Here is a 60,948-nt window from a genome sequence, read left to right as displayed (position 1 = left end):
AACCATTCTGATATATTGATTTGTAGAGGAGCCTGTATGAGTGAGTGGAGGCGGGGCTCATTTGCATATTCATGAATTCGCTTAGGAATTTTTTATTAAATATGCAATTTTGGTGATCAAAGATGAGTTTTAATGGTCAAATTATTGACTACAGGGGAACTTTAATGTTTTTTGTGTAAACGGTGATACTTTTTTCCCAAGATTCCGTGGTGACTAGAAAGATTTGAAAAGCATTTATTTGAAATATGATTTTTGTAACAATGAAAAGGTTTTTACTCTCCCTTTTTATCAATTAATCCCTAGTATTCGATAGTGTATTTATTTGTTAGATGCTTACGGTGTATTCATTCAGGTACATTTTGTGTTCCTTGAAATATATCGCGCAAGCTTGCCATTGCAAGCCCTTGCTCTTTGGCAAAACTTTTCTTTTGTACTATTAAAGTTCTAAATGTCAATATGATGAACAGTGCAACTCTTTGTCTTCTGCCTCTCATCACTCTCCTTTTTCACACTGTCATTTTTTTTTAAATTTTCGAATGAAATTGATAAATAATAATAAGTGCTTTTCTTGACACTCAAGGCGTTTTACACATTTGGAAGGTAAAAGAAAAAAAAATCTCCTCAACCACCACCAATATACCTAAAACCAATATATTGACTGATAGCTACTATATGAATAATTTGACTTCAATGTTGAATTAAAACATAATTTTTATTTTAGCTCTTTGCTAGTACAATCCATTCATTTAGAAAGTCATGCGTGAACATTTAAAAACTGAAAGCAAACCTGGAAAATGTATTCATACCAAGTAATTAAATTAACTTCTAACAAGTCTTCTCACGATTCTATAACTGCACTGACGTGTTCAGATCTTGCGCAAGGCGCGCGCGGTTTCCTCCAGGGCTTCACGTGGTTCACTGGGAGGAGGGATCTTCAGGTCAGTGGGCTCCACTCCCCAGATCTCTTTGGCGTAGTCTGTAATGGTGCGGTCGCTCGAGAACTTTCCAGAGGCCGCAATGTTCTTAATTACCACCCGAGTCCACTCTCTCGGATCCTGTAGACAGAGAAATATGGACCACTTTAGAGTCTTTTTGTAATTTTCTGGAGCTTGACATCCATGGTCACTTTGACCTGGTGCTACATAGAAATTAGCTGTGTAATGACTCTTTTTAAATCTTAAATAAAATTTTTGCCTTTTGTGTTTCACATAAAAAAAATAGCTTGGGGTTGGAAATTGATGAACTGAGTCCATATATAAAATAATGAGTTATGTAAATAATGAGTAATGATAATAAAGGTTTACTCAATAATGATAATGTCATTAAATGAAATGAAATGTAGTGATAGGAAAAACTAAGCTTTTCAAAACTGAACCAACTGAAGTAATAACATTGCAAAATTATTTACGGTTTCGAACATGCATACAGACATTTTACAAACTAATAAATGTTTTCCATGTTTCTATTAAATGTATACTATAAATCATTAAATTGTAACGGTCACCAGCTGGAGTGCTCTTGAGAGCCATTAGAGGGCACTCCACACCAGACTATTATCACTCCCTCACAAACTACATTTCCCATAACTCATTGCCCGGACTCATCACTGATTGCATTCACCTGTGTCTCATTACCCTGTTAGTCTCTGTCTATTTATACCATGTTCACTCATTGCGAAGTTTTGTATGTTGTTACACTGCATTCCCGAGCGTTTCTCCCTGGTTTCCTGTCTCCCGGTTTTTGGATTTCTTGCCTGTTCCTTGGATTATTCTTCTTCTGTCACGCAACTGCTCAGACACACGACGGTTAAGATCCAAATGCAGCTTTAATAGGGACAATCCAGACACGTAATCCAATAAACAGGCAAAGGTCAAATACACCGGTAGGCAGTCCAAACGAACAAACAAACAAAACAGGCAGGGGTCAGAGGCAGAAGAATAATCCAAAAACCGGGAGACAGGAAACCAGGGAGAAACGCTCGGGAATGCAGTGTAACAACATACAAAACTTCGAAATGAGTGAACATGGTATAAATAGACAGAGACTAACAGGGTAATGAGACACAGGTGAATGCAATCAGTGATGAGTCCGGGCAGTGAGTTATGGGAAATGTAGTTTGTGAGGGAGTGATAATAGTCTGGTGTGGAGTGCCCTCTAATGGCTCTCAAGAGCACTCCAGCTGGTGACCGTTAAATAAATAACATTAAATATGAATAATTTGTGTTCTTTTTTTACTGTCCCTTTTTATTATACATGCATTTTCATTCAAATTCATTAAATTAATTCAAACTGAACATACATTATAAAACTGACCCGAGGTCAGTTAAAACAGTCTCTTACAGTGGTTCTAAACTTAAAGGCCCCCCCCCGTTGTCCACAAAAAACATTCAAAGATCCTCATAACAAATAACAAATCAACGAACCAAACAAACCATCACAATTCAAGAATTCAAAAACAATGTTCGAAACAGTGATGTAACGAAGCCTTGTTTCATTCAATTACGTGACCTGGCCAGTTTGATACGTGCTCCTAACCACTGATTCAAAACAAAAGATTCTCAAAGGTTTTGAAGCTTCATTAAGCAGTGTTCAAAAGCCGCCATAACTTATGAAATGAATGTTGAGCATTATCTCTGACATGTGTGGTAGGCAGTGTTTGTGTGATAATGTTCACCTTATACAGAGAGCTGACTTTCTCTTGACACTTGACGTAAGACTCGTAGTCTGCGAAAACCTTAAACCTGGAAAAAAAATTCTGAGTGATGAGAGAGTAATGTAGGAGTTTAAAAAAAAAAAGCGTGTGTCTGCATGTGGGTTTTACCGATCATGATAGAACAGCATGTTGATGATGTCGCTGAACATCTCAGGCTGTTTCGGTGAAAAATAGCCACTTTTAATCTGATTTATGGCCTGTTTCAGCTCCGGAAGATTCTCATAATATTGTAATGCATCATAGCTGCGCACACACACACACACACACAGAGGAATGGTTAATGTCTTCACACAAGCACAAAGATTGAATGACATTTACTCAGCATCCATTTCCATCGATTTAATCTCTCTGTCTCATTCTCTACCCTTCTTTATCCATCTCTGCTACATCTTCCACCCTCATGCCGAAGATGAAGAGGTTTTCTTCTCCAGCTTCTTCTGCCATTTCAACGTTGGCACCATCCATTGTGCCAATGGTCAGCGCCCCATTCAGCATGAACTTCATGTTTCCGGTTCCGGACGCCTCCGTACCCGCGGTGGAGATCTGCTCCGACAGGTCTGTAGCTGGGATCACTGCACATAAAACACAGATGAACAGGAATTTATGCATTAATACACAGAAAATACCATACCCAGTTTAGTTATTAAACCGTAGTTACCTTTCTCTGCCAGTGACACTCTGTAGTTCTCCAGGTAAATGACCTTCAGTTTACGGCCAATCATAGGATCGTTATTGACGACATCAGCAACAGTGGTGATCAACTTAATGATCATCTTTGCCATGTGATATCCAGGAGCAGCCTGCAGAAACAAACATAAAAAAACTTTTTTAAATAACTGTTATTTAGCAAGTATGCATTAAATTGATCAGAAGTGATCATTTATAATGTTACAAAAGAATTATATTTCAAATAAATGCTGTTCTTTTGAACTTTTTATTTATCAAAAAATACTTTCATCTATTATGGTTTTCCACAAAAATATTAAGCAGCACAACTGTTTTCACAGTTGCACCAAATCAGCATATCAGAATAATTTCTGAAGGATCATGTGACACTGAAGACTGGAATAATGATGCTGAAAATTCAGCTTTACAATCACAGGAATATATTACATTTTAAAATATATTCAAATAGAAAACTATTGTAATAATATTTCACTATATTACTGTCACTTTTTCACTTTGTAGTGTACATATTGCAAATCAGTGCATGTGAGTGTGTTTGGAAAAGGTTGTTTGTTTTACCTTGCCCCCGATAATCACAGTCCGTGGCACAAACGGTTTTGTGGGGCTCTTCTTGATTCCTGTGTGTAAAACAGTTGAAAAATTCTTCAATATCTTAGTCAAAGAGAGTAAATAATGGCAGGATTTCATTGTTTACTTCTACATGGGATAATGCCTTTCGAAAAACATCCAAAAAAATTACACTTTAGCTGTTAGAAAGTGTGCGTTTGAGTGTGTACATACGGTTGTACATGGTGATGACGTGGAGGCAATTGAGAAGTTGTCGTTTGTATTCATGTATTCTTTTCACATGGACGTCAAACATGGATGCAGGATTTACGTCCACGTTGTACTCCTTCTCTAAATACTGTGCAAACTTCAGCTTGTTATCCTACACACAGAAACATGTGAAAAAATCAACTGCAACTGACTTGAATTGAAATCACCACATTTTAAGAATAATACCATTCATCGGAGTCAGTAATGCCCACAGAAAACCTCTAAAATGGTGAACATTCATATAAAGCTGTCCAAAACAGCTTGTCACTGGGGCAGAAAGACTACATATCACTCTAAAGTACTAATATGCACTTTTTAGGGGTAGCTAAGTGGCCCTAAAGGGTACTGCCCCAGTGATAAGCTGTTAAACCGTCCAACTTGGCCATTAAAATCTACATAGATAAGATTTACAAATGCATTGATATGAGAGGAGTGTGCGTTTTGACCTGTTTGACTTTGGCTACATCTCGGATGAAGGCGTCATCGTCAACCAGATCATTCAGCTTCTGCAGCTCAGTCAGATCTTTTACATACTCTTCACCGATAGCCTACAAACGCACACACAAAAAAAAAACATATGAAATGAATTGAATAAAAAAAATCTGTTATAAAAAGAGAAAAACAAATGTGTACGTGTGTTGGACCTCTGCAATAAGATCCGCGAGTCCTGGATTGCAGAGGAGCAGCCAGCGTCGTGGCGTGATGCCGTTTGTTTTATTCTGAAATTTGTCTGGTTCCAGCTCGCTGAAGTCTCGGAATCTATATCATTACATTCAAAATAATCAGCGATGGGATGTAGGATTGTGTGTTTGTGAGTGAGTGAGAAAGAGAAAGCCCTACACGTCTCTTTTGATGATGTCTGAGTGGATCTCAGCAACTCCATTGACCTTGTGTGAGCCCACGATGCAGAGATGAGCCATGTTCACTCTCTTTCCCTCTACCTCCTCAATCAGAGACATCCTACGGATGCGATCCATATCATCTGGAAATAGAGATGCTACATGCTACACACACACACACAAACATGCATACAGTACATAAAACATTAATGCTAGGTTTACTTGTGTATGTGGGTTTTCAAAAATGGGCAGTCCTCTATTATTTGGAGTGTACTCACATCCAGATGTGTTTGGTTGATCTTGTATATGATCTGCAGGTGTCGGGGTAAAAGTTTCTCCATCAGTTCGACTGGCCAGCGCTCCAGAGCCTCAGGCAGAACCGTGTGGTTGGTGTATGCAAACGTTTTCTTAGTGATATTCCACGCCTAGACGTTCACACAGAAGAACTCACTTTGAATAATCATGTTGCCTTGACAAATCCAACACACTGTCAAATGTACAAAAAAACAACAACCAAATGGCCTAGATTTACTAACAGCTTGCGCTAGCGCAATCCCTCTTTTGGCTTAAAAAAATTACTGTCAGGATTTACTAAAGACACATAGTGAAAAATTTGCGCTGAAAAGGTGTGGACAGGGTTATTTTTGCGGCTGATCTTAAAGCATATGCAATTGTAGGAGTTTCCCTTTCAGGTGCAAAATTTATGGTAGGAGAGTATGGGAGTTAAATGAGTCACGCAAGGTGATTTACTAAGGTTTGCACTCGTCAATTTACTGGTGTTTGCGCCATTATTTACCGGCCAAAAAAGCACGTCTTAAACCACCAGACACTAACTGTTAGATTGCGTTGGTCATTATGGAAATGATCTGACTGCGTCTGGGTTCACTTTTACTTTGTTTTAGAAATTGTATTATGTGCTTGTGTCATTTTATCCATTCATTAAACTTACATTATTTAAGCTAGTCAGGTATTCATTAATATCTGTATTTTATTTTAGCTTTATTTCAATTATGAAAAGAAAAGTTTTAGTTTTAGTGCTCTGACTTATTGTACTACATAGTTTAACTTATAGGACTTCAGACTTCTCAACATTTGAACAATTAAAACACATGATAAACAAAAAAAAAAAAACAGTGTTGGAGACTTTGCGGGGATGTCAATGTCAATCATTCTCATATATTTTGGTCATGTATACAAATTCGCCCCTACTGGGAATCTATTGTAACAGAAATGGAAAAAATGTTGGGTTACAAAATACAGAATGACCCACAGTCTTTGTATTTAGGCCTGTTAACTAAAGATGCTGTTAAAGGGGAAGACATTTATCTACTCAAAGTGATGCTGATATCGAGTAAGAAAGTTATAACGAGGAATTGGTTGAAAAGTGAACCTTTGAGTCTGGACCAATGGAGGAATATAATGGAGGAAATATGTGCAATGGAAAAAATGACCCACGACCTGAGATTGGAAGCACATAAATGTAAAATACGATGGTGGAAATGGACTTGTTATGTAACGCACTCAAAGGTATGAAACAAATGGAATACCTGTATTTGTAGCATCCTACTAGTTTTTTTTTTTTTGTCATTGTGAATTAAAGAAAGGCAAATTATAATAATAAATAAATAAGAAAGTAAAAAAAAACAAAAAAAAACAAACATGATAAACACATCTGTATGCATGATGTTGTATGGGCTGTCACAGTGTATAATAGATTTATGAATCTTACTGCATCCCAGTCCAGTTTCTCAATGTCCACAAATATCCTCATCAGCTCAGGTATGGCCATAGCAGGATGAGTATCATTTAGCTGGATGGCAACCTGAAACACAGACATGAAGAATCACACAAATGCATGCAGAGACTTTCTTTAAAGTTCAATTAGTTAAAACGGTTGTGTGTAGTAAAGCTGACCTTATCAGGGAAGCTGTCAAATGACAACGGTCCAGAGAAGCTTCTCTTCGAGGTCTTAAAGCGACGAATCACATCTTGTAAAGTTGCTGCCACCACGAAATATTCCTGCTTCAAACGCAGCTCCTTTCCCTCAAAAAACTACAAAACACCCACCAATTGCAAAGTGTCAAAAAAATGTGAGATGAAATTTCTGACCAGCTTAAACTGGATAAATGAAACCTAATTTTCTGCAAACAATAATGAATGCAGTTTAAACACAGAAAAGCCATTTAAACCTCAATCTGCCTCAAAGAGGGTGAAATAAAACTTACATTGTCATTTGGATAAAGCACGCGGGAAATGTTTTCTGCTAAGTTACGGTCCAAAACTGCCTGGATATAATCACCAACATTAACTGTAAAAACAAAAACATCCATCATTGAATTATTACATATAAATTCCAATAACATTAAGGTCACGACCTATTTTGCTTATGCTTTTTAGACATATTTCTAAGTGAATAATTAAATGAGGAAAATGAGGCTTGATGTTATCCATGGAAGCAGTTGAACACTTTTTATTCAAATCTATTTTTATATACATTATATCTTGAAAAATTCAGAAGACCTTTGGAATAATATGCATTAACTGCATCATAATAAAACCAAAAAAATAGGCTCAATTATGATTTTATATTGATTTTAGTAATAAATGATTTTCAAGTGTTTGTCTTTTAAGGAATTACAAAAAATGTCAGATAAATTGTATTGGTGACCCATTGTGTGAATGACTCACAGTCTCGGAGATTGAAGTCGTTGGGAGCGCGTGCAGACCACAGGCGCATGGTGTTCACCGTATTATTCATGTAGCCAGGGATTGGCGTGTCGTACGGCATTGCCAGGACCACCTGCACCACAAACATGCATTACAAACCTGGCCAGAGTACCTTAATGCTATCTTGTGGGAGTGTATGTTCTGTATGCCTGTGGCTGTTTTCAAACCTGTGTGTTAACCCATTTCGGCTCCTTTCCCTCCTCTTCCTCCACACGGCCATAGAAATGCACAGGCAGCATGAACTCAGGACGGGCCTTCTCCCAGGGGTTACCATACCTTAACCAATCATCCGCTTCCTCAACCTAACAGACAACGATACAGCGATGACGAAGACGACACCAGTGTCAATCTGCACTGGAGGACATGGTACTCAGATCTAGGTCAGGTTAAAGTTCAGGTGTGTGTTTTTTTTTTTTTACACAAACACACCATTATCACTGTCCCTTTGTAAATAAATTGAGCCACTGTTTCTTATCAACCTACTACCGCTTGCACAAGATCCTCATTGGTCCAGTATTGGTCCAGTATTATCAGCTTTGCGGCAAGCTCACATGCAACAGGCCAGTGACCACAAACGCAATGGACTCCTGGCCCATATGCATTGATTTTTATGCAGACGCTGACCTACAAAAAATGTACTGCAAACTACCCACAATTTTGTGTAACTGCAAAATGTATTTTTTTTAAACAAATTTAACATAATTAGATTGAAAATATATGTAAAAATATTGAAGAAAATATAAGTAACTAATAAAACTTTATTTTAAATATAACATTTTATATTTTAGCAAATGTTGTATATGTATAAATAAGAAGATATATAAAAAAAATATTTGAGAAATTATAAATAACTAAAACTTATCAAAAAATATATTTTTATTTAAAAATATTTTGGCTTTTTTATGGATTCTGAAATATTTGTAAACATATTTGTGAAAATGTGTAAAAAATATATGAGAAAATATATTCTTCTGCCAGCCATCAAATTCACCTGCCAGCCATCTTTGATTTTCTGGTTGAAGATTCCATACTCATATCGGATCCCATATCCATAAGCAGCCAGACCCAGGGTCGCCATGGAGTCGAGAAAACAAGCTGTGGATCGCTCACACACAGTAAATATCACTATTAACCTAGATCATGCTATTATTTGTATAGTGTGTGTGTGTGTGTGTGTGTGTGTGTGTGTGTGTGTGTGTGTGTGTGTGTGTGTGTGTGTGTGTGTGTGTGTGTGTGTGTGTGTGAGAGAGTGAGTGAGTGAGAGAGAAAGAGAGAGAGACCTGCTAATCTTCCCAGTCCTCCGTTGCCTAATCCTGCATCTTCTTCCATCTCTTCCAGATCCTCCATATCCAACCCCAGCTAGAAGGAAAGAGAGAGGTTTACAGACAGCTAGACACACAGATGGATGGATGAGTGTTTTGTTCTCTCTCACCTGGTAGATGGCCTCATCACAGGAGTTCTGCAGACCCAGATTAATCATGGTGTTCTGGAGCGCTCTACCCATGTAGAACTCCAACGACAGGTAATATACACGCTGAAGCACATAGAAACACACACACACACACACACACACACACACACAAATCAAACAGTCTTTCTAGAGAAACTGCATTCTTGGATTATGCATTAGGTGCACATTTTGACATTAATTTCTATTACTCTTCTATACATTTATAATTGTAATAATATATTTTGATTAAAAGCTCTGCATGACTAGAAAACAATTCTACAGGTATTATTATTCTTCATTTGAAAATTATTATAAAATTTGATTAATTTTCATAACTTTTCCAGGATAGTACATTTCCCTAATTTATCCAGGTTTGGCATGGCAGTTGGAACCCTGTTATTAATCACAAACAACTGGAACTAATACTTTATTTTCATCCATAAAACTTGCCTGTAATACATTTGAAAGATAATTGCACCTGTCTAGATTAACCTGACTGACAATTTAACAACCTGCTAATCTTAGCCTATATTAAAAATGACCAAAAAACAACCGTTCGAGAACAGCTCAAAATCACATTACCCTTTTGCTTGTATTCCAATAAAAGCATTCACTGTTAACTTATTACAAGTAAATGTAATAAGTAATTTTGAAATTACAGCCTATTTCAATAACTTTTAACTTTGGCAAAATTACAAATAGTCAGTAAAATTAGTCATTAATAATAGTCAAAGCCAATAAGGTACCAAATGACTTTTTATGGGACTTTTTTTTCTTCCCGACTCACCTTCGGGTCGGCCTCATAGTAAAACTGCTGTGTTCGGATCCAGCGACCCACCAGATGATCACGCACCGTGTGCGCGAGCGCGAAATAATAATCCCGCGGCGTCGCGACGTTCCTGTCTTTGACCAGCGTGAAGTGCAGGTGCCGGTTGAAGCCCTTCTTGAGCTCCGCCACATTCTCCACACCGACGATCCCTCGGATGCTGATCTGCTTGCGTTTCTCCTGGTCCGTTAGAGGCGTCGCCATCCTGAAGATCACCGGTTACACCGAGCACAGCGCACGGGGGTCACAAGCCCCATATTTTTATAGGGGGAACAGAGGGAGGGACAGAAAGTCTCTCCCTCCCTCTCTCATTGAACTGTTTTTTTTTTTTTAGCCATGGTAAACATATTACAGTATTCGAATTAATGACGTGACGTCCATACGGTCCATATTAAAAAAGAAAATAAGGCTTTTTTTTAACGCAATTTAATTAATAGTAAAAAATCCATCAAATTGAATTGGATAATCATTACGTAGCCTATTTTAATTGAATAATTGAACAATCCGTAATCAGTTATTCAATTGAAATACGTAAGTATTACTCAGTTCATTTTCATGGAATTTTACCATTAACTAAATTGTGTAAATCTTTGAAAATGTTGTGGTTTTGTCTGGATTTTAAGTTATTAAAAAAAATATATGCAGCTCACACACTTGAACACTGTGTTCAGTTGATATTTGTTGGGCTTAAAGTAAAAATTGCCTTATGAAATTCATGAAAAATATCGAAATATATATAGGAATATAACAAATATTAACCACATTACTCTGATTAAGTACATTACCATTAAAAAAAATTACCATAGCAAATTTCCACACATTTTGCACAAACTATTTTCGCAGGGAAATGACAGACAGTTTTTTATTGCACCTAATCCAGTTTATTGAGCATATAACTTTACAGATAACAATTCAGACACAATAATAATAATAATAATACATTTCTTATATTGGGATTAATTTATTAAAAAATACAATTTACAATGGGTGAAATTTTCCTGTCACGCACCCAAAACATTCAGTTGTTTGTTGAGCATAAACTGCTCAACAAACAGATAAAGTAGGCTACAGCACCCGCCCCATTTTTTAACCCCACCAGTGGGATTTTAAATATTTTTTTAAAATGCAACTGTACATCCTTTATGGTAAACTTATAGCCAATGCTTCAAGCAGCTAAACTGTATGCTGTCTTGTTTAAATTTCTCTCTTTGCAGCTCTATTGTTTTATATTGCAATATTTTCTCACATTGAACAAAAGCAGCACCAGCTATTTGTTTAGCATTCACGTTTAGCTTGTGCACATTTGAGGCAGCAAAGGATAAATAAAACGGAGAGAGAGAGAAACAAAAGTGTATTCATTCTCATCTCTCCATAATACGTTATGCAAGGCTGTGGAAATGCCTGTGTGTTTGTGTGCGTTTGTGTCCCAATTAGTGTTTTCTATTCTGTTCAACAAACAGAAAGCCATTACCTCCTCACTGACACACATTCAGCTCATTCTGGCCTTCTCTGATACATCCCAAATGTATGTTTGCTCATCGACTGTGAATATGGAGAGAAGGTTAGAAATATCTCATTTTGATCGAGGTGTAATATGACAGAGTTTAGGTTTAGGGATCGGGTTCGGTCAGGGTTTATAGTTTGAATTTCAGAATAGGGTTTGATATATATATATAAGATTAACTGAGGCATAATATGCGCAATGAGGCTGTAATATAAGATATTGTACTCTAGTTTCTGTCCCCATCTGCAGTTTTAAAATTCCCTTTATATGCAACAGAACGTTTTGTAAAATTCATCCTCTAAGGTCTAACACATCAGTAACTTATTTCTAAGCTTAACTTGACACAGAGGATTTTATCATGAAACAACACTCTGTTAAGATCCAGTAAGCTTGGAGTTCACATCCATGAGCACCTTTTCCATAAAAACAACATTGACAACATCAATAATGATAATAATAATAATAATAATCATATCTAGAAAAAGAGTAAGAAAGAGAGAAAAATGATTCAAGAATTCCAATAATTTACCTCACATACATCAGGGTCAGAGTTAAGGTTAGGGTTAAGTTAGGGTTGAGTTGACCCTAACAAGTCCATTTACATTTCTGACCTTGTTAAAACATATTAATGACTGTCAACAGCAAATCCCCTGGCAAGTACTCACAGCTGAATCCATGTGCACTTGTCTGTGCGTGTGTGTCTGTATATGAATGTGTATCAGTCGAGGACTCTTCAGCAGACTGAGCCTGCAGCTTCAGACTCTCCGGGTGTATAAAAATCAGGAATAGGCAGCCCAGAATGAAGAGTCACCTATTAAAAGAAATACACACAAAAATAATCAAGATATTGCTCATAAAAAAGCCTTTTGGTTCAAGTTTCTGATAGTATATGAAAGGCACACCCTAGTAAAATGTGCTTTTCCCTACTCCCATAGAGTAGGCCTATGTCACAACTGATGTGGTAGTTAACAGAATCAGGACGATGAGGATCAAATACTAGCTTTATTTAATAAACACAAAGAGAATACATAAATGAAGGCACAGAGAATCATAACACAAATACAGATGAGAACCGATGAACTGAATAAGACAGAGTAAATACACAGGGAAACTAATTGATAGACAGCTGAGTGTAAACAGTAACAAAGGAGACTAACTAGGATGCAATTAAGACTAAACTGAACTGAAGCACATGAAACAAACACACAGGAATGAAACTAATACAAAACACAACATAATCCTGACAGTATGATTGCAGAAAAAATATATATATGGGATAATCCACGGCTGTGCTGTTGCATTAAACGATTTTAATAAACGACGTGGAGGCAGAGAACCGCCCGATGCGGAGGGTGGTTGTCTCCGCGAAGTGCATTAAAATCGTTTAATGCACAGCTAGCCGTGGATTATCCCTCTTATACCATGGTCATTTGCCAGCATTGATAAATTAAAGCTGTTATTGATGTTTGCATCGTAATATTTGACCGGAAGGGTAAAAACTATCGTTATTTTCACCAGTTTACAGCTCGTTAGATCTAGCTTTCTGCCTGCTTTGAATCAGACACAGAGACAAAGTAGTGTGTAAGATTACATTTATTTGAATGAATGAATGAATTATAGCATTTATTTTAATTTATTATCGAGAGAGAGAGAGATGAGAGATGCGTACCCGAGTCTGTTCAGATTCTCTCTCTATTAATAACAAAGCTGTGAGTTTACCATGTAAACCCCTTGTTGTTGACAAGTGTTGCTATTTTATTTTACTCCTTGTTGCTATTTTATTACTAAAAGTCGCAAGGCAGCGTTGATAACATGTTTCTGTGCTCCTGAATGTTTCTGTGTGCTCAGCGCGATCTCCGATCTCCGTGTGAGTGTGTGCGAGTGACGTGTGTGTAAAACAGCACATTAATATAGAACTGACTTAAATACTGAAAATAAATCATAAAAGTGGTTTGTTTGTTTGTTTGTTTAAAAATCTTATAAATGTATGAGGTGGCAAGGTGTTTGAAGATGAACAAAAGTCTTACGGGTTTGGAAGGACATGAGGGTGAGTAATTAACTGACAGAATTTTCATTTTTGGGTGAACTAACATTTTAAGTGCTAATTACATATAATAAAAATTCGTTATAATACATTTTCATTTAATTACAAATAACATGCAATTAAGTATCCAAAACTATAACTTTTAACAATTTGCACTTAAGCCTTTAAAGAATAACGTTTTTTTTTAAGTATGCAAAAGCAGTGAATGAATGAAATGAATGTTACCTGAACATTGCGGTTGAGGCTGATAGCTGGGTAGTACATGCCCTCCAGTGTGTTGAAGGCAACGGGTCCCTGTTGCTCATCATTTATCAAAAACAATAGAATCCCACGAGAGAAATCCAGCAGCACACCCACAGTCGCCCCTTTACTTATTCCTCCATCCGTACTGAGAGAGGGAGAAGAGAAAGACAGAATAAATGAAAGATGATGCACTGACCAAATAGAGTGAAAGACCTATTATAGACCCTAGTTTGACTCAACAAGCACATTAAAAAATACAGAAGTGCATTTTATTTGCAACATTTAACGTAAATCTTTTAGTGATTTTAGCCTGTTAGCCTGCTGTTACCCTTGACCTCTCTCTACTGCATGTGAATAATATGAATTAACAGCAGATGGCAGTAATGCATCGCGTTTTTTCACTTGTATGTACTGTAAGCGATTTCAGCCGTTTTTATTAGCTTCATTCATTAATTAAATGAAGCATGCACTTTGTAACCAAGGGCAACAGTGAACATTTGCTGAGATGCTTTATCAGGCTTTTCCCCCCACAATAATTTCTTTAAATAATTTCATAAATTACACTGAACAAAATTATAAACGCAACACTTTTGTTTTTGCCCCCATTTTTCATGAGCTGAACTCAGAGATCTAAGACTTTTTCTATGTACACAAAAGGCCTATTTCTCTCAAATATTGTTCACAAATCTGTCTAAATCTGTGTTAGTGAGCACTTCTCCTTTGCCGCACCTCACAGGTGTGGCATATCAAGATGCTGATTAAGCAGCATGATTATTGCACAGGTGTGCCTTAGGCTGGCCACAATAAAAGGTGGCTGGTCTCAGACGCTCTTGGAGGTGAAGATGCTGGATGTTCAATTCACGGGCAACATCTCTGGTGGACATTCCTGCAGTCAGCATGAATGAATGGGTTTGGGATGCTCTGGATCGGCGTATACGACAGTGTGTTCCAGGTCCTGCCAATATCCAGCAACTTCGTACAGCCATTGAAGAGGAGTGGACCAACATTCCACAGGCCACAATCAACAACCTTTTTTGGGGGGGAGGGGGGTCACACCTGTGAGGTGGATGGATTATCTCGGCAAAGGAGAAGTGCTCTCTAACTAGGGCTGTAGTCAACCAAAGAAATCCTTAGTCGACCAAAGTCTTGTCCTGCGCAACGATTAGTCGACTAAAAAAAAAAAAAAAAAAAAAAAAAAAAAAAAAAAAAAGACGCGATCTTTTGATTGAACATTTTTTAACAATTGTCATAGAGCATTTATAAAACAACAACGAAAAAACATCAAAAATACATAAAACTATAATAATAATACAATTCTTTGAAAATTAAGTGATTTTTTTTTAACTGCAAAAAGTGAGGAGCTCTGTCCTAGGTCTATGGTGACAGTCACAATCGCGCACCTGACCACACCACACGCTACAAAAAATATAACTGCTATCTGCCACAATGAAAAATCCTAACAAAAGCTCTCGTTTATACAGGCTGTATATTCTTCTTTACTTTCAAAGCTATAGGTTAACTTTTGTCCAGCCTATCTAGGCGTTTTAAAACAAACACACACAAAAACCCAAAGAGCCTAAAAAACAATCCTAATAATAATAGGCTTTATTGTAGGACCGCATATAGGTTTATTTTCGTTTTGTTACATTATTTAGGCTATTTTCAAATGCGTCAAGTGTACAAATAAAAACAAAAACATATCAAGAAAACACAATCTATTAAGTCAGCATGATAAAGCCGGGACTGCTCACGTCTTTTGCGCGCTCAAGTTCGATTTCAAATGTAGGCGCGCGGTGTGCGCTAATGATGGAAGCAACGGTCGCGGTGCGACGCGCTCTTTTTTTTCCAAGTGCGTCCACGCCGCATCGAGATACAAACATATAGTGTATAAAAACCGAAACAAGTAGCGTTCTAACTGAATGAATACAGCTAAACTACCTATATCCCTCACTGAGCACGAAGCAGCAGCGCAGCCACAGGTGCGAACCGAGTGTTATGTGTGTGCGCTAAACTGTGGCGCTGTTACAAAATAGCCTAAATTAAAGCATTTAAAGTTGGGGATAAACCATAGGCTAATTATATTTAGAATACAGTAATATTTAACTGCTTATAAAGGAATAAATATCAAGGAGTAAATCATTGAAAATTTCTTTCTATTGGTAAAAAAAAAAAAATGCAACTGGTCGACCAATAAGAATGTCAGTCGACCAAGACGGCATCGACCGATTAGTCGACTAAACGACTAAAGTTGACAGCCCTATCTCTAACACAGATTTAGGCCCTGTCCCAATACCCACACTACGCCCTAAGGTCTTCCTCGGAGTGGACACTTGTTGAAACTGCACTTAGCGGAGTAAGTGCGCAAGGGCCCAAAGCTGTGAAGAGCAGAATTGGGACAGTTTTGCACACGTCACAATCTACGTCACTTCTGTTGTGATCAGGGGAGCAAACACCGTTCATTTGGCTAATGTATGTGCTGCTTATAATAGCTGTAACATGACACAATCCTTTGAATTAAAAAAATTATATATTTTTTTACTCTTAGCTACCAACCTTTCTGTTAATGTTATTAATATTAAAACAGTGTTTGACTAAGATAAATTGTGATTGAGGTTTACCTGAGCTTATACTGCCTTACCGTATTCACAGCGATTCGAAATGCAATTTTAATTATGTTATTATGGAAATTGATATATAAAATTCTTCCCATCCCATACATGAAAAAATACATGACGTGTTGGTGATATATTATAGGCTATATATTAAAATAGTCTTACATAGGCTATATGAAATAAAATGACACAACCCTGTCTCTTTTTGTTAAATTTCAGTTTTATTGATCAATAATAGCCATTATTAAAGTATAAGTAGCCTAAAAAGTATAAGAAGCTATATAAGTCAAGAAATAAAGCAAGTTAAAAGATTCAGTCAAACATAAGTCAACAGGCTAACGTTACAACGTTACAAATAGCCTAAAATAAATATATAAAGTTATGAAACGTCACTTTGCTCTCAGCCAAAACGATTTCCCAGGGAACAAATCATAGATTAATGAGACCAAAGATTGCCCGTTAGATATACACAAGCCGATTTATAGCTCATGTTAAACCACTAGACACAGAGCCCGCGGGAAAAGTCAGAATGACTAGCCGAGGTAAGGCTGTTCCAGGCGGGGGTACATGAGCGCTGAGCCCGGTGATCACCTGGAACTCCGAAAACGTCAGATCAAATTTTTAAATAGCCGCTATCTTTAAAAATAAACCACAGATTTGAGCTTTAAACAACTATATTCTCAACTGAAAAACTCTTAAAACTACATTTCGTGACACAATAACACTAATATTTTTAAATTTCGCGGCCTTGAAAAACACTTCACCACACCGGCTTCCTTTATCTTCGGAGTTTCCTCTCCCGAACAGCACCATAGCAACTGTTCTCCCCCATTGGTTAGCTGTTCGAAACGTCACAACCAAGGGGGTAATCCACCAGCCGGAAACTGAAGTCTCCCCGGGGGCCGCCATTGGCTAGCAAGCCTTCACCTGCTGTTAGCATCCCATTGACTCCCATTCATTTTTGCGTCACTTTGACAGCAAATAACTTTACATCTGAGGCGTTTAAAGACTCCATTTGTCCATTATTTATTTCTAAAGAAACACGACAATGTATAAAAGGCTCCATTACTTTGTATCTTACGTTATGGCCCCGTAGAAGCCGTTTTTGTAAAAATAGGCTAACGATTGCGTCATAACACGCGACTCTCTGTCGCACAGAAGAGAAATTACCGTATAGACAGAAGTAGAAGCTCGCGCGCAATCGGGGGGACGTGGAGGCATGAAGTCAAGGGAGAAGCCCATAGAGAGTCATAACGTTGCTCCTGCTGCTAGCTCATGGACAGCTAATACTCACGATCTCCGGCTCTGCAAGATTCGGAAGGGAATGATTCAGATTCCTCTTGGCACAGCTACTAGAAGACGTACAAGTTGCTCACGTCACATCTACGTCGTCCAGCTCAGTTTGAGCCTGCGCAGTGCGCTTGGCAATCAGGAAGTGAGTGCTTCTAATTGACTTCACTTTTCTCCGTTGAAGTCTATGGGGTCGCTGTGTCCATTTCTTTTACTGTCTATGGTCACAACACTACAAGGATTCTGGGTAATATCCCATAGCAAAGTGAGGTCTGATGTGCACTTGCGAAAGGGGTGCATTAAGTGCCCTTATGATCATCACCCCTGGAGAACACTATTAGAGGATCGGGACACCCTACGGTCTTGCACCCCTTAGAGAGAACGCGCATTGAGGGGCACAAGGGCGCAAGTGCCGATATCGGGACAGGGCCTTAGGCAGATTTATGAACAATATTTGAGAGAAATAGGCCTTTTGTGTACACGTAGAAAAAGTCTTAGATCTTTGAGTTCAGCTCATGAAAAATGGGGGCAAAAACAAAAGTGTTGCATTTATAATTTTGTTCAGTGTATATTTATGGTTTGATTCAAACCTTAAATTATATTTAACAATAATCAAAAATATTTATTTTCCACAAAAGAACTATAAAACTATAAACAATTTGTTAGTCAATGTTTAATTTAATTTATTTAGTATAAATAAAGACAAACGTAACAAATGTCTTGGTTACAAATGTAACCCTGGTTCCCTGAGAAGGGGAACGAGGCACTGCGTCTGAACAAGACACTATGGGGAATGCCTCCAGCGTGACACCGCTGTCTGAAGCACGTGCTAAAACGCAACAATATCATTGGCCGACGACAGTCTGTGACATCACTACCAGTGCGACCGTGAGTATAAAAGGGCGCCTGTAGTGCACGTCATTCTCTTCTTTGTCTGAAGCAGACTTAAACAGGCAAGCCCGAAGCATGGCAACGAGATGCAGTGTATTGTTCCCATCCTCAGTAAACCAGGGTTACATTTGTAACCCGAGACGTTCCCTTTCGAATGGGAACTCGTACTGTGTCTGAACAAGATTCTATTGGGAACAAATACCCATCACGCCATGCTAAGAGGAAATGTATAAGTACATAAAAAAGACGTATCAGACTTATATGCCCAACTCAAGTGCACCAGCGGTGGAACTGTCAGTAACGAAATTGCCTACGGCCACTACCCTAGTCTTACGCCCTATACAAGGAAAGCCCTGGCCTTTTAAAACTTCCTACCTTCCTCGCAGGGCCAAGCGATAGAGCCCGGTCCGAGGGCAGGACTCAAGGGTCTTGTATGTCAGCTCTGAATGCTAGACATCACCTTTAAGGGAACCTGGCCTGGGAATACCTAATTCCCTAGCCTGTCACTACCTCTAGGGGGAGCAAGAGAATCCCTGCTCTACCTCTAGGATACCCCAGTCAACCCTAAAGACTCACTTATCAAGGGGATCTGCAAAAGCGCTAGCTACTACCACTCAACCTCGCTGTCTTATACAGGTATGATTCCAGGAATCGGACAGTGATCATCTCAGGGAGAAGAGGACCCAACTCGAAGACCCTTAACAGTTTGCAGGAAAAAGGGAGTTAGCCGTTTTAGTGTTAACTACAACCAGCTGTTCTCATACCAAGATCTCAAGACTCAAGACATTTTCCAAAGTCGCATTACAACAAAAAGGGTTTGCACGTCTGCTGTGCAAAAAACGCTTTTCGTCAATTACCAAGAGATCAGTCTGAGGCTTGTCTAGTAGATATAAAGAAGGTTGGCAAGAATCACACGGAGCTCTTCTCAGGGAGCAGAGGACTCTACTTAAAGACCCTCAAGTGGGGGTCCTAATCAACGCTCACAATGAAGACTTAACTATTCAAGGCAAACCCCTCAAATTGCTGTCTTCAGACTAAGATTTGCACTAGGATCTTTACAACAGGAAGGGTTCGCAAATCTGGGCCGAATGCCACATCCCGTCGGGTTCTAGAGAATGGAAGAGCTCTTCTTGGTGAACAGAGGACCCATTCTTAACACCCGAACAAGGAGAGGGTTCTGGTGGGTTTGCAAAGATGGCGCTAAAGCCATTCTTCGTAAGGGTTCTCGAGATCTGCGCTGTAAGGGAGCTTCCTACTTAGTAGACCCCAATATCTGGGGGAGGAAGCTTCAACCTTGAGCAATCATCAGGTCTGCTGTTTACAGGTACTACTATAGCAATGTAGCTGACAGAGACTAGGAGGGAGGCCGATTTTAACCGGCGAGCATCCTCAACTTGTGCACTAGCATTAGTCAGACATGCTTCACAGCTTACATTCAAATCCTACATCTGTAGATCCTTCAGCAGATCAGCCTGGTACGCCTATGGCAAAGGCATTGTGTGCAGTGCACCCCCTAGCCCGTTGCCGCATATGCCCTGCCATTCAAACGAGATGTGGTATGCAGCGGCATGGATGGCAGGGTTTGGAGCCTTTAATGATGATCCCTAACCCACTGAGAGATAGCTGGCTAGCGTCTCTTCAATGGAAGGCATCATCACATATTCGTGCTCGCGCATTCTCCCTACATTAGCATAACTAGCATGATGACAGAGATGAATGCGGGCCGAATATGGTTTCTTCCATGATCTCTCAACCTCAGCATGGAGATCCAGAAGAAATTGAAGGCTCAAAGGAACGGGACGGTTATGTCCAGACAGAAATCGCTTGTCCAACCTGCCACAAGTGATCTCCGATCTCTCGCCTCCAAGGGAGATCTAGTCTCTCTGTGGCACGGGGCCTCCAGAAGCATATGTCAGCCAGACTGACTTGCGACCCCCAACATCTCATTCCCCGCTTTGCCTCGATGTTTGCGGGTCCTGAGCCGCGGAGGCGTAGACGCTTGTCCTTCGAGACAAAGGACACACGTGAATGGAGCTTCTTCATTGAGGAGCTCTCACAGTGTGCCCTTTCAGCCCCATCAAGGACTGAACGTGCGTACTCCTCGACCAAGCACATAACGCACAAGTCATGTGTGTCCTCGGGTGTCAGATACCTCTGACAAGGAGGCACACACTTCCTAAAACGTTTGTCAGTAGAAACAATTCGGCTTAACACGTTGCAAACAAACGGCTCCTGAAGACAAAGATTATAATGACGTGTACTACAGGCGCCCTTTTATACTCACGGTCGCACTGGTAGTGATGTCACGGACTGTCTTCGGCCAATGATATTGTCGCGTTTTAACACATGCTTCAGACACCGGTCACGCTGGAGGCATTCCCCATAGCGCCTTGTTCAGACGCAGTGCGAATTCCCAATTGAAAGGGAAACAGGTTTACACCATGATTTTCAATTAGATCAATATAAAAATGCACTTTAAATAAATTACACTATATTTTTACTTTTTTCAGTGTATATCAATGAAGAAATTAAAAAATACAAAAAAATAAAATAAAATAAAATAATTAATTAATTAAATGACACTATCATTTTACTTTTTTCAGTGAATACCAATGAAGAAATTCTGAAATAAAATAAAATAAATAAAATAAAATAAAAGTTCCAAATCACAAACATGCACACATAGACAAGCATTAATTCATACCGGTTGGTGTGCGAGTTGTTATGCATGAACCAGGAGCGGTTGTTGTCCACATACATGGCCCAGGCTTTATCATCCTTCCCCAGCATAACGTCCTTCATGACATCAGCCCGGGCGATCCCAAATGCAGGGTCGGGGTGGTTGTCATAGCGATCGATGGTCATCTCCCAGTAGTGCACACCACGAGAGAACCCTGTATTGCCCATGACAACACGATCGTCGTAACTGTTACACGTCACCGTGAGGTTGTCATTGGACAATATGATGTCAGGGTGGGCCGATACAGGGTCAAAGGTGAACCAGGCAACTGCAGAAAAAGCACACACACATACAGTCATGAAGGCTGGTTGAGCTCCGATCTCCAGTAAGAATGAAAGTCCAGATGAATTTAAGAACACAGAGACACTGCAAATAAATCTCGCAAACACACTCTCTCATTCACACACACGCGCACGCACACACACACACACACACACACACGAAAGGGTGTATGAGGTTAACATAATCATGATGTTCATATATTCAGGCATTCATACCTGCTGCCAGAGTTTTACAACCATATGAAGCCAGACTCACTGAAATCAAGAGAAAGGAAGAGATGGGAAAAGAGCGAGAAAAGGTTGGAGAGAAAAAGAAAAGTGGAAGAGGCAGAGAAAAGAAAAAGCAGAATGGTGGAAGGAGAGAAAAAAAAGAAAGTAACAGAATTGGGTACTGAAAGAGAGGAAGGAAAGCAGCAGATCAGGGAAGCTGGACTTATTCAGCGCTCACATGTAAAGAACAAGTCAATAATGCTAACAGCACATGTTAATTTATATTATCAGACATACAGTGGTGCTCATAAAGACCTCATGACAGTAGACTATCAGGGTGATGTCATTGGCACTTTCCATGAATAGGGTAAAACCTAACAAGGTCAAACTAAATATTATATGAGCATTATATGATTATATGAGCTTTATTTTAAATGAAGATTTTGCAACATTGCAACCAAAATTTGGGGCATGCAGTTTTAAACCATGACTTGTGTCGTTTCATTATTTTCTAGCAAGAAACATTAGAAACTAGAAAAATATAAATCGTGCACACTAAAGTTTGCATCATCACAAAAATATTTTAATGAGCAATGCTTTGGTCAATCAACCACCCGTAGGCCTACAAATATATAAACTTGAGTAGTGTGCAGGATTTATATTTTGTAGTCTATATTGTATCTTAATCCAACGCTTGATTTGGGTGTGCGAGGCACAATATACATATTAATTGTAGCAATAAACATTAAGATAAACATATAAAATAAATATTAAAAATATTAAAATATATTAATATAGTAAAATCTATTCATATAAATATTTTTAAATAAAGCTACATATAAAAACAACATTTATAAAGAATAAATGAAAAAAAGTTAATTTTTAACAATGTTTTTTTATTTTTAATAATACTGATTTATGTTGTCAAGAAGGTCAAAAGTGTGACGGGCCAAAATCCACATTTTAAGGGGATACAGGCATTTAAAGCTACTTTGCATGCCAGGTTAATTTTGTGTTAGAAACCAGTTTATCAAATGTATCTGATGGTTTTACAACAAAAATGTAGGCCTACAGGTCCTTAAAAATGCACAAGACACCAACTAGTAATATATACACTCACCTAAAGGATTATTAGGAACACCTGTTCAATTTCTCATTAATGCAATTGTCTAATCAACCAATCACATGGCAGTTGCTTCAACGCATTTAGGGGTGTGGTCCTGGTCAAGACAATCTCCTGAACTCCAAACTGAATGTCAGAATGGGAAACAAAGGTGATTTAAGCAATTTTGAGCGTGGCATGGTTGTTGGTGCCAGACGGGCCGGTCTGAGTATTTCACAATCTGCTCAGTTACTGGGATTTTCACGCACAACCATTTCTAGGGTTTACAAAGAATGGTGTGAAAAGGGAAAAACATCCAGTATGCGGCAGTCCTGTGGGCGAAAATGCCTTGTTGATGCTAGAGGTCAGAGGAGAATGGGCCGACTGATTCAAGCTGATAGAAGAGCAACTTTGACTGAAATAACCACTCGTTACAACCGAGGTATGCAGCAAAGCATTTGTGAAGCCACAACACGCACAACCTTGAGGCGGATGGGCTACAACAGCAGAAGACCCCACCGGGTACCACTCATCTCCTCTACAAATAGGAAAAAGAGGCTACAATTTGCAAGAGCTCACCAAAATTGGACAGTTGAAGACTGGAAAAATGTGCCTGGTCTGATGAGTCTCGATTTCTGTTGAGACATTCAGATGGTAATGTCAGAATTTGGCGTAAACAGAATGAGAACATGGATCCATCATGCCTTGTTACCACTGTGCAGGCTGGTGGTGGTGGTGTAATGGTGTGGGGGATGTTTTCTTGGAACACTTAGTGCCAATTGGGCATCGTTTAAATGCCACGGCCTACCTGAGCATTGTTTCTGACCATGTCCATCCCTTTATGGCCACCATGTACCCATCCTCTGATGGCTACTTCCAGCAGGATAATGCACCATGTCACAAAGCTTGAATCATTTCAAATTGGTTTCTTGAACATGACAATGAGTTCACTGTACTAAAATGGCCCCCACAGTCACCAGATCTCAACCCAATAGAGCATCTTTGGGATGTGGTGGAACGGGAGCTTCGTGCCCTGGATGTGCATCCCACAAATCTCCATCAACTGCAAGATGCTATCCTATCAGTATGGGCCAACATTTCTAAAGAATGCTTTCAGCACCTTGTTGAATCAATGCCACGTAGAACTAAGGCAGTTCTGAAGGCGAAAGGGGGTCAAACACAGTATTAGAATGGTGTTCCTAATAATCCTTTAGGTGAGTGTATATATTATAATATATCCTATTTGTGGAAACTGCCCACTATATTGACATTAGTAAAAATCTGATGTTTTATTTTGCACTGACATGCTCAAGCTTCCCTGTGCATTAAGAGTGACAGCATTCAATAGTAAGGTGTGTGAGTGTAGCAGTGAGATAACATCTCTTACTCTCTGATGTCTGCATGACAAGCGTTTTGCTGTACTGGCCGACTCCACTGGAGTTAAATGCTTTAACGCGGGATTTATAAGTGCTGTTGAAGTGCAGACCGTCCACAGTGCAGATCATCTCTATACCAACATACACTTCCTGTAGAATACACACTTCAGTTAGTAAACACACAGGGTTAACTATGTTTGAAATAGCAACTAGGGTACTGCTTACTGTATACTGAACATTATACTCCATGCGGCCTACTATTTTTTAAACAGTATACATGTTTCACACGATTCTGTGTTTAAATTGGGCAGTCTAATTAAATTCTGAATCAAGAAAAAGATGTTAAAAACCCCTTTGGTAGTACATTTGGTTTATTGGTAACATTTTAAATGAAAGGGCAGATTAAGTGCATTGCATTGTGGGATATACTACCCAACAGAAAGTGCTTTGTTGTAAACTACATTATATCAAAGGAATTAGGTCGGTATATAATAGGAAATGTCGGAATTCTATACTATCATACTACTTCAGGACTAGAAGGGTAGTATGTAACTTCAAATTCAGTTCAGCCCAGGTGATCCATGCATACAGAAAATTGACATATTTTGCATATGCACATTTTCTGTATGCATGGAATCACTTCCTGTAGAATATACCGTTAAGTTAATTTGCTAATTAAGGCTGATGAATATCTTGGGAAAAACACAATGTGATACTCTTGCTAAAAATCTACCCAAAAATGGAGCAAATATAAGAACACATGAACCTGGCTTTCTAAAATAAGAGCTTGGCCTGTTTAGAGGATAGTAGAGATTGAGTGTGTGTGTGTGTGTGTGTGTGTGTGTGTCTATATGTCTGAGGGTATTTGAATTCTTATGTGTGAGTGTAAGTGTAAGTGTGAATGTGTGTGGCTAATCTCAGGAGATTTATTTTGATGATGTACACGACCGTTCAAAGTTTGGGGTAAGTACACATAAAAAAAAAAAAAGAAATGAATACTTTTATTCAGCAAGGATGCATTAAATTGATCAAAAGTGAGAATACAGACATTTACATCATTAAAAAAGATTTATATTTTAAATAAATGCTGTTCTTTTGAAATTTCAGTTTCCAGAAAAAAATTAAGCAGCACAACTGTTTTCAATAATAATATAATAATCTTCTTTGATAATAATAAGACATGTTTCTTAAGCAGCAAATCAGTATCATGTGGGATAATGTGACACTGAAGACAGGAGTAATGATGCTGAAAATTCAGCTTTGTCATCACAGAAATAAATTATTTTTAAAACATATTAAAATAGAAAAGAGTTATTTTAAATTGTAAAAAATAATTCACAATATTACTGGTTTTACTGTATTTTTAGCAGTCTTGGTGAGCATAACAGATTTCTTTCAAAAACATTTAAAAATCCTACCGACCCCAAACATTTGAACGGTACTGCATGAAACCACAAAATCAGATGAAATCAATCACGAGTGGCCACTTGTGATCACCTCAGATGAATATCAATACCAAGAGTAAACAGCAAACGAGTGACAGTGGTGCATGCATATGTGCGTTTGTGATCATGTAAGTGTGTGTTCGTGGGTGAAGTGGTCCTCTAATATATAAATAGACTTCTGCAGTGAGAGGCATGAATCATCTTTAGACTCAGGCATTTTGTGGCAAATATGAGATGAGACACCATTTTTGTGGACTTGACTTGATGATCTAAAGGAAATATATGCGTGTCCCTTGTCACTCAAATGAACATCACTGATTCTGACTGCCCACAGCCAAATGACAAAACCATGTTCAACAATATCACTTTATTAATACATACAGTACACACTGTTCATGTGTATGCACACACAAGTTTGTTCTTGCTGAGTAAAACCTCTATCTATTGGACAGATCATTCAGCTAGCCAAGCCGAAACATCACATCTAACAATTATGCAGTGTTCACTGTGTCCACTTCGAGAAAGTAAAATAATACTACACCAATAAATAAATAAATGCAAAAACATATGGCCTCTGTGGGATTCCATTTGTTTGGAATAGTCATCCTTCTTGCATTTTTGCTCGGTGCTGCTATGAACTTGAAATCTCTGTGCTGTTTTATGATGTGGTGCTTTTTTCAAAAATGTAATCAGTGCTGTGTATTTCCAAACAAGATTTCACACAGCTTCAGTCCTACACTGAAAACTAATGTGTGGAGTTGAAATGCTGGTCATTCAATTTAGCTCCGATTTAAGAAATGCAAGCATTTTAAATGATTTGGCAGAAATCACGCATTTACATTTGTGTAAATTTGATCAGTCCAACTGAGTTCCAGTCTTTTCATGCCAATTGTGACCTATATATCCAAGTGAAACGGCCTTTCAAACAAGAAAAAAATTGTAGGGCGGGACTTGATTTTGTCCGTCCGGAATTGATTGGATGGTTGTGGTTTGCTATTGCTATGATCTCATGTGATTGACAAGCTGCCCCAAAACACATCATCAGAGTAGAGAGCAGATTTCGCTGCAAGTGTGAGGGGATTTTTTATTTTATTACATATTATGAGGGTACATAAAAAAAATAATGATGTGCACGGATAAATCATTTACAATAAATATAAATATTCCATAAAAAAACAAGAATTTTTGATTTCATGGTGACTTTAAGCTGAAACTTGTTTCATCTATCCACCCTCATATGAATTTTTCATGATCCAGAAGGATTTTTCCCTTAAGGAAAATGCATGCTGATCACTTGCTGTCAAGTAGAGTATTTAGAGTAACACTTGAATAACACACATTACATTCAACCAATGATCTACTAAGCTGTTAATCCTTAGTCATGTCTTATCTTTTCTAGGGAACAAAGTAAGGACAGCACTGGTGCTCCTTTAAAAAATAGAGGCAACATAGAGTGAACACTGCACAGAACACTATTTTGTTGAAATGAATATAATTCTAAGAATGCAACTTGCACAGAAAGGTTCACTGCGTGCATGTGACACTCACTCTGAACTGGCCTCCAGTCCCATCATCCAGTTCTAAAATGTAGCCTTCCACAGCGATGGTGGAGAGAGGCGGCTGCTTCCATGACAGAGTCGCACTGTTGGTTTGAGTACAGCACTCCTCTAACTGGAGAATAGGAGCAGCTGGAACTACACACACACAAAGCCACAAACAAAGACAGACAGGGTTATTTTGGGTCTTACTGTGTCATTTAGGAAAGCCATGCAAAAATGAAACACACCCAATCACTCACACACAGGCTCACCCTTCATCTGGACGAAGTCTAACTGGTGTATGGTCTGCAGCAGGGGTCCGCTGTCCAGCGTCAGGTCAAAGTCACTGCTCATGCGAGGGGTCAGAGAGCCCTTCCCCCACTGGTTCTCCGTCATATGGACCCGTCTTATCAGAGCATCAGAGATCTACACACACACAGACACACACTGCGATTCAGAATATATTACACGGCATTAAGTCAAATTAATGAAGTGTTGCAATTATGTAAATGTATGACCTTCTGTTAATTTAATAAGAGTCCTCAGAGCAGGAAACATTTTGTGATCAGAAAAGTTTTGGAAGGCAAAGTGTCATTGAGCAAGAATGCTTGTTTTTGACTAAACCAAAGTTTCCTTGCCCTTTACACTCATTTTTGAGTACTGAAGTAGCCTATTTTTTTAAATAATGATTTCTGGGCAGATTTCCATTTGGATATTATGTACCAGTCTTTTTAATTTGATAGATTTAAAAGATTATACTTATTAGTGTATAAAGTCTCCAATAAGATCCTCAACAGACAGACTGCTGATGCTACACTGGCTTACAAGCAAGTTTTGCATAAACACTCACAAAGAGCTATATCTAGTATTGACACACTGATATTAAAGTTCTGGCAAACACCAATAAGATAATTATGTTCAATAACTGATGAAAGGCTGATATTAAAATTAACTATTTAAAACTATTTATAAAAACACTATTTTGTATAAATCAACTAAAAGGTAAAATGAATTAATAATTTAGGCGTCACTAAATTACACAGTATGAAATAATAGTTGACATTAAAATTATTGTATTTTTTTTTTAATTTGTTAAAATACAATTTTGTTCAAACTAAAAAATTAAACACTAAAAGCTCAAATCAAAATGCTTTTAAAATGCTGCATGTGAATTGAGATTATGTACAGCATGAAAAATGTATATTCATTTTAAGAATTCCTAAAGATAACAGTATTAACAAGTTATTAGTGTTTTTAAAGATTAACTTCAATGAGTGTTATATGATAGCAAAGGTAATCTAAATAAAAAAACGAGGAAATGAGCATACACAAATATCTGATATCTATGGAAGCTTGTTTGAGCCACAGAGTATAAAAATAAAAAAGGTGATTGCGACTTTTTTCTTGCAATTGCAAGTTTATATCTCACAATTCTGACTTTTTAACTCTAACAAGAAAAAGTTAAAGTTAAAATTAAATAGAAATAAATGTGAAATTTAATTTTCTAAATCTAAATTTCATTATCTCATTGACCAATGAGGATTTCAGAGAGGCGGCACAGTTTTGGAAATCCAATTTGCTTTATGTCAAACTGATTTGGATCTTTCTACAATCAGAGAAAACGCATGTGACCAGGTGTAAACAGGCCCAAAATGGATCTTAGACATTCCCATCCATTAAAAGTTTAGTCAGATCTTTCTCTGGTGCGTAAGCGCCCTAACTTTGCGGCCAATGTCAGCAGATGAGGTCCGTGCTATATTAAAAGGGTCAGAGACCTGCAGGAAGCCGCTGGGGTCGTTCTCTTTGATAACCTCCAGACAGTATTCCATCAGTCCTGTGGTCTGCCTCAACTTCACCGTGCAGTGAGATATCTGATCACGAACCACCTGCGATAAAGAGACAGAGAGAAAGAGAAAGAGAATGAATCCATGATAACTGTTCTGTGGCTGGGTTGCTAGGCAACAGCAGGACCAATTGTCAGCATCCTCTCTGAGCAAGCAACACATCACTGACCTTTTACACAAAAAAATACACTTCATGCTTGCATATTCCACTGGGTGAATGTGTGTCTGAGTGTGTCCTTCCTCCTTCTACTTAAACCTACTGGCAACATTCCTTTTACATAATGCACACGTACACACTGATGCAAACACACGTCCTTCCAAAGCTAATCTTACTATACCAAAATAAATCAAACATTAAACACTTAATTTATGAGAGGCAAAAGAGCCATTCAAATCCAAACAGAATGAGGCAAACCAGACAGAAATAGACAGAACTGAAGAAAGCCACTGGACAAAACTAGAACCCCAACATCTTTGTAACCATGGGAACAGGCCTGTGGCACCATGGAGACAAGAGGAGAGAATAGGCCTACATAAGATGCCAGCAAAAGCACATACGACTAATAGTATAGGGGAGTTTTAACAATTTTAATATTACATTTTTACATTTCCCTTTACACAGACAGTCTTTACCAATTACCGTTACAGGGATCATTCACCCAAAAATGAAAATTGTCATTAATTACTCACCCTCATGACGTTCCAAACCCATGAGACTCACGATTGCTTTATATGATGAACAGATTTAATTTAGATTTAACTTTTATTCACATTTAAACATCTATTAGCAAAAATAAACAGAGGCTCAACCGAACCTGCATGACGCGTGAGAACAAACCTCATTGGTTCTTGCAGAAGCTCAAACGAGCTGCGTAACACAAGAATGAACCTCATTGGTTCGTGAGGAAGCTCAAACGAGCTGCGTAACACGAGAATGAACCTCATTGGTTCTTGCAGAAGCTCAAACGAGCTGCGTAACACAAGAATGAACCTCATTGGTTCGTGAGGAAGCTCAAACGAGCTGCGTAACACGAGAATGAACCTCATTGGTTCTCGCACATCAAGTGAACATGGTTGAGCTTCAGTTTACTACAACTGATGTGTGAGTTAAGGAATGTTTATATATGAATAAAAACCTAAATTCAATCTGTTCATCATATAAAGCGATTGTGTCTTTGGACTAAACCGCTCAGTTCATGTAGATTAGTTTTACGATCTCTTTATGAACTTTTTGAAGCGTCAAAGTGGTAGTTGTGTAGCTGTCAATGGAGGGACAGAAAGCTCTAAGGTTTCATCAAAAAGATCTTCATTTGTGTTCCGAAGATGAAAGAAAGTCTTACAGGTTTGGAACGACACGAGGGAGAGTAATAAATTACCGAATTAATTTAATTTTTGGGTGAACTATCCCTTTAAGAGATCATGTGTGAATAGCACCTTTTCAAAAATACAGGTAGATCAGTTGGCAATTTACCAGCATGAGAAGTTGTAACATTACCAGTAAATTACCGGTATGATGCTGCTGTGTGTGAACAAATGGAGAATTCCAAACAGCTTCATTTTGACACACACGTGCCCTGCTCCCTCCAAAGTCCCCACTTCAAGGGCTCTGCCCTCCGGAGTGAGTAGGGCATAAGGATGCTCACTTCCGATTGGAATTTGCTCAAAGAATGAATACGAGGTCCGAAGTTTGCTTTGAAAAAAAAACCCCACCTTGCTACAGTAAAATCATTCTGGTAATTTTACGGTAACTTACTGGGATTACTGTGTGAAAGGCTACTAACAGTATAGGGGGAGACCAGGACAATTTTAATATTACATTTTTACGTTTCCTCTTATAACTCGCAGACTATTAAATATTAATTGAGTTAGTGTCATCACTCCAGCTTGAAGAAATTTGGATTATTAACATATTATTTAATTAAACAGCAAAAAGAGTAATTGACGATTATGTAAAACTTTAAAGAAATGGTGCTTTAAAAATAGTAATATTTATCATCTACCCACTGACAGAGCCAACAAAATCAGGGTCATGTTAGTGCATTATATGCTGTATGACGTTCCTAGAGTTCTTAAGACAGTAAAAAATTATACTGGTTTGCTATTTAATTACTTGTAATTCCATAGCTGCATTTCAACCAAAGAGAATCACAGGAAACTAACTATAGGTGCAGTCTCAGTGGAGCAGCTTGGGATTCAGAGTCTAAGTCAAGGACACAATGACTCCATTTTAAACATAAATTCTTTCCGTTAATAGCCCAGATTTTTAACCATTAAGCTGCTTTCCCCCTATGATAGCAAACGTTTTCATATGGCACAGAAGCTTGGGCTAGAAACAGGCTGATTTGACTCACCAACAATGGCTGCTGATTAGCCCTGCTGCCTGAAGCATGAATCCATTCTGAATCCAACTTTGGCAGAAAAGAGATTTAATGAATTTTTAATGGGAAAATAGAAAATACCCTCAGTGCCAGTCATCTGTTGCCCTAATACAGAAATGTGTAGAGATTTCCATGAATTTAAAATGTATCCATGCACATCATTCTTTTTTTTTAAATGCATGTGCTCTCATAGGGGCTGTTTACACCTGGCCACTTCATGCGTTTTCTGTGATCGGATAGCTATCCGATCGTGAAAAGACCAGGTGTAATGCCCTCTGAAACGCATTCGAGACGGATTTAAATCCGATCGCTCAGACCACTTTAGGAGGTGGTCTAGGCCGCATTCCAGATGAAACTGGACAAGTGTAAATGCATCTGGTTGTTGAAACCATATGTAAATTTCCCTCCTCACAAAAATGCTAAAAAATAAACGTGTGAGAGCATGTTATATAGGCTATATGTCATGTTATAGTCAGATATGACGTCGCTACTGCAACACGCATACCTGCCAACTTTTGAGTTTTTGACTCTATTAAATCTGCATATAGCGCGGGAATTGAAGATCGGATTTATATCCGTTTTGCAAAAACACATTTATGTGACCAGGTGTAAATGGAATCGTTTTGATAAATCAGATAGCTATCCGATCTGAGAAAACGCATGAAGTGGCCAGGTGTAAACAGCCCCATAATCTTTAAAGGCACAATATGTAAGAGGTCGCTTATTCAAAACAATCACAAAGGCGTAGCTTGATGACGCCTTGAATGAGAGTGGAATCATGGGAGTGGTCGTCTTCACCTCCACAGCCAATGGCAGGCAATATGACAGGACTCATGCAGAAATCATGTTAATGGGTGAGCTAATGGATTAAAGTTTTATTAACGTTACTGTGGTATGAAGCAGGGCGGGGCAGAGAGCCTGGGACATTTTATGCAGCTGTTTTTATTATGCTATTAATATTATTTATTATTATTTTTATTTTTATTATGCTCCGATGCCGCAGTCGGCTGCTGCCACTTCTTTTATTTAGTTGATTATGCATATTTTACGATTAAAGTTACGTTTAATGTTCGCCTCCTTCTTCCCTGAATTTGAACTTTGTTACAGTTACGTTTGATCACTTAAATTCAGTACTGTTACTACAAATAAAGCTCTTTCTGATTATGCCATGTTAGCCACTTCACAAAAAAGCATTGTCTCTGATGCATGGTACAAACATGTTACTCGCTGTAAATCAAGAAATCAAGAGATTTAAACAATAAGACTAACCATGTTAAGCTATAACAATGATTAGTTTTCTGATATTTTAATTAAAAAATCTTACATACTGTGCCTTTAATCAAAATAACTGCCCCTCCCTCTTTTAGCAACATCTCTTCTCTTCTCTGATGAGGTGTTTCAAGACAAACCTGCACATATCACAGCAATAGCAAACCACAACGATCTAACGATTCTATCAATTCCCAATGGACAAAATCAAGTTCAGCCCTACATTTTTTCTTGCTAGAAAAGAACATTGCAACTTCTGTCTCACACTGTAAAGATTTTTTTTGTTTCAACTTAAAAAAGTAAGTGTTCCACAACAACGGTGGCAAAGACGAGGTGATGCGAGGATCTACATGCAGCAAAAGTTTATTAAAAAAAGCATAAACTAAGATAATCCAACCAAGGAGTGGGAACATAATCCTTGGGGTTATTCCAGAAAGCAGGTTATGTGACATACCCGGGTATGTTTAAGGGTAAAGTAAGCGGATAACCTAAACTTTTGGTTCCAAAAACACAGGTAAACTTTCAGGGTATGCAAGTAGCCATAGCAACATACTCTTTATTTTATTTTTGCAACGTTTTCTATTCTATAATGTATTTCTATAAAAGACATACATGATATATCTTACCTTTCAAGCAATGTGGAAGCAAAATGAACAAAAACTTATAGCCATGTTATCTTTGCAAGCACAGACTCTATTTAGTTTAATCTTTCTTTCTTTTTATTATATAATTAGTATCAAACAAACAATATAATTCTTATTCACAGTGATTAAAGATTATTAAACGAAAAGATTGAAAAATGGTGAAATGTATGTAAAAGTATGTAAATCAGCATTTAACAAAAGAAGAAGAAAGAAGTAGTAAGGCCCGCTTTTTCTTATCGTCCGTTTCCATGGTGACTCGTCGATTCATTGCTCTGTTGAGAACGTCTGGTGTGTTAACCATGAACATACTCTGATTTGGATGAACTTATGTGTGACAGTAAGATAACCTTGCTTTCAGGAATACCCCCCTGACCAGAAACAAGAATGCAAAAGGCACCAACTCACAAAGACAGACTAAAACACAGGGCTTTATATACACACAGGGAAACAAGAAACACCTGAGGGACTGTTAAGAACTAATCAGGGTTGCTATGGTAACACAAACAAGGGAAACAGGAGAGGAGAACACAGAAACAATAGAAACAGTTCAACTTAAAAGTCCTTACAAGACACAGCACACAGGCATCGTGACATGTTCGTGCTGCCTTAAAATTTTAAGTTTAGTCAACTCAAATATACTCACTTAGTACAACTTCACATTTCAAGTTGGCTACACTTAAAATTTTAAGGCAGCACGAACACTTGCTTTAAGTTGAAACAACAAATTATTTTTTACAGTGAATGCTGATTTCAAAGTCCAAAACCATCTAAAAAAAACTAAACACGTTATCAATGTGTTTTTCTGTAGTTCTATTCTTACAAAGCTACTGAATAAATAAAAAATGAATCCCCTTGCTTGCAATAAAAAATGTGTTAAACTAATTTATTCATCAGTTCTATTAGCACACACTAAAAATCCTCAAGGTGGCAGTCACTAAACCTCCAATTAAGAAATCAAATCGTGACTTGTGTGATTTGGGTTTTTTCCAACCTTCCCTTTACCTCAAAAACACAACAGAGAGCTGTCGTTCTGCTTTTGTGGTTGATTTGCATTGCATAAATGAGCTCCTCAAATGAAGAACGGCTCCCAATAACTGAGAGAGATCATTTTTTCGAATCTCTTCAAGAACTCAAGGAATGTTTTGTGTGTGGTTGTGCTTACTGAGAGTTTGTGTTCATGTTCTTTGGTCACTCTGCTGAGAAGCTGAGCTTTCCTGCGGTTGAGAGCTTCAATCAGAGCATCACATTGGGCGACCAAACATGCCTCGAATTCAACTCCATTCTCCTAGAGCACAAGGAGAGGACAGAATCAGATCGCATCACAAGTGCACTGTATGAGAGTATAAGTGTTATTGTGTGTGTTTGTTGTACCTGTATGTGTTGTACCATATTTCTGAGCTGAACCAGGAACTCTTTGGCCTCTGTGGCCCGATCAGACAGAACATTCAGTGCTTGAGAGAGCTGTCCCTGGAAAGATAAAGACAGAAGGTAAGAGAGATGAAACGATATAGATAAAGAGCAAGTGAACTTTACTTAACTAACTTTACTAAAGCTGGTTAAGAAGTCAAAAGAACAGCATTTTGTTTATTGTAATCTTAATAATATTGTCTTTACTGTCACTTTTGACCAATTTAATGCTTCTTTGTCGAATAAAAGCATTAATTTCAGTGTTGAAAACAGTTGTGCTGCTTAATATTTTTATAGAAAGTATAATAAATTTTTTCCAGGGTTCTTCGATATATAAAAAAGCATTTATTTGAAATAGAAATCTTTTGTAACATTATAAATGTTCTTAGTGTTACTTTGGATCAGTTTATTGCATCGTTATTGAATAAAAGTATTCATTTCATTCGGGAAAAAACTAATAAATCTTACTGACCCTAAACTTATGCACAGTACATATATGTCTACATTATTTCATTTTTGACTTTTTATCTTATTTAGAAATAGCGCTTTATTAGATTTCAAACCATAAGAAAACTTAATGATTTATTAAAATTATATTTAATCCAGTTTTGCTATGTTTAACCCCTTAAGTGTCACCATAGCCATTACATATTTAAAACAGTAATATCCTAAACCTAAACTAATATTGACAAACTATATATCATTCATTTGAAAGCTTACAATCTGTAGTTTTCATATTTGGTGATTGATTTTCAAAATAAATTACAGAAGAGCCGTAATCTATCAATTTGCAACAAGAATATTTTCATACTCCTAAGGCATGTTAGACCTTTATTTTGAAATAGTGATGAACATGAAAATCATGAAAGAATGGTAGAAACCTCAGTTTGTTTTCATGCCAATAGTTCAAAAGATAACATCCATTAAATTTTAGAAAAAAAGGTCTGAAAATGTTTTAAAATATAAAGAAAAAAATTATAGATTCACAATTTGTGATGTGGCAGCGAGCTATAACGCACATGCGTGTTCTTTTTATGTGATTATTAGAGGTTGAATTCACATCAAAATATGCCAAACTTCCTTATTACTTCTGAATAGGATGCCTACTTCATAAATTGTATGAAAATTGTGGAAATAATGGTTCAGATCACTCAAAACACATATGGAAATGGAGCCCTTATACGGGCAGTAATGGAGTCTGGTTGTGACCTAGTGAAAAAGTTTGGTACTGCGCCCAAACAAAATCTCACTGAAAGCTCATTTTTTGAGATATCAACCTAAAATTTGAAACACAACTTGTTCAGAGTGTTGGCTTTGATTTTCCTGAAGTTTTAGAGTCCACCAGGTTTTCAAAATATATATTTTATATAAAACATGAATGATTAAATTTTTACATTTTCATAAACTCAAACTTCTATAACTTTTTTTTGGTTTCACTTTCTTAATTTATTTAACTTCTACAAAAATCTGCCAAATGTCTTTTTTAAAACAAGACCAATCTTACATCTATATTCCAAAGCATTCTTGAGTTGCAACCATTTAAGTTCGGATTGTGCATTTTCATGTTTATTCAAAAAAGGGGGCGTGACACTTAAGAGGTTAATATAATACATTTTTTCAGTACTCTTAACACTTTATTTAACACAGTTCAGAGCAGTTCAAACTGCTGCAACAGGGAAGCAGGGATCTACATAAAATGTGTTTGAGAGAGGAAATGACATAATTTGTGAGAGGTTAGTCATTAAATCTGTCATTTAAAGAGTGGGTGAGAGAATAGGAAGAGGAGTGCATGTGCGTATGTGTGTGTGTGTGCGTCAGGCACAGCCAAAGGATGTTGCTTTAGAGTGGGAAAAATATCCCATTATAAATGTTCTCACATTGCTATGACAACCATCCGCCGAGAGACCTCCACTTTCATTTGTGGTCTGTTCTCAAACGAGGAACAAAAGTGAGAGAACAAGGAATGAAACACAGTGCTCCAAATTTCTCTCTATGGCCTACATACTACATTACAACGCTATATGATACAGCATTACACTTCAAAACATTACATAGAGCCCTACATGACAGCCTTACACACTAAAGCCAAACACGTTACAGCTTTACTAAACCCCTACATACTAACAGACTAGCGTCCTACAATGAGAACCCAGCAGGGGCAATGTTACAGAAACATCCTATCTTAAATATTTGTCCTAAATGAGAGCTGAAATCACCATGGTTACTAAACAAATAAGACTAGATTCTAGTTGGGATGGTTCTGTAATAAGAGCCCAGTTGCTACAAACCCATTAGTTAACATTACATATTATTAGTAAAATAGGCAAGAAATTACAGGAAAAGCCATTGTTTTTTTCGTTTTTTTCTTGCACTGGTCAATTTTAAAATTTTGAGCTATTTTGCCTCCATAACATGTCTTCGTTTAGACAAGTGGAAAGAAAGCATCCACAATACACATTTAAGATATTATTTTATGTTTTCTCAAAATTAGTTTTTCCTCAGCTTTTAGTCACCAAACATTCCAGTTTTGTTCTAAAGGTTTTTACAGAGGGTTTTGTTCATATCATTCACCTACTTTATATAACATTTTATTCCTAGAAATATGGTGAAAAAGCATTTTTTGACAGTATTTTCTGATTTACAGAGTAAGAGATTTCCAAAATGCCCCCTGTAAAAACCTTATGTCGACAAACGAAACAAGAATATTGAAACTGGCTTCATCCAATGTTCAGATTTCCATTCTGGAAATGTGTGCAAATTATTGCATATTTAATTAGATCATGCCTCATTTGCATGTTTCAGAAAACTTCATTAAAAAAACAATTGTCACAATCTGCGATTAATCAACTGGGGAATGTGGTCATATTTGGTAAAATTATTTGTCACGTTTACCTGTGGTGTCTTGCCTTAAAGTTAGTAACGGTTGTAAATTTTGGTGATTTTTTTAAAACTTGAAGTTAGTCACATATCGCAGTGTTACACACTAGAATACTACATACTAAAAGCCCAAAATATCTGCATTACTCAACAGTACAAGTTTGTCCATGCAATGGAAGACAGCGTCAGAGTGAAAGGGACAACAAGAGAAACATATATGGAAGCAATCATTTTTTCTGTATTTCCACTTGGTTGCACTACTAGAGAGACTTAAAGAATTAAGAAATTGTGAAAATCATCCATATTTTCTCTGTAAAAGATGGAAATCATCATTCTATTGAAAATAGGATCTCACAAAAGTGAGTACACCTGTCACATTTCAGCAAACATTTTAGTATATCTTCTCAAGGGACAATACTATAGAAATTAAACTTGGATATATTTTAGAGTAGTCAATGTGCTGCTTGTATAGAGTATATATTTACTGTCCTCTGAAAATAACTCAACATACAGCCATTATTGTCAAAATAGCTGGCAATAAAAGTGAGTACACCCTAAGTGATAATAGCTGTACGTCGTTAAATGTTTTTGTCTGCTTAACAGGACCATACAAATTTTTGTATCTTGTATTAGAGCAGTTAAAATGTGTGCTATGAGTGCAATTCTCTCATACTGACCACTGGATGCTCATGGCAAAGAACTCTCTAAGGATTTGAGAATTAGAATTGTTGCTCTCCACAAAGATGGCCTAGGCTAAAAGAAGATTGGTAACACCCTGAAACTGAGTTACAGTACAGTGGCCTGGGTCATACAGAGGTTTTCCAAGACGGGTTCTACTCGTAACAGGCCTCGTAATGGTCAATCAAAGAAGTTGAGTCCTCGTGCTGTGCGTCAGGTGCAGAAGCTGGCTTCAAAAAACAGACGTGATCGTGCCAGCATTGCTTTAGAGGTTGCAGAAGTGGAAGGTCAGCTTGTCAGTGCTCAGACCATACGCCGCACACTGTAACAAGTCGGTTTGCATGGCCGTCGTCCCTGAAGGAAGTCTCTTCTGAAGCTGGCTCACAAGAAAGCCCGCAAACAGTTAGCTGAAAGCAACCTCTCCAAGAGCATGAATTACTGGAACCATGTCCTGTGGTCTGATGAGACTAAGATAAACGTGTTTGGCTCAGATGGTGTCCAGCATGTGTGGCGAAGCCCTGGTAAGGAGTACCAAGAACATTGTGTCTTGCCTACAGTCAAGCATGGTGGTGGTAGCTTCATGGTCTGGGGCTGCATGAGTGCCGCTGGTACTGGGGAGCTGCGCTTCATTGAGGGAAACATGGATTCCAACATGTACTGTGACATTCTGAAGCAGAACATGATGCCCTCCCTTCAGAAACTGGGCCGAACGGCATGATAACGACCGCAAACACACCGCCAAGATTACAACTGCCTTGCTGAGGAAGCTGAAGGTGAAGGTGATGGAGTGGCCAAGTATGTCTCCAGACCTGAACCCTGTTGAGCACCTGTGGGACGTCCAACATCCAGCAGCTCCATGATGTCATTATGTGGAAGAGGATCCCAGCAACAACCTGTGCAGCTCTGGTGAATCCCATGCCCAGGAGGATTAAAGCAGTGCTAGATAACAATGGAGCTCACACAAAATATTGACACTTTGGACAGAGTTTTGACATGTTCACTTAGGGTGTACTCACTTTTGTTGCCAGCTATTTTGACAATAATGGCTGTGTGTTGAGTTATTTTAAGAGTATATAAATATACGTATACTGCTATACAAGAAGCACATTGACTACTCTAAAATATATCCAAGTTTCATTTCTATATTGTCCCTTGAGAAGATATATACTAAAATGTTTGCTGAAATGTGACGGGTGTACTCACTTTTGTGAGATAGTACTGTATGTTTATGTATGTTTTGTACTAAAGATAAACTAGTTCCAAAATCTAACACCAGCCTTTTTCACTGGAAAATGTTTTTTTTTTTTTATCACAATTAAGTGAATAGTCAGTAAACATTGTAAAATAAGTAATCATGCAAAATAAGTTCAAAACAAATGTAAAAAAAAATGATGTAGGCCTGCATATCGACATGATATCTGACACTCAGCTCTCTAGATAAAAGCCATATCTGTGGACTACTATTTTACTAATTAAATACTAATTGAAATATTTTGCACTGTTGCAAAAAGCAGGAATATATTCCCTTCAAGTAAAAATCTTTTATAGCATCAACACACAGGCCCCATTTCCTGCTTGCTGTGTAAGTGTCTGTGACACCAAGAGATAGATGGAGAAAATGAGAGAAAAAGTAGCATATGGGGCCCTGAGGCTAAAGCAAAACTACAATCTGTTTAGTGAATGACGAGCAAGTGTCTGCAGTGCGGAAAGAGGCCATTTTCCTCTGATATGAGGCCAGCTCACCAGTGTTCAGTGAAAAAGCTACAGATGGGACCGTAGTAGAGGACACTGATCCAAGATCTTCTCTGTGTGTGTGTGTGTGTGTGTGTGTGTGTGTGTGTGTGTGTGTGTGTGTGTGTGTGTGTGTGTGTGTGTGTGTGTGTGTGTGTGTGTGTGTGTGTGTTTGTGTGTGTGTGTGTGTGTTTGTGTGTGTGTGTGTGTGTGTGTGTGTGTGTGTGTGTGTGTGTGTGTGTGTGTCCCAGGTGCTAAAAGGGGGAGCTGTATTTGGGTCTGCCGTAAAGTTGCTGTCCCAGTTCAAACAGATATTATGCAATCACAACATCACACATGGAGCTATGAACAGAGAGTAAAGTAACTGAACCTAAAATGATGTAGCTTAACACAAAGAATAATGCAGTGCATGAATTAAGTAACTTTTTCTGCTCTCACATCTGTCTGCCCATAAAAATGTCTCCATATCTTCTTCAAAAGTGAGAGGGGTGAATATTAGTACCATTTAAAATGCAAAATAAAATGCAACCACATACCTTAAATGTACTATTTTCAAATGTACTATTATTCATTTCTATATAATATTTCTATATAATATACTATTATTTCATTTCTAATTGATAGAGTAAAAATGTATAGTGATTTCTCAGTCAATATTAGATATACATAACTGTTCAAAAGATCTGTTCATGTTTTTGAAAGAAGTCTCTTATACTCACCAAGGCTGCATTTATTTAATCAAAAATACAGTTAAAACAGTAATGTTGTGAAATGTTTTAAAAAGTAATATATTTCTGTGAAGACAAAGCAGAATTTTCTTCATTTTTTTTCAGCATTATTACTCCAGTCTTCAGTGTCACGTGATCCTTTAGAAATCATTCTAATCTGCTGATTAGCTGCTCAAGAAACATTTATTATCAATATTTAAAAAGGTTGTGCTGCTTAATATTTTTGTGGAAACTGTAAAAAACTAAAATATTAAGCATTAAACATTGATAATTTCAGGATTTGTTGGGGAATAGAACGTTTTTAAAGCATTTCTTTTTATTAAAATCTTTTGTAATATTGTCACTTTTGACCAATTTAATGCTTCTTTGCCTCCAGAGCAAGACATAAAAACAAATAGTTTTACATCATTGCACCATCGCTTAACGGCTGACACTTGCCAGCACTGAATGCGAGCGTCGCGTCAAAAGCAAATAGAACCCATTATATGTATGACGCTGTATACACTGGATACAGATGCCCGTTCAGAGTCTATCGACAACAGGACAACAGTGAATAGAAGCATAAAGGAAAGTTCGCTTTGATACATTCTGTCTAAACAGCTCATTTGCTCATTTCTATAGAGACTTCAGAAGAATACCAGGTTCAGGAACAACTGGATGGTTTATTTTAATGGTGTCCTGTATCACATTGGCGGATTATATGTTTGTTCAGAGAATTTGACCACAGATTGCTTTGTAAATGAGGAAAAATTAACAGTTCGCAAACCCTTAAACGCATACCTCAGGTCTTTAGTTACTCGGGACGTCATTCACTACCCTCCTCCTCATTCATTTTTTAAAGTTAGATATCAACCTTCTCAGAATTCCTTAATCAACACAATATAAACAATACAACAAGAAAATATAATAAATTATAAAAGAATACCTTTTTTCCCTTTCATACACAATGATGAAGTGCTGTTTCACTCATAGTTACCGCAGGCAGAAAACAACAGAATAGGAAATATCATCAGCAATTCTTGAAATGGCTCAGCGAATACTGAAAGCAATCAAATATTAGTGTCACTGTCACTTAATGGTGGATCTGGTGAAGAAGCTGTCAGCGATCAAAATATTGATTTTGAACATGTTGAAAACATGTATGTTTGAGATCTCGAATACGAACCAGATGCTGAATGTACTGGGAAATGAGCTCTGATGAGGACCGTGATGAACTCAAACTGAACTCTTCAAGCTCCAAAAGGTAACAAAATATGCTTTATTTTATTCTTCTATAAAGGTTACTCTAATATCAGGAGAGTTTTAGATTATCACGACTGGTAGAGATCCATCTGTGTTAGATATAGATCCGGGTCACTAAAGACCCAAATATGTAATAATGATTGGCGAAACATTCCTGCATTTAAGGGTTAACAGATGCAGCAGCCAATTGTATTGAATCTCACAGCAGCTGCATCACAAACCGTGAGTAAATGATTTCAAAATGCGTGGCTGGAAATTACGAAATATCAGATATTGATATTTGCAAATATCAGAATGAATATTAATTTTTATATTGTACATTATAATGTTGTGGTGCCTAAATACACTTAAAACATTTAAAATGACTATATTCAACATATTGCCCATTTATTGGTTATCTCCCATAATATGACAATAATTATTGGCTTATCACCCAGCATTTTAATATCGATGCATCACCAATATTGTCTCACACCAACAAAAATATTTCTAAATTAAAAGGGTAATGTACAGACATGACTTTTGTGTGCCATGTTAAACCATGTGCTTATTGATCCATCATCTCCATATACCTGTTGATTGCTCATGTTTATGGTTTCTGATTAAATAAAACGGTCTAGCTGAGAGTCACTCACAATTTTATTTAAACTTATTGACTCGCATGGTGCAGCATGTTAGGACTAAGAGAAAGAGAGGGGACTCTTCCCTCATTCTTTGGCTCTCCATTGGATACACTCCTTTCTCCTTCACAGACAGACACAGTAAATCAGCTCTGCCTCATGTTGCTACAACAACCGGCCAGTGTCACAGTGGTTTTGCACATTCCCTGAGGAATCCAGACACACACACACACACACACAGTTAACACGAGCAACCTGTATATTTGAGTTCAATCAACGAATTTGAATTAAAACGTGCATCACAACATCACCACAGGAGAATTAAACCTCCATCCCTTTAAAACAGCCCTGACCGTGCACTGCGGTTCTCATAGATGCCTCAAAATCCAACATATTTCCATAAGAAGGTTTGTCATTTATAGCTTTTCCTGTTAAATCTAAACCGGAGAGCTGGAGCACAAGTGCTTTTTCATTTGGCCTGAATCATGGCTGGCTGTGCCGTGCGCTGTGTTTTAATTAGACCGGTGGTGTCTCACCCATCACAGTGACAAGTCTTACTGCACTATCACAGACCCTTACACTAAAACCAGAGCGCTCAGCAGGCTGAAAGGACAACATTTAAGCTGGTTTTAAAGGGTTTAGGGCATTCTACTGAAGACCAGGCTGTGAGACATTTAGGATGTTTATCAGTGATACCTGCTAAAAACCATTTGGCCAGAGATGCTTTTTTAGTCATTAGGGGGGAAATGTAATAAATAAACAACAACAACAACAACAACAACAACCTCAACCAGTTTCCCCACCTTGTGGAGCTTCCACATGGCCCCCAGCGCTTTGACCTCATGAGTGGAGTGTTTGCCGTCCTCCAGACACTGGTAGCACACGGGGGTCTTACACTGGACGCAGTACATACTCAGGTTCTCCAGCTCGTGCTCGGTGCAGGTGGAGATCTTCCGGGGGCTCGCGCGGCGGCTGATTCTGCCTTGCGCCGGCGGCACGAGCCGGTGTTTAGCCAGCGGACCCCGGGGCGGGTGGCACCGGAGGCGGCACGGGTCGCAGTAGAACACGTCGCACTGCTCGCACATGACCGTCGCCTCGCGGGGACTCTTCTCGCACAGCTGACACTTGAGCGCGGCCGCTTTGCTCTGCTGGTACCGGTCCACCACTCCCTCGAGCACGCGGTTCTTGGGGAAGCCCCGGAGCCCCCGGTCGTCCAGAGTCAAGCTGCGGTGGCACTGCGGGCAGGTGAGGCAGGAGTTCCGCGGGACCGGCGGCAGGACGCCGGTGTGAGGCAGCAGGTGGTGTTGCGCCTGGGGCGGATGAGGCACGGTAGGGGGGAAAACTCGCACCCCGTTAGGGGACTTCTGGCACGGGGTGGTCGGTGCGCTCACGAACCCGCCGTAAGAGCCGTATCCGCTGTCCGCCTCGCTGTACAGGCTCATCTTATCCAGGTCCAAGTAATCATAATCGGAGACGCCAGAGCCGGACGCGCGGCTGCTCTGCGGGGATTCGGCGTCGGGCGTCTGCACAAGGATGTTTCTCGCGCAGGCCAGGCAGATATTATGCGAGCAGGGCAGTATGATCGGCTCGCGGAAAAACGAGCCGCACACCGGGCATTTTAACTCCTCTTCCATTTCATCCATTTTTGTCGTTCGAGGCGGATTCGGAGACTTCCTCTAAACGAATATTCCCACCGATGGCAACTCCGCACGGACGCGTCTCCTTCGCGCTCTCCGTCCTATGCACCGGAGGATAGAGGAGGGGGCGGTATATATTCTGTGGGCGTAGGCTGGGGCACGAGCGCCAACAGCTACTGCATAAAATCGCTGTCAGTTTATGTGATGAGCTCCAGGAATCCAATCAAACTGATGATGCAAAGCAGGAGTGCTTGATGAATTTGAGACACACAGAGCCAATGTTTGTGGTAGTGCACCTGTTCTCACAGCGCGCCTGATTTTTCCTATCCATCACGCGCGCGTTTATGTAGGCTACATCACAAGTCAGTCTTCGGTTGTAGTGTTCGACAGCTGAAATGTAGGAGCTAAATCTGAAATGTTCTACCCTAATTGCTGGCCTGGTGGGTGATGATAATTGCCTTCAGCTAAATTTCCATGGTAACCAAAGAGAGAGCAAATTGAGAAATTACAACTGTCAAACACTTTTTGTCTACCGTCAGACAGCGAACGAACGAGCAATTGTTGCTTCTAATAATGTTTAGTTTGTTTATAGGACATATAATGGTGTGTTTTAGAATAATGCGGATGGTGCTATAGTCAGGTGTGTGGCAAACTATTATAGTGCTGCTGCTATTGATTTGACCAATTTTTTGAAGTTGTAGTGTTTGTGTCATGTGTTTTGTAAACGTGAGTGCTAGTAGAGGAGTGCAAGAGAGTGTGTGGGCGTATTGAGGACGGTTGTTGTTGAGTTTGTGTGTGTGTGTGTGTTTGTGTGTGTGTGTTAGAAGGCCTGTGATTTGAGAGCCATGTGAATTTTGTCCATGTGCCACTCTGGTGAGTAGGCCTATCTGTAGGGGGAAATTAATTGCTTAATCATTTTTATTCTTATGACAGTAATTGGGTCACAGAGCAGAACTGGGGCCAGTTAGTTATTGAGATTCTCAGAGAGAGTCAGCTGTATTTGCATAATCATCTTCAAGGTGATGCTCAGATCTCGACCTTCTGAATCCAAAATTAATCTAAAATAATCAGCATTTATTAGAAAACTAATGGAGAAATAATGTGTGCAAAAGCAATCCACGTATGGGACACAGTGCAACACACATGTATTATTGCTTCAGAATATTATTTAAGTGCATGAATAGTGATATTTCAGTATCATCTATATATTATAATTTTTTTTGTCAATATTTGAATTCGATTTTTTGTGCCTTTGCACATTAGAACTGCCTCCACACTGTTGTCATTTCTTTCTTTCTTTTTTGTTGTTGTTGAACCCTATTGATATGTTGGATTGTTTCGTTTTATGTTGAGTAGTTAGACGGACGTCTGTACGTATAATATTGGTATGTTTGCTTTTTGCATTGTTTTTTAATTATACAGCACATTGGTCAACTAACTGTTGTTTTTCCTTGCCACGATTTGCTGCTACTTAGTTGACTTGAAGATAATTTGGGGGAGGGACATTCTCATGCTAGAGATAAAATCGTTGTAGTGCAGAAAGCATCATCAATATTTTTGCCTCTGTCTCCGGGAAGAGAAAAAAGCAACTGAATGTATCTGCTATCTTAAATTCTCTCCGAGTTTAGCAGTACAGTAAATGCTGTAGATTACCTCAAACCCCAAACACATGGACTAAAAGCCATAAAACTTTGTTAAACCATATTTTTTCAAACTCTATGTTGCCAGATAAAGACCTGAGAGGGAACATTTTTGAGCAGAAATATCTTACTCTAGCTAGTTTTTTCTGCCAAGATTCTGAACTGAACTATCAGAAACCTAACAACCTCAAAATGCTGATGAGAGTGATTTCTGTGTTACAAAACTCTTAATCAAATCAACTTTATATATTCAATTATTTATCTAATCTATTTAATAGAACTTTTACTACAGATTTTTCTTCACTTACATCATTATTTGTTGATTAAATGCATTTCACCGACTGTGATGACGCATTTCCACAGTTATCAACATTGCAAATCCAGTAGGCCTAAATATTTTTCATAATTTCTTTTAATACACATTTATAACTCTTTGGGTTTCATTATTCACATATATACTCTTAAGTTTCTAATCATACTATGTCATATTACCTTGGAATTAAATTAGAGAAAAAAAGAAATTAACCCAAACTAACACATGAGTAATGGCAAATTTCTCATCATTCTCTCTTCTGACTGCTGTAATCAATCTCTCTATATTTTTCCCTCTTTCGGAAAGTCTTGGAAATTATATCATGGATTTTTTTTTTGCTATTGGAGCAAATGGGAATACAAAAATTACATTTGCTGTCGCCTCCCATTCACCACTATAGAAGTTTACCCAATGACGACTTCTGCTTCTGAGAACCACAGAAATGTGAAAAGGGTCCATTCTCAAAGCTTGTGTTGCTCAAGCTCGATCTCTAAAGACCAGCAAGGACAGCGATTGTATACTCGCAGCTGCACAGTAAACCTAGAACAGCTCTGCAACTCTCTCTGGCTCTCAGCTTCAGTCTGTCCATCTGGAGCTGCTCTTGGTGAAGGAGGTGATGCTCAATCTTCTGAAAGATTTTGGAGACTTAAAATCTCCAGGCAGAAGGAGTTGCAGCTCCAGAAATTGGCTTGGACTGTGTCCCTATAACACAACATAGAATATCTACATCCCAGCTGTAGAGATTTAGAGTTCTGCGTCAAATAGGAATCAATCAGACCGTGCTGTGTGTGGATTTAGTGTTAAGTTCTTTTTTCTTCTTCTGTTTGAGTGCACAAGCTGTTCATCATCCACAGTTACATAAAAGCTGTAATGCAATCTAATGAAGACAACCCGCATCTATAATAGGGTTTTTATGAGTATGCCTGTCCATTAGCATATATGTATGGCAGTAGTTCACAGAATGTAATTTATTTTTGGTACATCTGAAAATGAGCAGGCTCTTTCTATGATGCTGAGAGTAGGCAGCGCCTTGCATAACAGGTAAAAGCCTTTTTGAGATTGAGGATGAGAAATAGAGGGGGAAAGTAGATTTCTCTATCCACCTACTCCTATTCATGCTGTCTCCGGCGTTTTCTCTCCTCCCACGTGCATCCTGTCGTGTGTGTGTGTGTGTGTGTGTGTGTGTGTGTGTGGCAGACGTCAGTGAGAACGGTCACTGCGTAACACTCCGTAGATGGTGTTAACCGGATGAAATGATTGAGGAATGAACGGAGAAGATTCTTTTAATCACATAATAATGTACTCTGCAGATTTAAGCCTCCTGATTTCTCATCTTTCTATTTATTTTGTTAATTTATTTGTTTGCTTGTTACTTTTTAAACTGATATTTTGAAACTGTATTGTTTTTTGTCCCAGACCCTGACCCATCGTTAAAAAATATTATTATATTAATTTAAATATATTAAACATGGAGTGAAATAATCATAAACTATTTCAATATATGGCGTGAAAATGATTGATATCAGTTTTTATATCAGTTTATTTCCACTGCAATGAACAATGTTTCTATCTAATAAAGTTTTATCTTGGTTACCAGGGAAACAAAATGATGAGTGAAAGGCATGCTTGAGATAAAATGTGAGACATGATGTGTGAGGACACTTGACATGATGTGTGAACAGAATATTTTTATTGCACGTCATTTACAATTACATTCAAATTATACACATGTGAAAATATTACTTAATGTGTGTATTAGGATGCATTCAAAAATGCAAACAATCAATGTATCCTAGATATCTGGCCGTTTTATTCCAAAAATGTTTCACATATCCTGTATTCATAATATTTTCCCCTTTATCATGTTCACGACAGAATTGTATCAAACACAGTCCATAATTTGAGATGGGGTTAAATGACGTTCAATTACAGATCAACATTCACAAAGCCAGACATTGATGAAGAAATACACACAAAATAAGCAGCTTTAGAAAAAGAAAATCACCTATTTGAAAGCGTTTTATATTTGACTTTGCTCACACAACAGACTGTATATATACATATATATATATAGTATCTCACAAAAGTGAGTACACCCCTCACATTTCAGCAAACATTTTAGTATATCTTCTCAAGGGACAATACTATGAAACTTGGATATATTTTAGAGAAGTCAATGTGCTGCTTGTATAGAGTATATATTTCCTGTCCTCTTAAAATAACTCAACACACAGCCATTATTGTCAACAAAAGTGGCAACAAAAGTGAGTACACCCTAAATGAACATGTCAAAACTGTCCAAAGTGTCAATATGTTGTGTGAGCTCCATTGTTATCTAGCACTGCTTTAATCCTCCTGGGCATGGGATTCACCAGAGCTGCACAGGTTGTTGCTGGGATCCTCTTCCACATAATGACATCATGGAGCTGCTGGATGTTGGACGTCCCACAGGTGCTCAACAGGGTTCAGGTCTGGAGACATACTTGGCCACTCCATCACCTTCACCTTCAGCTTCCTCAGCAAGGCAGTTGTAATCTTGGCGGTGTGTTTGCGGTCGTTATCATGCCGTTCGGCCCAGTTTCTGAAGGGAGGGCATCATGTTCTGCTTCAGAACATGTCACAGTACATGTTGGAATCCATGTTTCCCTCAATGAAGCGCAGCTCCCCAGTACCAGCGGCACTCATGCAGCCCCAGACCATGAAGCTACCACCACCATGCTTGACTGTAGGCAAGACACAATGTTCTTGGTACTCCTTACCAGGGCTTCGCCACACATGCTGGACACCATCTGAGCCAAACACGTTTATCTTAGTCTCATCAGACCACAGGACATGGTTCCAGTAATTCATGCTCTTGGAGAGGTTGCTTTCAGAAAACTGTTTGCGGGCTTTCTTGTGAGCCAGCTTCAGAAGAGACTTCCTTCAGGGACGACGGCCATGCAAACCGACTTGTTACAGTGTGCGGCGTATGGTCTGAGCACTGACAAGCTGACCTTCCACTTCTGCAACCTCTAAAGCAATGCTGGCACGATCACGTCTGTTTTTTGAAGCCAGCTTCTGCACCTGACGCACAGCACGAGGACTCAACTTCTTTGATTGACCATTACGAGGCCTGTTACGAGTGGAACCCGTCTTGGAAAACCTCTGTATGATCGAGGCCACTGTACTGTAACTCAGTTTCAGGGTGTTACCAATCTTCTTTTAGCCTAGGCCATCTTTGTGGAGAGCAACAATTCTAATTCTCAAATCCTTAGAGAGTTCTTTGCCATGAGGTGCCATGTTGAGCATCCAGTGGTCAGTATGAGAGAATTGCACTCAAAGCACAAATTTTAACTGCTCTCATTTCATACAAGATACACAAATTTTGTATGATCATGTCAAGCAGACAAAAGCATGAATAGGACTTTGCATGGTTAAACGACGTAGAGCTATTATCACTTAGGGTGTACTCACTTTTATTACCAGCTATTTTGACAATAATGGCTCTATGTTGAGTTATTTTCAGAGGACAGTAAATATATAGGCTCCTGCTATACAAGAAGCACACTGACTACTCTAAAATATATTTAAGTTTCATTTATTGTCCCTTGAGAAGATATACAAAAATGTTTGCTAAAATGTGAGGGGTGTACTAACTTTTGTGAGATACTGCATATATATATATACACACACACCCCTTTCTTGATAAAACAGTTACATTAATCTCAGGAATCTCATGAATATGTAAATGTTTAACATATTCACTGTGGAAAAGAAATTATCACATCACTGCTGTCATTAGCACTCATTTGTCAGCAGAGAGAGAGAGAGAAACATGTGTGTGTGTGTGTGCGTGTGTGTGTGTGTGTGTGTGTGTGTGCCTGATTTTTTTTGTGCCTGAAAAAATCTCTTTTCTCGATTGATCTGCGACTCTCCACCCCCCCCACCCCACACACAGTGTAAATCTACAATCGTCGAGATTTTATATTCTCCTAGGATTCACAAAAAAACTGCAGTAAAATCAGTAGGCCTACATGGACTTTCACAAATAGCAGAACTCATATCGCCACCTTGTGTTTTGACATTTTTGGTCCCAATAAAAAGAAAAAGCAAACCGTTATATATAATATATAAATTATATGTAAATTAAATTAATTATTTAATTTCAGGCAAATATAATTGGAAATACATTACCTAAATACAAAATAAATACTTTAAAAATAAAATGAATTATAAACATTTTCTACTGATATACATACTATATATATATATATATATATATATATATATATATATATATATATATATATATATATATATATATATATATATATATATATATATATATATATATATATATATATATATATATATATATGTGTGGAAAATGTTTATAATTAATTTTATTTTTAAGTGTATTTTGTATTTATCATCTCTCTCTCTCTCTCTCTCTCTCTCTCTCTCTCTCTCTCTCTCTCTATATATATATATATATATATATATATATATATATATATATATATATATATATATAATACATATTAATAGAATATTTTTATAATACATTTTATTAAAGTAGAAAAATACCTAATAGCAGATGAAACAAGACAAACAGAACAATAATTTTTATGGAATAATCAAACAGTACGATGTAAAATTAATTAATCGTATGTTAATTAGGCATAAGTGTCTTGAAGTGGGTTAAATTATGTTGTAAACCATAGACAAAAAAAATTTGTTGTAAACCTTTTCGAACGCCGTGCGTCATGACGTCAATGACTTGGCCCCGCCCACCAGCAGCACGTGGGAGTGGAGGCGGAAGCGGAAGGGAAGCAGTGGGCGCTGAAACATGGCGTGCACATACACACGCAGAGTCAGGGAGATGACAGCCGGCTTGTGTGTATTTTCTGCGCTTATCGCAACATGTGTGATGCTGCAGCCCTCATCGGCCAAGCCGGGTAAATTAAGAGAAATCACAGATGGTAACTGGGAGGAAATCCTGACTGGAGAATGGATGATCGAGTTGTGAGTTATTAGATTGAGTTGTGCAAAAAAAAGTCTGTGTTTATTTTTGCATTACCATTACCAGTGTACACATGATAATAATTACACAACAATAACTTCAGATTATTTCATTATTTTTTTTACTACCGTCACCGTGTTCTTGTACTGGGCTCAGGTTAGAGGAAGTTCTGTGGTTTTGAAGTTAAAGAGTTTGCCAAAATCAAAGGGATGTAATCATTTAATCAGCCTCATATGATTTTCTTCCTTCTATGAAGAAGAAAACGGATATATTAGACAGAACGATAACCTCAGTCACCGTTCACTTGTATGTAAAACGGATGCAAAGAAACTGAATGGTGACCGAGGCTGTCATTCTGGATAACATCTCCTTTTGTATTCAACAGAGGAAAGTCATACAGTTTTGGAAAAACATGATAGTGAGTAAATTATGTCAGAAATTTCACTATTCTTTTAATGCATTGCCTTCCAAAAAATATTAAAGTTGACACAGTCTTTTCTCCCCCTGCACAGCACGCTTCCTCCTGCTAGAGCCATCGAACAAGAGGATTGTAGTTAAATAGATCCCATGGAAAACAAATGAGCCTCAGTGTCTTTGTGTCTCCTCTGGCTGGGATTGTGTTATTGGATTAAAGGTTTGTCTGTCTACTGCAGCTTTGCTCCATGGTGTCCGGCCTGCCAGCAGCTCCAGCCCGTGTGGAATGAGTTTGCAGAATGGGGAGAAGATTTGGGATTGAGCATTGCCAAAGTGGACGTCACCGAGCAGCCGGGTATGCTGTTATCTCCTCACATCTGGCTTCTCTCCTCACATCTGGTTTCTCTGCTCACCTGATCTGCTGTCCTTATGGGTCTCACTCCATTCTCTCTCTCTCTCTCTCTCTCTCTCTCTCTCTCTCTCTCTCTCTCTCTCTCTCTCTCTCTCTCTCTCTCTCTCTCTGTTCTGCAGGTTTGAGTGGGAGGTTTATCATCACAGCTCTCCCAACTATCTACCAGTGAGTTTCATACCATTTACACACATTTAACCCTGTCTTTAGAAGATAGTTAGTTAGTTGGTAATTGGTGGGTGATGGTTAGATACAGTCAAGAATAGTTAAATCGTGAAAAAATATTACAGTTTAAAATGACAGTTTTCTTTATTCCTGTGATGGTAAAGCTGAATTTTCAGCATCATTCATTACTCCAGTCTTCAGTGTCACATGATCCTTCAGAAATCATTCTAATATGCTGATTTGCTGCTCAAGTAACATTTCTTATTCTTATCAATGTTGAAAAGAGTAGCTGCTTAATTTTTTTTTTTTTTTTTTTTTTTTTGTGGAAACCGTGATACGTATTTACAGGATTGTTTGATGAATAAAAAAAGTTTGGTGAACAACATTTATTTCAAATAGAAATTATTGATGTCATTTTTATCAATTTAATGTGTCCTTGCTGAATAAAATATATATATTTTTTTTAAAAAGTCTTTCTGACACCAAACTATTGAACAGTTGTATAGATATTTTGAACAGTTGTATAGAGGTAGGTAGATAGATAGACACCAGCAATTGTTTTGTTTATCAGTCATCTGCACTGTACCTGTGTGTTGGGTGTAAACTCAGTTTAAACTTGGTTAAGTGTGTGTGTGTGTTGTTGCAGCTGTAAAGATGGTGTGTTTCGGAGATATCAAGGAGCCCGATCTAAAGACGACTTCCTGAGCTTCATTGATGACAAGAAATGGCAGAGCATAGAGCCGGTCTCTTCCTGGTTCGGCCCCTCTTCCTTCCTGTGAGTATTTGTAGTGTGTGTGGGTGGTTTCAAATTCTGTTATAATGCAAAGGGCTCTGGGTGAGTCTGGCAAAGTCTCCAGAAAACGGAGATCAGAGAACCCACAGCCTGTGGTTAATGTAAAACTTGATTCATAAGGCAGCACACTATAATTGACTATTTTTACAGTTGATTTGATAAAATGACTTTGACTGATATTTATTTTTTGTAGGATGAACGCAATGTCAGCCCTCTTTAAGTTATCCATGTTCATCAGGGTGAGTGTGTATGTCTTTTAATATTAAAATGCATTCCTCTCAGACCTGTGTATTTAATTGTATTATTTTCTTAGCAATTTTGTGAATAATTTAAGAGTTACAACTTACATGCACAGATAATTTATACCTCAAGCTAATGGTGAAGGAACCAGCAACAGACAGTGAGGGGAAATATACACTCAAATAGTCAATGTACATTTAAAATAAACTGCCTGATTTAAAGAAGAGGGGACTATAATCCTGAAGGTTGTGTTTTTTTTTTTTTTACAATAACGATTGCCTGCCCTGACTACATTATCCTGCATATGACAAAGCTACTTAAAAAAAATAAACAAAAAATGAAATATGAAATGTGATTTGGTTCAAATAATTTTATTGCATGAGCTTTTTGCAAACATAATTTGAAGCCAGTGGAAAATAAACTTATTTTATGGTTATAATGATTTTGTAATAAATACCTGGTAAATTTATAATCTGCTCATGGATTTTTTTCATGCAGTAATTTAAATGATCTTTTAACATCATTTGTTTCAGCATTGCCATAATTACTTAACGGAGCAGCTGGGCGTCCCGGTTTGGGGCTCGTATGGGATATTTGCTCTGGCAACACTCATCTCAGGATTGACTCTTGGATTGGTGAGTGTACACAAATACACTAAACTACCTTGTATTTTCTTATGCTCACTGCTCAGTCTTTTATTCTCAACAAGGCTGCATTTATTTGATTTTAAATACAGTAAAAAGTGATATTGTAAATATTATAACAATTTAAAATGTGTATTTTAAAATCTAATTTATTTCTTTGATGGCAAAGCTGAATTTTCAGCATCATTACTCCAGTCTTCAGTGTCACATGATCTTACAGAAATCATTCTAATATGCTGATTTTGGGGCTCAAGAAACATTTCTTATTATTATCAATGTTGAAAACAGTAATGCCTATTAATATTTTGGTGGAAACCTCGATACATCCTTTCAGGATTCTTTGATGAATGGAAAGCTTCAAAGAACAGATTTTGAAATGGATTTTTATTTTTTTTTACATTATAAATGTCTTTACTGCCACCTTTGAGGAATTTAATGCATCCTTGCTGAATTAAATATCTTTTAAAAATCTTATTGACCCAAGATCTGTTTCAAGTGTAATTTTTGGAGTGGAAAATCCCAGAATGCACTGCAAAAAGCTCATTCATCCAAAATCATGGATGATTTAAAGGTGACCTATAATTCAAAATTGAATTTACCTTGGTATAGTCAAATAACAAGAGTTCAGTGCATGGACATGACATAGAGTGAATCTCAAACTGGACTGTTTTCGCGTTCTCATTTAATTCACGTTTATGAAAAACACCCCTGAAAAACGGTCGGTTCTCCACACAATACCAACTGTGACGCAATAGTCGGGATCATTAATATGTACGCCTCCAAATATTTGCATAATGCCAGCCCTCAATGCCAGGCGGAACTGCGCAGCCGAAGCATGGCAGTTGCTCAGTGTTTGGATGTACACATGAACACAAAAGTATTTTTTAGTTCCTTCATCTGAGCCTCTGAAGAAACAATGGGTTAATTTTATTTTCTCTGGAAATTTCCAAACATTTCACCGACTGTTTCCTCAACTTTGGCCAATACAGAGCTGGCCTCGGATCGAGCTACCAAGCAACACTTTCTGATGTGTAATTGTTCAAGTTCAGACAGGTAATCTTTCTCTCAAAATCGTTCAATACTGTTTATGCATCAGTAAGTCAAGCCAGTGACTAAAATATCAACTTCACATCGTTTCTTTTAGTAGGATGAAAATAATCGTATTTAAATTGTGAACAAATTATATACAGAAAGCGATCAAAGAACAATCTTTCCACACAGCGCGAGTTTATCTGGACACTTGCCAAACTCGTTATGAAATCAATGACGCAAGTTACTGCACAACGAAGCTCTTACTGTATTTACATCATCGTGTTTGCATTGGTGAAAGCAGAGAGAGTGCAGAAACTGTTTTACAATGATAAGATCTTCATTCTCGCGATCAACAGACTGTCATCTGCTCAATGCTCATCACGGCAACATTTTATGTGATGGGAATAGATCTAAATACTTTAAAAACATCTCACGATTCGTTAATCTCGATAGCTGTTATAGTAAAAACGTATAATAGCAGTAGTAAAAGTATTCGGGAGAGAGTTTCACATGTAATGCGTTGCTATTTCATATGCAAGCATGTCAGCCAATCACAGCAGTGGCCGCGGTTACACTGAATCCCACAGCAGACACGCCCCTTCAAACAGAGTGTTCAAATCAGAGGCTAAAAGCAGGCTAGGAAAAATGCCATTTATTTCTAAATTATGATTATTTTTTATCTAAAAAACATACTAACATTATAAGGGTAACCCAGGAAACATTATAAAATAAAAAAACAAAAACATTCTAGGGCACCTTTAAGAGAAATGTCTAAGGGGCCATTTAAACGATTTAAAACTTTTTACGTGTTTTGGCCTTTCGATTACACAACAACGGCGTTTTGTTGGTCTGAAGACGCAAACTTGAAAATGGGTTTCAAATTGCAAGTTTTTGAAAACTACTGTTTTCGACTCAGTGTAAACTACAAAAGCACAAATTTGTGAAAATGGCGATGTCATGTGCATGTGTATTATGTGTTCAGTCTATTGGCACGTAGTGTTTCTTTACAAAGTGACATAATCGCTAGCTACTGGTAGTGTTGTCAAAAATATCGATATTTCGATAAATATCGATACTGAAATATCTGAACGGTACCAATACTAATTTCCCGAAGTATCGATACAGGTCTTGTTTGGACAGACCTGCCCCCACTGCTAAAAAAAAGTCCTCAAGGAAACACTGTAACTCTTCTCATTTTAACTTTTCTGAAACATTAACCAAGAGGGCCTAGTATTGTTGTTGATAAGAGTCTGTGTTGTCTCGTTTTAATTCTTAAAGTTAACATAATCTGACTGAGGAATCTTAGACAAGTAAATATTGTAACTGTGGTCAAATGTAAATTAACTGGTGCCTATTTAACTTTATTAAAAAATTATTATTTAATTCTGCAATTTTCCTTCATTAGCGATTATCATCAATTTGATTACACAGATATTAATTAAACTAAACAGCTATCTCTGAATTCAATAATGACATGCCTTTAACTGAAAATTGAATGTTTAATCTTATTATTATACATTACTGACTCTCTATCCTCCAATTTGATACTGTTAAGTGCTTTTTTGTTACAGTATATTTTAATCTTTGATAACAGTAGGTAATAAAAATACATCATGTTAGCTCTGGTCCAATTAAAAAATATAAACAAATAGAACTCAGGACATTTTTGTTCGTGTAAAATATACCTCATTGTCATGTTCTAGACTTGTTATATTTAGCTTTAAATTAAAAAAATACCCCCTTAATATTGTGGCAGCTTTTTCTCCGTGGTATCGAAAATGGTATCGAATATCGATATTTTTCAAGGTATCGTATCGAAGTTAGAAATTCTAGTATCGTGACAACACTAGCTACTGGTATGGCAGCATAATACAGCAGGTTTAGTTGTTTTCGCGGATCTGTGTGAACCGGAATCGTTTTGACAACATTGCAAAAAAAACACAAAGGAACAACTTTTACATTTTTTGTATATCGTTGTCGTGTAAACGTACCCTATATATTTCCTTAATATGGCCAGCAGCCATATCACCCTGTAGCCCAAGACTGTTTGCCCACTGAAGCTAAGCAGGGCTGAGCCTGGTTAGTACCTGGATGGGAGACCTTCTGAGAAAACCAGGTTGCTGCTGGAAGAGGTGTTAGTGAGGCCAGCAGGGGGCGCTCACCCTGTGGTCTGTGTGGGTCCTAACACCCCAGTATAGTGACGGGGACACAATGCTGTCAAAGAGCACCGTCCTTCGGATGAGACGTTAAACCGAGGTCCTGACTCTCTGTGGTCATTAAAAATCCCAGGATGTCTTTCGAAAGAGTAGGGGTGTAACCCCAGCATCCTGGCCAAATTTGCCCAGTGGCCTCTGTCCATCATGGCCTCCTAATCAGCCCCATATATATATATATACACACTGATTGGCTTCATCACTCGGTCTCCTCTCCACCAGTAAGCTGGTGTGTGGTGGGCGTTCTGGCGCACTATGGCTGCCGTCACATCATCCAGGTGGATGCTGCACATTGGTGGTGGTTGAGGAGATTCCCCCCCTTCCATGTGAAGCGCTTTGAGTGCCTAGAAAAGCGCTATATAAATGTAATGAATTATGTAGTGAAAATCATCAGAAAAAAAGTCACATTTAATACTTGGTGCTATTTTGAATCATTAACTTAGAACATGTTCACGTCAAACTCCATTGGAATCAATTGTCGGTCACGTCTCCCTGATTTCATGTTATTTCCTCTCAGGTGCTGGTTTTCGTCGCAGATTTTGTGTTCCCATCACGACGACTTTCACCAGATTATCACCACAGTAAGTGTGAATGTTTTAAATGAACCTATACCTGCTTGACTACGAGAACTTCTAACGTAACAGAGATTTAATTAAAACTTAAAGACGATATTGTGTAATTGTGGACGCGTGAATGTTTCTGTAGGGAAACTGCTTGCGGGGCAGGTGCGTCTCCTGCAGCAATCTGAAGATGAGCAGGAAGCAGATGGAGAGGAAGAGGATGATGAAGACGAGTATGGGGGAAAGACTGAAGAGTGGCAGCCGGTGGGCGGAGCCGAGGCTGTCAGAAGAAGAGGTTTGGGTGTGCCGGAGGAGGACACCTAGAGGACTGGAGAGGAACTGCCTCACTGTGCACAAAATCGCTACACAAACCACATTGCAACGGCAATGCCCTCACGTGCTGCCATAGCAGTGCTCATTGAGCTTGATGATATCACATATGATGTCATAGCTCCCTTCTGAAAGATTGATGTGGTTGTGCTTTTCTCTCTATTTTGCCGCAGGTTTGCGCTTTCTCTTTTCCAAAAAGCTTCAGTTTTAATTATTACACCCCTTGCTACGCATTATGTGCACACAGTGTGTGTGTGTTAGAGCAGTGCTTCTCAAAGCTGTCCTGGTCACCCACCACTGCACATTTTTATCAGTAACACCCTATTTAAGTCTTGCAGTCTCTACTAATGAGATGATGAGTTGAATCAGGTGTGTCAGATGAGGATGATTCCCAGGACAGCTTTGAGAAGCACTGTGTTAGAGGAATATAAGCACCAATTTCACGACACACAGCTGCAATATTCCCCTTACAAATACTGAGCAAATAACCAAGATCAAACAACGACCTCACTGTGAAATTAGGCTTTTGGGAATATGAAAGGTTTTGTGCTTTACTTTGTAAATATTTTATTATTTGAGCTTTTTTGGATGCCTGCTATATAAAGTTGGAATGTTCAGTTTGCTGTTTTAAATGTCTTTTCTTCCATATAGAGATCAGATTCATACTTTTTGTGTTTGGTTTTTGTGTTATTGAAGCTTTGGGAATGAACTAACGTGTGTGTGTATGTGTGTGATTGTGATTATTATTTGACACCGAAAGACACTTTTATTAGTTGTCCCATAGACCTGATTTGTGTTCTTATGTTTTACTTTAAAATGAGTTTCATTCATTTTACCTTCCACACCTGGTTTCCTTCAATATTTTTTGTTGAATAACGCATAGGCATACAGTATCCGATTCGTTTGAACTGGTGCATCACGTTTTCTTTCAGGTGTTTTTATGTTACAGTGGATTTTAGGATGTATATTTGAATTGTATCTTGGTCTTCCAAGTAGTTTTCTTCTTATCTTTACGTTACTATACTTTGACCTCGGACCCTTGACTGATCCACTAGAATTAAAGTGCTTCTCAAAATGTTCTGCTTAATTGTCCACAGCAGAACGATTCTAACGTGTGAATGTCTGCATTTACAACTTTATTGCTTAAAGCGTGTGTGTGTGTGTGTGTGAGAGAGAGATTTTGGAATGTTTCTGTATTTGAGACTGTAAATCAGCACTGTTAATAAACAGTCTAAAGCTGATGTGCTGTGTGATTTCACAGTAAATGCAAATTTGTTGGCCTTTATTTTACAGTTTTGCATTTCAATTCACATTTACTGATGCATATGTGCACTGATGTTCAGAAAGAGGTTGTTTTTGAAGTCTCTTATGCTCACCAATGCTGCATTTATTTGCTGGAAATATAGAAAAAACGAATATTGTGAGTGTTTCCTTGCTAAATTAAAGTATTAATATCTTTAAAAAAAAAAAAAACCTCTTACTGGCTCTAAACTTTTGAACAGTAGCCCAAAGAAGTATTTGGACACTAAATGGATATGATTGCATTAGAAAACACAATATTATTATTTAATTATTAGAGGAAGATAAAGATAGCACAAGCACTTTATAAAGAAAAGTTTGAGGTTTTTAATAATGAAACAGTATACTTTTCAAAATGAGGACAAAAAAGTTTTTTTGTCATGTTATGATGATAAGGGTGAGAGGCTTAGCAGATCTATTTCCAGCTTACATTTATTAAATCAAAGGAACTAAATACAAAACTAGTCCTTAAAAAAATGAAACCAAAACTTTTACAATTTTTTTAAACAAAACAATCACTATTCTGTCTGATCATCAAACGTTATAGCTTGTTTCTCAAAAACAAATTCTGAGAAAAGGATAGAATAATTTGCTTTGGCATTGCAACATTTTGAGAAATGCGTGTCAAAATATAAAAAAAGTATAAAGTGTGTCAAAATATATTTTGGCGGCTACTAGGCTATATATTAATGTGTGTGAGATTTGGTTGTGAAGCCGGTAAAGAGATAGTTCACCCAAAAAATGAAAATTGTGTCATTAATTACTCTCCCTCATGTCGTTCAAAAACCAACATTCTCATCCCATAAAGGGTGCCATGTGCGTCGGATGTAGACACTTTGGCAAAAGCGTCAGTATATGACGCCTTGGGAATCCCAAGGCGTCATATACTGACGCTTCCGACGCACATGGCACCCTTTAGCGTCAATATAACACGCTTCGGTTGTGGGTAGGTTTAGGTCTGGGGGGGTAGTGTTAGGGTTAGACCACTAGGAGGCGCCATATATCTGCGTCTCATATTGACGCTAAAGGGTGCCATGTGTGTTGGATATAGACGCTTTGGCAAAAGCGTCAGTATATGACGCCTTGGGATGAGAACGGGCTCTCCAAAACCGTAAGACTTTCGTTCATCTTTTGTCCCTCCAATACGCAACTGACACTTTGACGCTTCAAAAAGTTCATAAAGAGATCGTAAAACGAATCCATATGAATTGAGCAGTTTAGTCCAAATTTTCTGAAGAGACACGATTGCTTTATATGATGAACATTTAACTTAGGCACATCAGTTGTGGTAAACTGAAGCTCAAGCATGTTCACTTGATGTGCGAGAACCAATGAGGTTCATTCTCGTGTTACGCTGCTCGTTTGAGCTTGTATCTTCACTGATCAATGTTTAAATGTGAATAAAACACTGAATTAAAGGTATTCATCATAAAGCGATTGATTCTCTTCATAAACTTTGGACTAAACTGCTTAATTCTAATGGATTAGTTTTATGATCTCTTTAT

The 60,948-nt window shown here is 38.0% G+C and overlaps 3 protein-coding genes across 5 annotated transcripts; 1 reads left to right on the top strand and 2 right to left on the bottom strand.

The window, feature by feature from the left end:
- Window positions 1-693: 693 nt before the first annotated feature.
- Window positions 694-10,314, bottom strand: pygl (phosphorylase, glycogen, liver). The gene is made up of 20 exons (XM_056254916.1): window positions 10,020-10,314; window positions 9,215-9,316; window positions 9,063-9,141; window positions 8,774-8,877; window positions 7,950-8,084; window positions 7,744-7,855; window positions 7,281-7,363; window positions 6,970-7,107; window positions 6,785-6,877; window positions 5,334-5,480; window positions 5,057-5,220; window positions 4,861-4,975; window positions 4,663-4,764; window positions 4,181-4,328; window positions 3,959-4,017; window positions 3,372-3,513; window positions 3,078-3,285; window positions 2,822-2,956; window positions 2,675-2,741; window positions 694-1,055 (listed from the first exon to the last, which is right to left on the bottom strand). The coding sequence occupies exons 1-20, from the start codon at window positions 10,260-10,262 to the stop codon at window positions 867-869; spliced, it is 2,565 nt and encodes an 854-aa protein (XP_056110891.1). The 5' UTR covers window positions 10,263-10,314; the 3' UTR covers window positions 694-866.
- A 1,327-nt stretch (window positions 10,315-11,641) lies between these two features.
- trim9 (tripartite motif containing 9) lies at window positions 11,642-44,521 on the bottom strand. Of its 3 annotated transcripts, none has more exons than XM_056254919.1 (11): window positions 43,556-44,521; window positions 34,841-34,936; window positions 34,632-34,754; window positions 29,110-29,220; window positions 27,607-27,760; window positions 27,345-27,490; window positions 24,363-24,501; window positions 21,880-21,918; window positions 21,347-21,650; window positions 13,832-13,994; window positions 11,642-12,373 (listed from the first exon to the last, which is right to left on the bottom strand). In XM_056254919.1, exons 1-11 carry the CDS (start codon window positions 44,393-44,395, stop codon window positions 12,296-12,298), a joined length of 2,193 nt encoding a protein of 730 aa, XP_056110894.1. In that variant the 5' UTR covers window positions 44,396-44,521; the 3' UTR covers window positions 11,642-12,295. The 3 variants fall into 3 exon arrangements, with proteins under 3 accessions (XP_056110894.1, XP_056110892.1, XP_056110893.1); XM_056254917.1 differs by lacking the exon at window positions 21,880-21,918 and adding an exon at window positions 20,927-21,031; XM_056254918.1 differs by lacking the exon at window positions 21,880-21,918 and having other exon boundaries at window positions 43,556-44,520.
- Window positions 44,522-51,127: 6,606 nt separating this feature from the next.
- On the top strand, window positions 51,128-59,385 carry tmx1 (thioredoxin-related transmembrane protein 1). The gene is made up of 8 exons (XM_056254928.1): window positions 51,128-51,346; window positions 51,998-52,113; window positions 52,290-52,335; window positions 52,979-53,107; window positions 53,319-53,364; window positions 53,899-54,000; window positions 57,772-57,835; window positions 57,960-59,385. The coding sequence occupies exons 1-8, from the start codon at window positions 51,171-51,173 to the stop codon at window positions 58,136-58,138; spliced, it is 858 nt and encodes a 285-aa protein (XP_056110903.1). The 5' UTR covers window positions 51,128-51,170; the 3' UTR covers window positions 58,139-59,385.
- The last annotated feature ends 1,563 nt before the right edge of the window (window positions 59,386-60,948 follow it).

This window comes from Rhinichthys klamathensis, unplaced genomic scaffold (genome assembly GCF_029890125.1).
Source record: "Rhinichthys klamathensis goyatoka isolate OS25496 unplaced genomic scaffold, OSU_Roscu_1.1 h1tg000115l_1, whole genome shotgun sequence".
Classification (NCBI taxonomy): Eukaryota; Metazoa; Chordata; class Actinopteri; order Cypriniformes; family Leuciscidae; genus Rhinichthys; species Rhinichthys klamathensis.
This window is presented reverse-complemented; position numbering and strand designations above follow the sequence as displayed.

Bases quoted from the DNA above. Each gene is read 5' to 3' on its own strand.
- pygl (XM_056254916.1), bottom strand. From the start codon at position 10,262: ATGGCGACGCCTCTAACGGACCAGGAGAAACGCAAGCAGATCAGCATC. The intron at 8,085-8,773 runs GTGAATTTGATG...GTTGTCTGTTAG, and splicing joins AAATCAAAGATGGCTGGCAG to GTTGAGGAAGCGGATGATTG. The intron at 5,221-5,333 runs GTGAGTACACTC...GTGTGTGTGTAG, and splicing joins TCAACCAAACACATCTGGAT to CATGTAGCATCTCTATTTCC.
- trim9 (XM_056254917.1), bottom strand. From the start codon at position 44,395: ATGGATGAAATGGAAGAGGAGTTAAAATGCCCGGTGTGCGGCTCGTTT. The intron at 27,491-27,606 runs GTGAGCCTGTGT...GTGTGTGTGTAG, and splicing joins AGACTTCGTCCAGATGAAGG to TTCCAGCTGCTCCTATTCTC. The intron at 12,374-13,831 runs GTAACATTCATT...TTCTTTTAATAG, and splicing joins GCCTCAACCGCAATGTTCAG to GTGACTCTTCATTCTGGGCT.
- tmx1 (XM_056254928.1), top strand. From the start codon at position 51,171: ATGGCGTGCACATACACACGCAGAGTCAGGGAGATGACAGCCGGCTTG. The intron at 53,108-53,318 runs GTGAGTATTTGT...TATTTTTTGTAG, and splicing joins TTCGGCCCCTCTTCCTTCCT to GATGAACGCAATGTCAGCCC. The intron at 54,001-57,771 runs GTGAGTGTACAC...ATTTCCTCTCAG, and splicing joins CAGGATTGACTCTTGGATTG to GTGCTGGTTTTCGTCGCAGA.